This window comes from Nuphar pumila, chromosome 7 (genome assembly GCF_984573655.1).
Source record: "Nuphar pumila chromosome 7, dmNupPumi1.hap1.1, whole genome shotgun sequence".
NCBI classification, from domain to species: domain Eukaryota; kingdom Viridiplantae; phylum Streptophyta; class Magnoliopsida; order Nymphaeales; family Nymphaeaceae; genus Nuphar; species Nuphar pumila.
In genome coordinates this window covers 33,327,432-33,399,520 of record NC_143255.1, presented here as the reverse complement: position 1 = coordinate 33,399,520, position 72,089 = coordinate 33,327,432, and the positions used below count along the sequence as shown (strand labels likewise).

Genomic DNA, 72,089 nt, shown 5'->3' with positions numbered 1-72,089 from the left:
CATGAGAGTCAGGATCTGACCTCCATGTTATGTTGTTGGACCAAATCTAAAATTGATTTTAATTGGTATGATACTTGTGGCTATCTCCAATTTATAATGGAAGACCTAATTATGGAGTTGGCACCAACTTGGAGGGTGTTACTTCCTCCATCAATATCTGGCTTTCATGTGGCCATAAACCGGCATAAAACTTACTTTTGCAACTTATGTCTTTTGTATTAATAGGTAGGCCATGTAACAGTCACACACCATTTTGGTGGCGTGTCCATGGTGATATGAGTTAGTGTTAACCCAAAAACAATCCAACATCAGTTTATGATTGGGGTAATTTGAATAAACAATAAGAAAACTTTGGTGGGCATTTGCAAACTCTGAAACGTTTCGTATGCAAATGAATTAGACCAAAAAGTTTGGGATGTATTTGAAAATTTCCCTTATTTTAACATATCCTAAATCATATAAAAGTAGAAACAGCCAAACAGGTAGTCGATGCCAAAAATTTGGTTCTTTATAATTTCTTTTAGTCACATTTTTTGTGTTTTAAACAGACATCTATATGCTGGATAAGGTACCAGACAAGACCCAGATGATGGTTAGGAAAGACAACTAATGGCCTGGGGTTGATCCTAAGGAGACCAGATTAATTTGGTTTTGGTTAGTCATTGTCCTCCCACCATGAAATGTTATTAATAACAGCAACTAATTAACACATTAGAAATATGGTTTGTGAAACATTACCTCTTCAATTTGCATTTGTGTTTGTAATCTGTCCAAGATGATCCGCACATATAACAAAACTGAAACCCACACCTGAAGATAAATAAATAGATTGATCGATTAAAATCTAAATGAGAAAATTTAGTAAATGTGGAGCAGATCACCAAAGAAATAGTTAGCATCATGTGAAACATGACCAAAATAGTGAACTCTAGATATGCACTTGCGTAGACAAAGGAATTCAAGAACTTGGTCATGTTTATATGTCATCCTGCAAAAGGATAGCAGGTCTACATTTGAGGATACTGGATATGGCTATGTTCATCGAATTCTCCATTAATAAGATTGTGTAGGAGAATAGTGCCAGAGTGCCTGTTCCTTGGGGGATGCTTAAACAAGCAAATGCAATGAATAGCCCAATTCTAGACCTAATACTCAAGCCCCATGAGTGCCATAAGTGTGGAGCCAACTAATTCAAGGTTAAAAGTGTGAACAAACCTGCAAGTTATGTGCACACAACCAGAGATCCTGTCAATGTAGAGCCTGCAACTTGGGCACCTCTGCCAGCCCTTCTCAATGGCCATGTCCTTCACTTTAGCTTCATTCTTTCCAATATTCCTTCTGTTTGGCTTTTGGAACTTGTAACAACTCATCCCAGCATGCCAACCTACCTTGCACTGTGCACAAACCAACCGGCTACAATGTGGACACTCTGCTTGTCTCATCACCTTCTTTCCACACTCATTCTTGTCAACCCACATCAAAGCAGAGCAGTCCTTGTAGGGGCAGTAGAACTTCTGTGATGAAAGGACTAACGATTCGGCGAGTGTCATCGCCCACTTCTCTAGGAGTTTGTTTGTCAGGATCGATCTGCATGATTCGATATCAATCTTAGCCGTACATCCAAACTCCATACATTGCACGGTCGTCGAACTTTCTCTTATCTTGGTGGCTACATTCTGTGCAACACACTCAGAGCAGAACAAATGCACACAATGCTCTGTTCGGAATGATTGCTGCAGTGACTTACACTCCATGCAGACTTTGCAGAAGAATTCCTCTGTGCTCATATTTGAAATCATCATGTGTTCTGCATATTTGTTGCAATCAACATCATATTTCATTACAGGTTCAAACGAAAATTTGAAAAAAAAAACTAATTTCATTATTTGCAAACATTGAAAAAGTGGTAATGCATTGAGCTGGTTCTTGAGCATTCAAATGCCAACATGAATTAACTTGATTTGAAAAACAATTTTAGCACATCCCCTTAAGCATAGGTTAGGAAATGGACCATATCATCACTTCATATCTGTTTTTTGTTAACAATATGAAAAGAAACAGGAAGGTGCTGCAATTGTTCTCTATACAGCAAAGTTGCATAGTGTATGTGAGTGTGTATGTTTGCATGCATATGTACGTATCTGTGTATGTACGTCTGACTGTCTCTCTGTACGTAAGTACATACTTACGTATGTATGTATCTATGCATATACAACAGCTAAAATGGTGACATACCTGAATCCACGGCTGTTCTTGCACCAATTTGATCCACGGCCATTGTGATCAAACCTCTTGTCCTTCGATAGTTGTAGACCATAAGACAGCAGAATATTGCTATCAACAGAGAGGCGATGGCGTAACATGCTTCATGCTGTTCGGGTCGATAGTCGCCAGAAAAACTGCGGGCCAAGTTTGTCAAGATATTGAGAAAACTGAAAATGAGAGCTGATTCAAATTTAATCTCATGATGCAGATACTATATTTGGATGCCCAGAATGTAAGGTTCTCTGAGTTTTGAATCTCCTGCTGCTACTGATCAAGAAATTCTGGTTTTTGGTGGAATAAGCAGGTATATTTCTGCCATAAAGAATTCAGATTTTAGGCTTTTCATCACTTTCAGGAAATGCAAAAAATCTAGGAAGCTTGGGGTTCTTGGCTGCATCCAAACATCATACTGAGTGCCAAACACACGCAAAAGTCATCATGGTTTATGAAAAAAGATAGACAAGACACCGACTAGCAAATTACATCTATACCAAACATAGGCCACATGGATACGGCTGCAGATACCAGGATATGACCATTTTTATGAAGTTCTCAACATGACAAAAAAAATACGGCTTCAGATACGAGGATACTGCCACTTTTATGATTTTTTAATATGCCTAATATATATATATATATATATATATATATATATATATATATATAGAGAGAGAGAGAGAGAGAGAGAGAGACCGTATCATCAAATACGCAAAGTGTTTGATGATGGTCGAATGACTATCCGCCACTGATCTGTGTGATCAGCGTTGGAAAAAATGTTTTTTTTTTCAAAAAAAAGCAGAATCAGACGCGCAGCCCACGTTCGAGGATTGGGCGTTCCATAATGTTTTCTTTATATATATATATATATATATATATATATATATATATATATATATATATATATATATATATATATGGAAGCCAAAATGAAGCATTTGTGTGATAGTCCCAAGCATTCACTGTCCTCAAAATATGTGCCTCCATCGTTGCCAATGCTGTTTTGATCACTGACATGTTATATTCCATTAATGCTAATTCATTTTCCTACCTGCTTATGCATGAAGCCATGCACCTCCACCACTGAACCCGGGAACAAATAAGGGCTCTGTTCCTGCTCCATTCCTTCTCTCTAACTGAGGAGAAAGAAATCTCCTCCCCACCGGAGAATTGCACCGTCGACGACCGATGATGATCGATTATCGGCAACAGGGACATGTTGATGGCGCTGGTTCGATCCAGAGGACCATCTTTGGAGAACCAAGCAGAGACAGAGATGATCAGGAAGGAGAGAACCAAGAAGGCAAACCCCAAAGCTCTTGGCATAATGCCAGAATGGCAATCTCGTTTCAGCCAGAGGATGGCGAGTTGGAATTAAAAACGCCCTCTTGTTTGCCATTGACCAACCGATTGAGTGCGTAGAAAAGGAAACCGATCAATCAAGGAACCAAGTCTGATGGTTAGACGCCTCTTGTGTTTGTTTCTAGCAAGTTTCCAATCAACTAAAATAGTCAATTCAAGCAATACAATAAAATAGTCAACCGAACCAACGATGGACGCTTCTTACGATGACCCATTGAAGATGATTGATTATATTTACATGTTTTGTTGATTGTTGAATAAATCAAGAACCTTATATGACCTTAAATGCCTCAAAAGTTTTTCGCTGATGGTCTGACAAAGTCAGAAAAAGCTAAAACTGACCTCAAAACCTTTATAGCCCGTTTGCCCGCAACAACGCAAACGTGGAGTTTCCTTTCCCCCTTAAGCGAAAATGTTTACCATTGGGGGATGTTGCAAGTTCGAATCCCAATGGTTTATGGTGGTGTAACTGGTAGGGTCTGCCTAACACCAGCTTTGTCAAAAAGAAAAAGTTGGATTCCTTCATTCTTTTTGCTGAAGAGATCAAAATTATTTACTGAGAAAAAGGAAAATGCTCTCACCCCCATCTGTCAAGGTGGAAACTAGAATCCCTTGGAATAGGTGAGAAATAGGCTGAAGGAAGAAAAATGATTGATTTTTTTTAATTCCGCTTTCCTTCAATAATGTTCCTAATTAATCTGGCTTTACGCATGGGTTCAAACTTTTTAAGCTTCTCCGTTATGGTCTTAATTAAATAATAAAAGGGTACTTAATTAGGGTGAATTCCATTGCCCTCAGAAAAAAAAAACTCAGGTATAATTTCTTCCAAGAACCAGTGGGACCCAGTCTTCTCCATGTTGCGAATATGAAAAAAGGTTTTAAATGACAATTTGCCTAAACAAAATGTCATTTCTAACGAAAGTAGCCGTATACGTCTTTGTTGTTTTTTTTTTTATAAAAAAATCCCTTCTGGTTTTTGGGACACGGCTCTGAAACAGGAATTCAATTGGGAGGTGTCTTAGTCATTCTGGATGGTGGGATCACTTATAGAGACAAGTGGGATGGATGGTCAGGTTTGCCACATGAAAGCAGTGGCAGAGCCAGGGGTGGGCATGGGTGGGCGGCCGCCCACCCTAGAATTTGAAACTGAGTCGACTCATGACTCGGGAAACCGAGTTGAATCGGGACTCGTGAAACAGAGTCGACCCGAGCTCTTGATGAGTCTAGAGCCTGCCGAAAGGGGCGAGGGGTAAAACCCTCGCCACTTTTCCTTTCTCCTATGTGCTCTGTCCCTCCGTTTCGGCGTTCCCCATTTGTCATCGGCAACCCCATTCGTCGGCTCTCCTCCCCTATGCTCTGCAGCCACCGACGATTGTGTCGTCGGCCTCCCTTCGGTGAACCCGCGGTGCCCCCCTCTGAGCTTCTCTCTCTCTCTGCTGCAATCTTCGGCAATGTGAGGCACCGGTGTCGCAGTCAGTCGGACCTTCGCCATATTCCTTTCATCGGCGACCATCGCTAGCCGCCGGCCGTCGCACTGTCGCAGGTAACCTCCCTAGTCCCTACCCCCTCTCTCTTGCTTTTTTAGTGGATCGACAAACACGATAACCCTGTTTGCGGTTTCTGAGAAACTGAAGCCTTCGGTTTCTCAAAAACCGCAAAGCATCAGACGACCCATGTTGTCGACCGAAAGACCTGCCGGCAACGACTGCCAACACGACGCCCAGCCATGCCCACCTCTGGCTCTGCCACTGCGCCCAGCGGACTTGAACGACATCTGATCCCCTGTACTTTCCGACGATGGCAGCTGGATGGCCGGCCAAAGCTTAAAAGTTAAAACCCCCTTGACCTTACAGAGGAGAAGCCATTAAATCTCCGGTGAAAACGGCTACGCCCGACGATAGAAACCATTGTTGGCTCCCCGACTACGATCCACATAATTGTTTGATGATTCTAAGGATTGGCACATTATATGGCCCCACAAAATTGTTTCTCTTTCACGCTCTTGTCTCTTTTCCAATGCATTTTTTGATAGTGGTGGTTCTTTCAGTTTATGGTTTGTATGAATTTCTTCAATTAAAATGGGAAAAAAGGTGGGTGTCACAAGTGGCAACATCCTCCTTTTAGAGAAAACTAATTCAAACTTCAGAATTACCTTTGATATTGAAAATACATAATTCTAGAAAGTCCTACCCCAGGCTACTTGTCTACTGCTCGTTATTTTCCAATGGTTTTGGTATTGGCATGGTGTTTTGCATGGTCCGAATAAATGGATCGTCCTTCAAGACCATAGCATTGTCCCCGAGACCCAAAGTCTGCCCACTCAAGGAAAAACTTCTGGCTCCGCCACTGCATGAAAGGGAGAGGACTATGATTTTCCTTTGTCTAGAAATTTTCTAGAATGATATTTGTGGCCAAGGTATAGATTTGAAGTGATGAGAAGTAGGGAGGAACATGGTATGGATTTTGGATCCCAAATATATTGAAGAGTCATATCGGTTTGGATCCAGGACAGTCAAATTTTGCATAATACCCTTCCTAAATCCGACCTGTTTGCAAACCTAATGGGAAAGATTTAGGATACGTTGGGGTGCCTCAACTTGCATGGGATTTGGAATCAGAATGAATGATTCTGATTCCAAATCTAGGGCAACCCGTGAGATTTAAATATCATGGGTTGCCGTGATTTTGAATCAGGCTGCCTGAAATCTCATGTTTGGAAGAACGTGAGATTTCAGGCTTTTAGAGGTTTCCCTGAGAAAGTGCTTCTGTGGGATATCAAAAGCATCCTTACTGGCCTTTGTCCAACATCAGAAGATTCCAAGAATCTTCTTTAAAGATCAGTTAAGATCATATTCAATCCCCACCTCACATCTCACTTGGGGGAGCGTGAGACTTGTTAAATTGTTCCCCATTCATTTCTGCATCAAGGGAGATGTGTATAATGTTATATAAAGGGTAACTATTTTCTCCTTTAGGCTGATATATTTCAATTTTTTAGTAAAAGTTGGCGGCTTCGGACGTGGGTCAAACTTGGCATTGGTTTTGGCCTGCCTTTGTTTGAAACTGATGTTGACTTTATCTACTTGGCGTGCGGGGGTAGGGACGCTTGTATGGGTGTGAACGGGTTGGGTTGGGTTGGGTTCGGTTCGGACCCAGGTAGAACCAGACTTGGACCAAATTTTTGGATATGGTATCGGGTTCAGACTCGGGTCTAATCGAGTCCCACTCTAAAAAAAACCACACTCGGACCCGATAAGAACTACATGAACCAAACTCGGACCATACCCGGTAAAACCATATTTTTTATCATTTTTACATTGAAAAATTGCAGGTCTTAATCGAAACTCGGGTCGGGTCCAGGTCTGGTATAAAATTTCACAAACTATACCCGAGTCCATGTATTAATTGGACCTTCAGGTCTAGACCCGGGTCTTAATCAGGTCTTCTTATTTAGCACCATACCCGGACCCTATAGGGTTTGGTTCGAGTCAGGTCCGAATGTAGAGCAGATTCATGCATTCATGATTCTTCTAGAATCAAGTTTAAAATTGGGTAAACAAATGTGGTTAAATCCAAGTAAGAATTGGGACAAGTTCATTCTCACATTAAGACCAGTAGCATTTATCCATTTTCATTGAATTGGGCATCACAATTTTCCTAGATGAGACAGCACGATCCTCCCAGATCTGAGTCTGCTGTTTAGATTTAGGACGAAATTTTCCAGGTCTTAAATGAGATTCGTGTTCCAAAATCTGGATATATAGTATTGAATCCCAGTATCCAACCCATTTTCTTCTTTTTTTGGTATTCACGGTACTCAACCCATTTTCATCCCTACCCAAGGTCCAAAGCTCCTCAGGGACGGTGGTTGTTCGAGCAATTGACTGCCAATCACATGAGAACAACTGGCAAACTGTATTGAAATTCAAGTGAAATGATGGGACAGGTGCTATACTGGATCTGAATGCATCTGATTATCCATTTTTGACTTAGATTTGAGCAGACCAAACCATATTTATTCTAAAATTGATCGGGATGTAAAAATATAGATTTGATTCGGTTCACACCTGGGTTGGAACTTTGACTCATTTGCATTCCTCTCTATCGGCTATGGATTTTGCACATAAACAAGTTGATAGCTTAATAAATCAAGAACAAGATTTTGCAGAAAATTTAAGGTTGTGTTTGGATTCATGTGAATTCTTTGTAAATGAGAAAAAAAAATTGTTAGGATAGCATATTGCTTTGATGAAAGAGAATTGTAAAAGTGAATACATCACATGGTGGGCATGCGACAACCTGCTTGTCAGCCATATCAAGTGATATGTGATTTGGCATCCTCACCGTCCATAAAACAATGGACGGAAGATGTAAAATCGCTTAAAGTGATTTGACAGATCACTTGATTTCCTCTCTCCATTTTGGCTTTTCTGGAATGGGTGTGATGTCCATCGGGTGGTCAATGGAGCCCTCATTCTAAAAAAAACTATGATTCCTTTTTTAGAACCATGATTCTTCGGTCGATCAAGATATCAGGAGGTGATAAATCTCATGAGATTTATGAAAATCTTGTTAAAATATCACAAGAAATTATCTTAAAGTTAAAAATGGTAATGTATCGTGAGTTTTTCATCAAAAACATAAATAACATGTTTTAAACACGATATTTATATTTTATCAGCTATTTATCACGAAAAAACCATGTGCATTTTATTTTTAAATACTTTTTATTTATACTTTCTTATAAAAGTTATTCTTTATGTTTTAAATTTATTTTTATTGTTGAGATTTAAAAAACAAATTCAAATTCTTGCATTTTTTTTCTGTGATATTTTGCCATTTTTAACTTTTGTCACTGGTCCCAACACCATCCCTCCTCTCTCCCTCCTTGTTCTATCCTCCTTTCCCTCTTCCTTCTCCTCCTCCTCCCCTCCTCTTCTCCTTCTTCCTTCTCCTCTTCCTCTTCCTCTTCCTCTCTTTCTCTCTCGATCTGCGAAGAAGGATCGGTTGCGATCTATGAAGAACGAACTTATAAGGTAAGTGAAAACCCTAGTACCTTTGTTTTATCTTTTATTTTTTTATATTTGTTGAAATTTTCTTGAACCCTAAGATCTAGAAAGTGAAATGCATAATGTTTCTCTTCATCTACTTTCTTTCTCAACCGTAAAATCATTATATGAATGCATCATGTTCACGTGTGCAATAACTTTGCAAGGGTTTTATTTTCAACTTATTAACAAAAATCTATGGCAGAATTTTGAAATCTATATATAGGAGAATTGGAAGATTTAGCATTTTTTTTATCTGTTTATGGTGTTAAGGAGGATTGGATTTGTAGAGAGGAGTATCTTGATCTGCATACTGGCATGGAAGACACAAAGTGGGATTCGATACTATTTTTTGTGTTTAGAGCATTTATAATTCATATTAAAATCTATAGATAAGGTGATTTTGAAAAGAGAATCCCTTATGCTTGAATGGAATCCATGTACCTGAATGTAATATTTTGATTTTTTCTTTATCTTAGTATAACGCCCTCAAAATTTTAACCTTAATTATTGTTCAACTATTAAAATTTTGAGACCAAATATTTTTTTTATAAGTATAAGTAAATCAGATCTTATAATGCGGAAAAAATTTTAAAAAATTGTTAAGTCTTTAGGCGATTTTACACAAAAAATAACAATCAAATCAAAATGTACGGAATATACAGATTTCAAATCACTTACAATACAAGACTTAAATGTGATAAGTTTTAATTCTATTTCAAAACAAAGTAATAAAATAATAGTTCAATCTTCACATGATCAAGTACTTAAAACAAAAAGATTATGTCTACCAAGATTGTAAGGTAAGAGTGGACCCTCGATGATGCAGCTTGATCAGTCATTTGCTCTAACTACTCATCATACTTTACCTGCATTATCTGTCCCTTATAAAACAAAGTCAGACTCGCTAAAGTCTGGTAGAGCAATACAAACTCAAATTTAAAGAAAATATATCAAGCATTCAAAGGTAAAAACATGATATATTATTCATCAATTATCAAGTAACAGGCAAGAAGACAACATCTAATAAATCATTCATTCAAGCATTTAAAAGTATTTTATCGCTTAATATTTTATTCAACATAAAGTCACTTTATAAAGCATAATTCATATGCATTCAAGACATATAAGTAATCGCTTGAATATATATATATATATATATATATATATATATATATATATATATATATATATATTTTTTGTGTGTGTGTATGCATTTAAGACATTCAGGTCATTGCATCATTTTCATATGCATTCATAATTCTCATAAACAATAAGTCAAATCATATTTAGTCATCCCAGCGTGAATGACACGCATATACTTTCTAAATAAATCAGTTAGGTATTCATGATACACATCAATCATGATACATATGTGTGATATATTCACTTAGACAATCATAATGAAATCATTTACAATAAAACTATGTAGGCATGATGTGTCATTCACCTGATAAGTCAACCTAGTCATTTGTAGTCATAATGTGTCATTTACATATATGCTAATATAAGCATCATAATTATAACCTCATATCAAGATCTAAAATTAATAAGGATCTAATTCTCACATATGAGTTCTGCATATACTTATACTTATACTTTAACAAAAAAGTCAAATCTATAGATTCATAATTGGCTATCTCAATCAACTCAGAATAATTCATCATAATATTTCATATATTCATAATAAAGATTTACATGGTCTACGTCGGATCACCTGGTCTAGAAAAATGTATAACCTCATAGGCAGTTACCGCCCTAGACAGATGGCATGCTTGGTCTTGGACAATGCACTTCCTCACAGGAATATACTGTCTTCGCAGGCTACCTGCTCTTGGACAATGCACTTCCTCACAGAGACTTACCGCTCTAACCGAATTACTTGATCTGATCATGCACACTCTCACAGAGAATTCTTTTAGAAAAGTTTCTCAACGGGTACTATATCTAGTGAAAATTATTGTCATGCATGCATCAATACAATTGACCACTCTTAGGGTCTATAGCCACCAACATGGGCACAAGCACGTATACAATCAATCATCACATCATACATCACTTCATATGACATTTAAATTATAAAATCACGCATTTAACCAAATAAAGTTACATGAACCATATTTCATTATTGAACTTAAATATTTATCGCATGCATTCATAATTTCATATCATGTGGCATTTAAATCATATCATACAGAAGAATATTATCCTACGCATCATATCATCGCTACAAGGAACATTGTATTTTGTAAATTAAACCACAAAGCATGTATAAACAAACATGAGTTCTATGCATGCATATGTAAATATGAATATTTCATAATATGAAGCAACTAAACCTCAACATATGTAACTCCTACGTAGTTCAGGTTATACATACATGATTCAAATCATATATATATATATATATATATATATATATATATATATATATATATATATATATATATATTACTACATGAATCGATATATCACCTTAGATATAATTTTGTAAGAAAGGTACATCAAAATCTTATTGACCATCTCGGTGTACATCATATACATATGTTTCTCAAGCAAACAAGACATACAACTTTAAAATACTTTATAACATTCGCATGCATTCTTCGATAGAAGAATAAATGAGTCCATCATATGACAAGACAATATATATATATATAACATTCACAGTATGCATTGAACACAACTTATACATATTAATAGTAGTTATATGTACATCATGTATCAAATTCATATCAACACATAAAATAATATAATATGCACAAATCAATATATGATGGCACACATTGTGTATATATTATATATTCATAAGTGCATAGGTATTTAAACTCACACACAAGTGTACCTACAGTAAACACACTTCATATTTCGTTAAGTACAATCATGACAAGCATGATCTCTAGACTATAATCACAAGAGTCCTAGATATCTTCAACTAAGTGAATTGTGTGAGCGTGAAGGTGTTGCACACAATAAAAAAAAATTATTTGGTGATGCATTTGCACCTAGTACTTACCACAGACATTTACCTGATTTGTATTTCGCATTGCATTGCATTCAATACACACTGGCTTATAGTTGTTTTGATACTTAGCACATAATTATCACATTTTTTATATATCATGCACTCAAATCAATTAAACATATAGGCAAACCATAGCACCCCTAGATACCCAAAACTACGTGTGGTGTGTGCACATAATTTATATTTGCAATTCAATTAAAAATTTAACATCATACCACAGGATTATAAGAATAGTGCCTAAACATGCTGTCTATAAGTTCAACATTAATAATGTAAAGAACAATGAATTGAAACCCAAAAAATCGAGGGGTTTCGAAGTCCACAAAGACCGCTACCCAAGCAATATAATGAACTCTTCGTGTGCGATCACAAATGCCAAAATAAATCCAAAAATATCAATTATACTAAGATTAGTCAAAAATGGTAATTACCCTATAAACCATTACCAATATAACGCACAAACACTCTAATAATTTACAAACACCATCAAAAATATATTTAAATATAATTTATATATAAATAGTGATTTATAGCCCAAAATAGTTCTATAAATGCAAATTATGCCCTAATTGGCCAAAATAAATAAATAAATATGTAATATATCAATAAATAAAATTTAAAAGCTAAAAACACATTTATAATTTAATGATAAAAATGAGTTCTTTATTTATTAATAATCCTTAAAAATTACAGGTTTTACACTTAGAATGATCTAGCTAGGAAAAGCTCATGAACACATGACATGTTTGTGGTTTATGCAATATGAGTTCATTTCATAATAAAAACCAAGTGCAATAATTTGTATGTAATCACTTCCAATTGAAAGTGCAGTAGGATCGAGGCAACGAGCACTAGAGGGGGGGTGAATAGTGCTTTTAAAAATTGTCTGTGAAATATTGACGGATTTTGCAATTTAAAAAGCAAACACACAAAGAACACAATAATTTATCCTGGTTCGGTCTTTCTTGACCTACATTCAGTCCCCAAGCAAAGCCTGCTTGAGATTTTTACTATCAACCTTGTGTAACTACAAGATCATACAGACCAAATCCGGTCCCACTTTCAGTAACATACCTACTGAAAGCAAACAACTTCTTTAAACCAAGGAGTCCTTTCTTTTACAGAAAATTGCAATAAGTAACAACTTACAATACAACCTATGAGCCCTTCTTTTGAAAGCAAATAAGATGTAATTGTCTTTTGAGGTTGTTGAAATACTCTACTCATGAATTCACTATCTCTCAAAGGAATTTGAGTGAAAAGCTGAAGTGAAAAATATCACGTGAGTGAGAAAATGAATATGAGTGAAAAGCAAAGAGTAAATGATTCAAATTGATTGAATTGAAGTGCTTTTGAGTGTAAAATGCACTCATATTTATAGTTCAAAGTTTCCATACATTGAGGGTATGAAAGGGTGTCAAAACAGTCTATTTTGAACAATCAAAACGTTTGAAAAATGAAAAGACACGCCTTTTTAAAGTTTCAGAAAAAAAAACAGCAAAATTAGTCGATTGGAACAGTAGTTAGTCGACTAATAGTTAGTTATTAGTAGACTGACAGTTATCGTCGGTCGACTGATCTGTTTATCGAGCCGTTTAAAAATCTGAACTTTTGAAACTTAGTCGACTAGAGATAAAATTAGTCGACTGATAATATCATCAGTAGACTAAAAAACCTTTCAGTCGACTGCTGTTAAAATCTTCTGAAAAAAAACATACATTTTGTCCGGTCGACTGATAAAAGCATTAGTCGACTGCTACTAAATTTTCAGAAAACACATGTTCTGTCCAGTCGATTGATAAAGTCATTAGTCGAATGCTGCTAAATTTTCAGAAAACAGATATTCTATCTGGTCGACTAATTTGACAAAAATGACTTTTTAGAAAATATGGCGCGAAAGGATTAGTCGACTGGTGAGTCTATTGGTCGACTAATAAACACAAAAACTTAAGAAAAAAGTTTTCTAAAAAGATTTTCATGAGGGGTTCTTTTAGAAAAGTTTTTTTAAAGACTTTTTAGGTTAAATGCAATTTAAATATGCACTCTAAGTAAGGCTCTTACAAGAATCTAAGACTTTTAATGAATTTAACATTTGCACACTAGTCTTCAAAGATTCTTCATTGAATTCTTCAATGTTTGTCATCTTTCTTCATCGCCTTAGCTGAAATGTAGTTGATTTACTTGTTCATCATCAAAACCTTGTACTTGAAGTATCATGTATGGCTTCATTGTCGTAACAATCTCCCCCTTTTTTATGATGACAAACTTAATCAAAGATGAAACATTTAGATACATAGATGGAGATTTTACTCCCCCTATCAATATGCTGCAAAACATTAAAAGTTAGCACATTTAAAACACATATATCACATATTGATTGGTTTGCATTTCCATGTCATAATGCAATATGCAATTTCTATCTTTTTCTCTTAATTTCGCATTTCTCATGCAAGGTCTATGCTTTTCTCCTGCAAGTTCCATGCATGTGTCTACCAAAATCTATCTTTTCTCCCCCTTTGTCATAATCAAAAAGATTAAGGGCAGAAATAGCATAAGCAAAATGGAGATACAAGTTTAAAATATTACAATCCATAAAGTATCAAAGTTTAGACAACAAAGATCAGAAAAGTGAGTTGAGCAAATCCTTGATTGAAGTAATCTTTTTCTGAATCAAAGATAGTTGTTGAGTCACATCTTCACGAAAAGTGCATTGATGCAGCTCCAAAGCTTCCAATCGCTGCAAAACTTCATCATTGTCTTGACTTGTAGAAAATTTCTTTCGTTTTGCTTGAGATGAAGGTGTCGCAGAGGATGGTGAGGGTTCAGAAATCGATGGTTCAGTAGGATCAGATGGTTCAGTTTGATCAACATTTAAAAAAGGCAGATATTTAATTTTCATTCTTTTAAAAATAGTTTGATCAAAGAACTCCTTTTGCTTAATATATTTTTCATTAGTTAAGGGAACTTTGAAATGTCTGAAAATACGAGTTAGAAGACATCCATAAGGAAGAAATGGTTTTTGTTTCCACAAATTTGTAAAATACACATTGGCCCAATTTACATAAATATTTCCAAATAAAACATAAAAAGTCGTAGATAGATCTGTGGAATAGTGATCAAAAGAACCAGTTTTAGGTAGAACATTGTGGGCAAGGATTCATCCAGCAATCCGTGCACGAGTTTGAAGATTAGTATTTTTGAAAGGAGGGCAATGAGGTGCACCTGGAAGAAGAATTTGTTCAAAAATTCTCTCATCATTCAGCTCAACAGTATTGAAAAGAGTGTCTGAAGATGAAATTTCTAGGATTTCTCCAAGTAGTTTATAATCAAACTCGATTTCAACATCACGAACAAGAGAGCACAAAACTCCAGTTTCATGATCAAAATGTAAATTCGTGTAAAACAAGTGAATTAGAAAAGGATAATGAAGGGTATCTGCACAGGCATCAAAAAGATGTGAAATTCCTTGAAATAATTCTCTTATTTTATAACGAGAAAACAGATAAAACAGTACATTTCGGCCTGGTAAATAGGTAGTGCAGAAATCGATCCAAAAGTATCATATAAAAGAGGATTTCGGAGTAATCTGAGAGAAAATCCATGTCTTGAAGAAGGTGTAGGAGGAGGAGAACCTAAACCTTTTGCAGATGCAGAACTCCAATTACTGGATGATCCTTTGGTCTATCAACTAGATCCCAAACATCATTCCTAGTAAATTGGTTAAGTTCTTCAGACATGGCCAAAAGCCAAAATTCATCATCACAAGCCTCATTGATATTCTTTGGTTCTATTTTAGATATGAAAGCAACATTTGCAATATATTTTTCTAATTGCCTTCTAGTTTGGACACCACTCTTTATTTCTCTAATAACTTGTTCATGTGGATGATTAGGAACTTCTTTCCAAACACGTTGAAGAGGAATATTTTCTTGAGAAGTATTCTCTATCAAGGGTTCTTCTTGAAGTATTATTTCTTCTCCTTTGCTTAGAGGTATAACCTGCTCACAATTCTCATCAAATGCAACATGTAAAGATTCTTCAATGCAAGATGTTCTTTTATTGAAAATACGATAAGCTTTACTTCTAGAAGAATATCCAAGAAATATTGATTCATCTGATTTTGAGTCAAACTTATCAAGATTATCTTTGGTATTTAACAAGAAGCATTTACTACCAAAAATTTTGAAATATGAGATCTTTGGTATACGATCATAATACAATTCAAAATATGTTTTATGTAAGATAAGTTGAATAAGAACACGGTTTAAAACATAACATGTTGTATTTATTGCTTCAGCCCAAAAGTATTTTGGTAAATTTTTATCTTGAAGCATGGTTCTAGCACATTCTTGCAAAGTTTTATTCTTTCTTTCAACAACTCCATTTTGTGGAGCTGCTCTAGGAAAAGCAAAGTTGTGAGATATACCATGTAGATCACAAAACTTTAGAAAAGATTCATTTTCAAATTCACCACCATGATCATTACAAATTTTAATAATAGATATAGATTTTTCATTTGTAATTCTTCTATAAAGTTTGGAAAATTCAGAAAAAACATCACTTTTGCTTTTTAGAAAAATCACCCATGTAAATCGAGAATAATCATCTACTATAACAAAAGCATACTTGCTATCATTCAAACTTTGAATTCTAGAAGGTCCAAATAGATCTAAATGTAAAAGTTCAAGAGGACGTTTTGTTGAAACTATATCTTTTGCTTTGAAAGAACTCTTGATTTGTTTACCCCTTTGGCAAGCATCACATAAGTGATCTTTTTTATATGGTATTCTAGGTAGGCCTCTTACAAGATCATTCTTGGATAACTTGGAAATAATTTTAAAGTTAACATGTCCAAGTCTTTTGTGCCATAACCATTGAATTTCATTTGAAACAATAAGACATTTTTCATTAAAAATGGGTAACTCATCTAGATAAAGTTCATACACATTGTTCCTTCTTTTACCTTTAAAAATGATCTTTTTAGATTGAAAATTAGAAATTAAGCATAAATCTTGTTCAAAAGAAACATGAAAACCTTTATCACATAATTGACTAATAGATAATAAATTATGCATTAAACCATCTACTAAAAGAACATTTTCTATCAAGAGAAATTTTGGATTACCAATATTACCAATATCGATTACTTTTCCCTTGTTATTGTCACCAAAGGTGACGGTTCCTCCATCCTTACTTTGGAGGGTGAAAAATAACTTCGGCCTTCCAGTCATATGTTTGGAACAACCGTTGTTCAATATCCATTTGCTCCTTATTTTGTGTACCTACAACAAAATTAGAAGACAAAGCATTTGACCCTTTTCTATTTTTGCGTCCATGAGAGTTAGTCTTAGGAACCCATATCCATTTGGATTTTGGTTTCCTTTGATAAAAAGTATTCTTTCTATAAAAAGATTTAGCATTTCTAGAATAATCATGTCTAGGCTTATAAGCATTATAAGTTTCATGATTAGATGCATTTCTACTAGAAAATTTAGTTCTTTGAACAAATGGTTGAGAATATTGTCTTTGATTTTTCACAACATAGTTTGGTCTATTTTGAGTATCAAAGAAACTATATCTCAATCCGGTTTTATTAACCGAGCATCTTTGAGAACCAAGAAGTTTTTCTAGATTCTCTTGACCATTTATGAATTTGGTCACTATAGAAAGAAGATCATTTGATTTTTCTTTTAGACTAGTTATTTTTTTTTTTTAAGAGATTGGTTCTAACTCCAATTTCTTTTATCTCAAATGTTTGGCAAGAGTTTTCCTTCTTGAGATCTTCTATCTCTTGAAGTAATGTTTTTTTTTAGAGTCAAGAGTTGAATTTTTAGTTTTTAACTCTTTATTTTTAGAACTTAGACTCTTAAATTTAGCATATAAATCATTAAATGCTTCTAATAACACATCATAGTCAAATTGACTTACCGAATCTTCTTGTGCTACAAAGCACATGTTGGCGACTTCTTCATTTGATTTTTCATCGGAAGAGGAGTCACTATCATCCCAACATGCTTGAAATGCCTTTTTCTTCTTGAATTGGTCCTTGAGCTTGATTTTGAGAAGAGAACAATCTTTCTTGATATGTCCAACCTTTTTGCAATTAAAACACTTGACTTCATTGGGATTGGAAGAATCCGTTTTCTTTAACTTTCTTTGAAATCTTCCCTTTTTTATGAATCTTCTGAATTGCCTTGTGATGAGGACAATATCTTCATCTTCTTTTGAATTTTCAGAGTCAGAAGAAGCCTTAAAAGCAAGAGATTTCTTCTTTGGTTCTTCTTCTTGTCTGTCTTGAAGTTGGATTTCATATGTCATTAGGTTACCAACCAAATCTTCAAGAGTGAGAGTGTTTAAATCATTTGCCTCTTCAATGGCAGTGGTTTTTCTCTCTCATTCAGGAGTTAAACGCCTTAGGATCTTTCTGACTAAATTCACTTGTGCATATTCTTTTCCAAGGGATTTTAGAGTGTTAGTTATATCGGTCATTCTTGTTACCATGTCCAATATAGATTCATTTTGCTTCATTTTAAACAATTCAAATTTATGAACCAAAGAGGCGATTTTAGATTCATTTACCGTTGACGTGCCTTCGTGAGTCACGAGAAGAGTATGTCAGATTTCATTTGCTGTAGAGCATTGAGAGATGCGATTGAACTCTACATTGTCAACGACACAATACAATGCATTCATTGCCTTGGCATTAAGTGAAGCAGTCTTCTTTTCTTCATCGGTCCATCGGCTGAAATCAGTTGATGGAGTTTGATACTTATCTGAAACAACTCTCCAAATATCGAGATCCATGGATTGCAAGAATATTGTCATTCTCACTTTCCAGTATCCATAGTTTGTTTCGTCAAAGAGAGGAGGACGAACAGAGGAGCATCCTTCTTTGTGCTGAGATGTTGTAGTTATCATGCTAGATGATGGTCAAATCAAAATAATAGCAAACCTGCTCTGATACCAAATGAAAGTGCAGTAGGATCGAGGCAACGAGCACTAGAGGGGGGGTGAATAGTGCTTTTAAAAATTGTTTGCGGAATATTGACAAATTTTGCAATTTGAAAAGCAAACACACAAAGAACACAGTAATTTATCCTGGTTCGGTCTTTCCCGAGCTACATCCAGTCCTCAAGCAAAACCTGCTTGAGATTTCCACTATCAACCTTGTGTAACTACAAGATCATATAGACCAAATCCGGTCCCACTTCTAGTAACACAACTACTGAAAGCAAACAACTCCTTTAAACCAAGAAGTCCTTTTTTTTGTAAAAAATTGAAATAAGTAACAACTTACAATACAACCTATGAGCCCTTCTTTTGAATGCAAATGAGATGCAATTGGCTTTTGAGGTTGTTGAAATACTCTACTCACGAATTCACTATCTCTCAAAGGAATTTGAGTGAAAAGCTGAAGTGAAAAATATCACGTGAGTGAGAAAATGAATATGAGTGAAAAACAAAGAGTAAATGATTCAAATTGATTGAATTGAAGTGCTTTTGAGTGTAAAATGCACTCATATTTATAGTTGAAAGTTTCCATACGTTGAGGGTATGAAAAGGTGTCAAAACAGTCCATTTTGAATGATCAAAACGTTCGAAAAATGAAAAGATACGCCTTTTTAAAGTTTCAGAAAAAAACAGCAAAATTAGTCGACTGGAACAGTAGTTAGTCGACTAATAGTTAGTTATTAGTAAACTGACAGTTATCGCCGGTCGACTGATCTGTTTATCGAGCCATTTGAAAATTTGAACTTTTGAAACTTAGTCGACTAGAGATAAAATTAGTCGACTGATAATATCATCAGTAGACTGAAAACCCTTTCAGTCGACTGCTGCTAAAATCTTCTGAAAAACATACATTATGTCTGGTCGATTGATAAAAGCATTAGTCGACTGCTGCTAAATTTTCAGAAAACGCATGTTTTGTCCAGTCGACTGATAAAGTCATTAGTCGACTGCTGCTAAATTTTCAGAAAACAGATGTTTTATCTGGTCGACTAATAAAACCTTCGGTCGACTAATTTGACAAAAATGACTTTTTAGAAAATATGGCGCGAAAGGATTAGTCGACTGGTGAGTCTATTGGTCGACTAATAAACACAAAAATTTAAGAAAAGAGTTTTCAAAAAAGATTTTCATGAGGGGTTCTTTTAGAAAAGTTTTTCTAAAGACTTTTTAGGTAAAATGCAATTTAAATATGCACTCTAAGTAAGGCTCTTACAATAATCTAAGACTTTTAATGAATTTAACATTTGCACACTAGTCTTCAAAGATTCTTCATCGAATTCTTCAATGTTTGTCATCTTTCTTCATCGCTTTAGCTGAAATGCAGTTGATTTACTTATTCATCATCAAAACCTTGTACTTGAAGTATCATGTATGGCTTCATTGTCGTAACACCAATATGTGTTATTGTAGGTAATTTGACAACTCAATTAGCTAATGTAGTTTAAAAAAATTTGAAATTTGCATTTTCATTTTCATTTATTTGATTTCTAAGACTTTAGCATAACAAAAAGGAAACAATCATTAAAGAGAAGGGACAAAAAAATAAAGAAAATAAATCATATAAAATATGATATCTGGATTAGCATAAGCAATGCTAACTTCTATAAGATCTCAGGCTTCAATTATACGGGTGTTCCTCAGATTAGTCATTAAAGAAAATAAAGAAAAAGGATTTAGAAACACTAGAAACCAAAAAGATGATAAGGGCATAAAGGGGCAATAAAAATGGTAGATGTATATGCAATATGAGTTCATTTGATAATGAAAACCAAGATCAACTTTGGATAAATGGGGTGGAAAAATTAAAAGGCATGGCATAAACAAATGTCCTGGTATCAATTATTATCCAAGGTGCTACATTTTTTGTTTCAGTGTCCTTTCAAAAGAGCCTATACCCTACAATTGCAATTCTTGAACTTAAAAGGAATTTGACAAAATTGTATGCTTGCAACATGCTACCATCCATTGAAAGAAAATATGCAATAGATGCAAATCAAAGGCGTGAGTTGTAATCAAAATGCAAACGCAATCTAAACTTGAAAATTTATGCTTCTGTCTGGGTCACATGTGACCATCTGAACTTTGTTATGTTAGTGCATGTGCTTATTACCATAATTCAAAGCAATGCAAGCAAGACCAAGCGCAAATGACAGTGGAGAATCATGCCATGCTGCTTAAGTTACAGGGCCAAAGTATATATTTGTAAGATTCAATCTCATAGCTTTTATATGTATCTTCAATTTTATTTATGATCTACCCTTAGCAAGGGAAACAAACAATATGGTAGGGAAGAACTGCAAGGTGTTGAATTTTCTCTTGTAGGGACTTAAAGAAGCATGCTGATAATTTTCATAGATTGTACGAGTCAAATTGTGGCAAGTGGAGCCAATATATTGTATGTTTGTTGTAATTGAACAATGTGGTTTTTTCATCTTCTGAATGTAGTGATTTGTTGTATTTTAAATGTTCTTCGACATGTGCTATTGATCATTTGGTTTCTCGTAACTTCAAACTTGATAATCCAACGATCGAGGATTTTTCTTTGGGTGATTTATGGTAATTGAAAGCTTTTAGATAGATGCTTGAATCTTGTTATGCTGCAACCAGATACATCTGTGGTTGCTTCTGTTACTTCAGCTTTTGTTTCCTGAAATGTAAATTTCATTTGCTTAAATCTTATATTCAGCCTAAATTATTATTGATTCAAACTTTCACTAGATTACTGACCATATTCTTAGAGTTCTTATCAGTTTCATTGCTTGCATGTAGATCTTCATGACAGGATGCACACTATATTATGTGTGGAATCAGAAGCCTTTTGCCTAATATAATCCACTTTGGGAACTGAGAACTAAAGTAACCCAAGATGCAAGTGCCATCCCTCACAGTTTTGCATGTTCATAGAACACAAGCCAGTAGCATGCCTACTTGGCCTATGCTAAAATACATCTATACAGTTAGATTTACCATTTGGTGTCTAGATCTATTCAAACAAATAGGAGTGTGTATCATTGTATGGTAGCATTTTACAAAATCAATACATAAGAACATTATTGGGGTTTCATGGGCAAGTTAAACTTTCTTTCTTTTTTGGGTAGAAATCTTTCCCTCGTTTAGTACATTATAGGGATTTATCATGTCCTATACAACATGTGATTCTATTTTCGAGACAGTGAAAATCATTGGCTCACAGTTTATGAAAATAAGGAGAGTTTAAAAATTATATAAAATATCATATTCGATTCAATTTCAATACATGAAAAATGATAAATAGAACATGTTAAACATGATCCAATGGTTAGATTTTTCTTTTGGAGCTGCCACCACAAACTATGGACGTACAATACTACCATAGAAGTGCCCTTTACAATAAGATTTTCTTCTTAAAGCAAAGATCATGTACTTGACAACCCAAATGCACATCAAGATCTCTATTCACTAAGTATACTCTCTTAAATGCTTATAGTGTTAGAATATTCAATCCAGAAAAAAAAAACAAGAGTCATCCGATAGCTGATTTAGAATTGGGACCAGATCCAGAAGAATGTTCAGGAAAGTCTCCAACCAAGGTTGAGACTAAAGGAGATCAATTGAATAAGAAAGTTTAGCCTTTGGAAATCCAGTTGAAGAAGGAAATTTAAAGGCTTGATAAAGATAAGAAAGAAGACTAGAAATATTTTTCATGTCTTTCTAATTCTCACATTAAAGATGAGATTGAAAAGGTAAGCAAAGAAGAAGAAAGACAACACAAATTAGCGTGGTTCAGTGTATGATACACCTACATCCACGAGAATGCTATCGGTTAAGAGATGCTGATAGACTTGTTTAGCCTTGTTATATATATTCTCTTAATACAACTGTTTCCTAGTTTATAGGATCTATTTCTAGATACATCTTGATCATGATCTCTTATAGAATCACCATGCAGATTCTTGCTGACTCGGTTATTATCCTCCCTCAAATTGGGCGGCAGGAAGAAAAGCCCCAGTTTGCCTCGCAAGTGAGTGAAGACCGAGCCTGGCAATGCTTTAGTGAAAATATCAGCGACTTGCTGGGATAACGGTACAAATTGAGTAGTAAGCAGGCCAAGAGCAACATTTTCCCGCAAGAAGTGGTAGTCGAGTTCCATATGTTTCATGCGAGAGTGGAAAACAGGTTTAATAGAAACCTGTAGAACTGACATGTTATCACAATACAACACAGGGGGATCGGCAAGATAGAGCCCAATGTCCTTAAGAATGTAGGAGATCCATGTTAACTCAGCTGCCACAGAAGCCATGGAACGATACTCTGCCTCCGTAGTAGATCAAGCAACAGTTGGTTGTTTCTTAGCAGTCCACGAGATACAATTTGAGCCAAGGAAAGTAGCAAAACCAGTGGTAGAGCGGCGCATCACGGGGCACCCAGCCCAATCTGAATCCGAGAATGCATGGAGATGAAGCTGTGACTGAGAGAAAAGATTGATGCCAAGATCAATAGTCCCATGAATATAGCGGAGTAACTGCTTTGTGAGTTTAAAGTGACTATCTCTGGGTGATTCCATAAAATGGCTAAGAAAATTAACATTGAAGGAGATATCTGGTCTAGTAAAATTAAGATATTGGAGTCCGCCAATCAAGCTTCGAAATAACGTAGGATCTGAAAAGAGAGCATCGTCAATTGGGGCCTTGAAATTTGTGATTAAGGGTGTAATTGCCGGCTTTACATAAGAGCAAATTAGCTTTTTCTAAAAGGTTGTAAGCATATCTGCATTGATTAAGGAATAGTCCCCCAGGAATCTGCAGAACTTCAATTCCAAGAAAGTGATGTAAATACCCCAAATAGCAAACTCATGACTAAGATCTTTAATAAGAGTGTCAAGAAGCAGGAGATTATTGCCCATTAAGATGATATCATCAACATATAACAGAAGTAGAATGGTGTCACTAGAAGAATGGCAAACAAACAAGGAGGATTCGGAAACACTTGAGAAAAATCCTTTGGAAAGTAGATATGAGCCAAACCGGTCGTACCATGCCCGGGGTGCTTGTCAAAGGCCATAAAGAGCTCGATGGAGGCGACAAACATGGTAAGGTGCAGCATCCACAAACCCGGGAGGTTGCTCAATAAACACAATTTGATCCAAAACCCCATGAAGGAACGCATTTTTGACATCTAATTGCTTGATGGGGCAGTTATTAGAAAGGGTCAAGGTTAAGACAATCTGAATGGTGGTTGGCTTAATGACAGAGAAAATGTTTCCAAAAAATTGACTCAAGGGACTTGATGGTATCCTCGAGCCACAAGGCGCGCTTTTAGTCGTTCAATCGTGCCATCACTTTTCAACTTAGTTTTAAAGACCCACCGAGTAATCACAACATTCATATCTGGTTGGTGAGGGACTAATGTCCAGGTGTGACAATGGTCAAGAGCTTGCATTTCTTCTTGCATGGCGCGGACCCAATTGGGATCTTGTAAGGCTTGTTTCACAGTTTTTGGTTCAAGTGGGACAGTGAGGGCCAAAAAATATTTAGGGTTGGGTTTGACAATCCCGACTTTGGCTCGAGTGACCATAGAATGTTCGGTGATTCCTATGGTAGTGGACTGTGGAGAAGGAGCAACTGAGTGAGGGATAGGACCATCACCTTGCTCACCATGAGCTCTAAGATCTGAGGAGTTGGAATGGGTAACTGAAGGGCATAGCACGCTGGGGCTGGTCGAAGCAGGAAAGTCAAGAGATGATGGCTCTGGATCATTATGACAACAAGTATGATGTCGGTTGAAAGGAGTGGTAGCATTAAAAGGGGGCTGATCTCGCGCTGAAAACAAATCACTCCAATCATGAAAACTAACCCTGTCTTGGTGTGTGTTGGCTGAGGAGAATAGCGTATCTGGTTGCTTGTAGGAAAAATTTTCCTCATCAAAGACAACATGACGGGAAATATACAGGTGCCCGGTTGGTGGGTAAAGGCATTTGTAACCTTTATGTATGGAGCTTTATCCCATAAATACACAAGACAAGGATCAGGGCTGATGCTTATGTTGCACATAGTCACAAAGATACGGAAAGCATTGAGTCCCAAAGGTGCGCAGGCAACAGTACGTTGGATCTTTCCCAAAGACAAGTTCAAAAGGAGACTACATGTGTAATGTAGGGGTAGGAAGCCGATTAATGAGCCAAACTGTTGTGGAAAATGCCTCGACCCAAAAATGAGATGGTATACTAGCATGTAACATCATGGTGAGGCCAAGTTCGACAATAGTTTGATGTCGGCGCTCAGCCATCCCATTTTGGGAAGGAGTTTTAGGACAAGCTTTGAGATGTTGGATCCCGTTGTCGTGTAAATAATCCCTTAATTTGAGACTATTAAACTCGCCTCCTTCATCGGTTTGAAACTTTTTAATTTTGTGATCAAACTAATTTTCAATAAATTTGTGAAAGATGGTGAAAACATGAAAGAGTTCAGATTTGAGCCGCAATGGGTAAAACCATATAAACCGAGTGGCTTCATCAATGAAAACAGCATAATATAAAAATCGGTCATCCGAAGTGATTGGGGCTGGTCCCCATAGATCACAATGGACTTTTCCAAGAAACGGATCACAATGTTCATCAAGAGGCAAATAGGGCAAGCGACACATTTTAGCCATCTGACAACTAGATCAAATTAAATTCTTATAATTGGTCCCGTTTACGCAAATTGCCTTTTTATTTGCAAGAAAATCAACTATCTCATGATGGATATGGCCAAGTCGCTGATGCCATATATCCTTATTAGCAGACTGAAATCTGGAAGAAAAATAAACTTCATGAATCTGGTTCACTTTCTGCATTCCTTTATGGTCGAATACATAGAGATCATCACGCCTGATCCCCAAGATCACCACTTGTTTGGTCTGTGTGTCCTTCACAACAAACCCATTAGCCAAAAACTCAAAAATATATGGAAGATCGGATGTAAGTTGACTAACAGAAATCAAATTTTTCTTGATTTGCGGCACAACAAGCACATTATCCAAAGTGACATGCTGTTGGCCGTTAGATATAGTGGCTTTCCCGATGTGGGTGATGTCTAATTTTTGCCCGTTGCTAACCATGATTTTGTCAATTCCAGAATATGCAGTGAGAGAATCGAGCTTACCTGGATTAGATGTCACATGTGCTGAGGCCCCGGTGTCAGGAAACCACTGGTGGTCTTGACTATCAGCGACTTTAACGGCAGCAAGTGCTTGAGAAACCTGTTGGGGCTGAAATGTTTGATTGAATCTATGCCAGCAGTTAAGAGCACTATGATTATTTTTGTTGCAAATTTGACAGAGGACCCCTTTTTCTCGATTTGGCTTCTTGTTTTTGTTGTCAGAGTTCCAGGTAGTTCCTTGACTAGCTTGAAGGAAACCACACCCTTTAGAATTGAAGTTTTGATTGAAACTTTGATTTTTGTTACCTTTAAACTTTTGATTGGAGAATCGTTGGCTGACAAAGGCAACTTGAGTTCTGACATCTTCATCCAAATTTCTCATGGTCTCGTGATTTTGGAGCAATGCGACTACTTCAAGATACGAAGGCGTCGGCGGTTTGAGCATAGTAGTACGAAAGGATTCATAATCCTTCCCAAGACCGGTCAACAGCCAAAAAACTTTGGAATGATCAGTGATAGGCTTGCCAATGGCAGTCAGTTCATCACATATAGTTTTAAAATTTCTTGTATACTCATCGACCGACTTGTTTCCTTATGCATTTGTAATTTTTGCATAAGAAGCATTTCTTGTTCTTGAGATTCATGGACAAAATAACTCATTAGGGTATTCCATACCTCTCGAGACGATTGTTGTCCAATAACAAGCCCCAGAATTTCTTCAGCAAGCATCCCTGTAATCCATCTCCGTAGTAGGCAATCGGATTTTCGCCACGCAAGAAAATCTGAATTTAGGTCTTCTAAAGTATTTCCTCCATCGACTGCAAGATACTTTGATGGCATTTGTATTTCTCCATCGATAAAACCTCCCATATCTTGACTCTCAATGAGTCCCAACATCTGAGTTTGCCACAACAAGAAGTTTGAATGAGTCAACTTGATGGACACGAAGTTTGCATTATATGGGTAGGGAAATTTTGTTGAAGAGGAAGCCATTTGATCGACTTGCTCTGATACCATGAAAAGGTAAGCAAAGGAGAAGAAAGACAACACTAATTAACGTGGTTCAGTGTATGATACACCTACATCCACGAGAATGCTATCGGTTAAGAGATGCCGATAGACTTGTTTAGCCTTGTTATATATATTCTCTTAATACAATTGTTTCCTAGTTTATAGGATCTGTTTTTAGATACATCTTGATCATGATCTCTTGTAGAATCACCATGCAGATTCTTGGTTACTCGGTTGTTAGAGATACCAGCTTGGTTTCTAATTTCACAAAACTCCAAAGTTCTAAATAAGCCCATTGTATTGAAACTCTATTTAATAGGAACTTATTTCACGAGAGGTTGTTGAGTGTGAAATAAGAAAGTAAATCATAGATATATATAGGTCATTGTTGGAGCGAACCATGTAAATCATGTTTTCTCGTGTGTTTTTGGCTTTTTTATGGTATCAGAGCCTTCTTGGCTCTTGGTTCTTTGAGTGTTAGTCATGGCATCTACAAATCCTTCATCTTCCCTTTCTCTCAAGTCTCAATCAAGCCATTCAATGGAATGCATTTTTGAGTCTTATCTCTATCAAACTTTATAGAAACAAATACCTTCTCTGGCTCTCACAGATTGAATATATGATGTCTAGCCAAGATTTGATAAAATTTGTGGATGGTTCACATCTTGCTCCAGATCAATTTATCAAGGCGGGTGATCAAATGAAGGTTAATCCATATTATCTTGTATGGAAGCGCACCAACCAGCTCACTCTAAACTGGATCAAAGCAACAGTCACCAAGTATGTCTTTGGACAAATTATGCAAATTTCAACTTCAAGAGATGCATGGATCATGTTAGAGAGGTCATATGTCTCTCAATCAAGTCTAAGGATCCTCCAAAGGAAGAATGACCTTGTGAAGATGGGTAACAAGTCAATGATTGAATACTTGAATAATGTTAAGTTCTTGACATATTCTCTTTGTGATGCCGATGAACTTGTGTCTGATTCAGAGATTGTGCAAAACGCGTTAAATGAGCTCTCTAGTGACTACGAAAGCTTTATGACTACAGTCTCTATGTTCAGGATCACATTCGTAGAGGTGTATGACATGCTTTTCAATCAAGAGAAGCGTCTAGAGATATTGCATCCCAAGCAATCATATGTAGAGTCAACTGCTACTGCTTTTGTAGCTCAACGTGGTAGAGGCCGCAAGAACCAGTTCAGAGGAAGAGAACATGGTGACTATATTGAAACCTATAACCCGATTGTCAAGCTTACTACCATTTGATTAGTCATTACTTTTGCTTCCAGTCAAAATTGGTTCATGCATCAATTAGTTGTGAATAATGTGTTTTTTTTTCATAGTTACTTAAAAGGAAAAGTAATATAGCTCAACCACGTCTTTGAAAATAAAGATTTTTGAAATTATGTTTGCAAATTAAAAGTAGACTTGTATGGGTTTAAACAGGCTCCCAGGCTTGGTTTGACAGTTTGAGAATTTATTTGAAATAAATGAAAATTCTAAATTTCTAAGGCTAATATTTCTCTTTTCATACGAAGTTCAGAAAGTGGGGTGGTTTACAGAGATAGGTTCGAACACAGCACCACTGAGCTCAGGACCCCATCAGGACCCGGTGCTTTGTCTCTACACGCTTCGAACACAGCACCACTGAGCTCAGCTGCAGAGATAGGTTCCAAAGGTTGTATGCACTACAAGCTGGTTGGATGTTTGTAAACTCCTCTAAAGTGTGGCCCTCATATTGAAGGTGGTGAATAGTGTTGGGCTGACGCTGAACACGTACAGAAGCATGAAAAAAAACTGTTTTGAAATCACCTTCTAGAAGCCAAGAAGAGATACGAGATTTCTGACTCCAATAGCTTTCCTCCATTTTTAGAGCTTCGACGAGTTCTTCACGCGAAGCATTGTCTTGCAATAAGGCATCATGGTCTCCTTCCTCGATGAGCGGTTACAATGAGTCGAGCTCTGCATGAATCAGAGGTCACATTTTCATCTATGGAACTCAAGGATCTCCTGTTCTGCACCCGCAATTGATAACCAAATTCATCAAGTTTTTGGATGCGTCGTCACATCGGGTAACCATGACATCCAATATTCCAACTCCGGGAAACAATGGTGCGGCACTCTTCGTAATGCAACCAGAAATTAAAAAACCGAATCCGGATGGGAATTCAAACTGGATCGATAGTAAGAAAGCAGAATGGTCAGAAACGGATGGTGCAAGCGTCTTGATGGTGGAGTTTGGACCGAAAGCAAGGCACCAATCGAGCTTACATAAGATGTTCCTGGCGCCCTCTTGATTATTAGACCAATTGAACCGTGTCTGAGGACTCCGAAACGCCATAGTGCACTTCACTTGTGTTGGGACGTTGCAGGTTCAAAACCCAATGGTATAGTTATATAACTGGTAGGGGTCGGCCTAACCTTGCCTTTCAAACAAAAATAATTTTATTTTAAAAAAACATTATTTTTGTTAACATTTTTAAATATTATAAATTGTGAAAAAAGTATTATACAAATTGATTTACATATTGTGTTTGACTATTTTAATTTATAGGTATCTTTATAAAAATATATACTTCAAATTAACTTCTCAAAAAAAAAAAAGATAATGGAAGAAACATACTTTATGATATCATGTAAAAACGGCCGAGCACACAGAAAAATACGGTTCAGAATCCGTGAAAATAGGCTCTATCTTGATCAGCTGAAATGGCATGAGGGAGCTGGGCCACCAATTAGTCTCTGTTTGGGAGCCGTTGTTGGGATGGGTGATGGAGGATTCATGGAATCCCCATCATTCCGGTCGCTTGGTATACGATGATGTTGCCAAATCCGTCCATTTTGTCACCTCTCTCATCACCCTTTCCAACAATCGTTCCCAAACAGAGCCTTAATCACGATCAGACCAGATCATACATAACCATGGAGTTGAGGAAAAGAGCCAACTGAGAATATTTTTGCAAGTTCTCCAGTATTGCATCTTCAACTTTCTCAAAGGGAGAGAACTTGACGGGCCTGTTAATGTATAACTAAACACCCACCTAAACAAACCTATCAGAGAAGAAAGGGAAATGGTCATGAAAAACTAAAAAAGGCCTGAACCAGATCACCGTCATGGTTGAAAAGCAAAAACAGGAATGCCAAAAACGGCAGTAGCTCAGAAAACTGAGTGATTTTACGAATCATGGGTTAGAGATGATTAATGAGATGTTAAAGACAGCCTCTTTGTAAATGACTGAGAGTTGGGCAGTTTTCTTTTAATCACTCTCAAGTTTATGCGTATTCAAACAAACAAATACAACAGTGATGTGGGTGACATCCATTTTCACGTCCATGTATCCAGTTGAGTACTACATCAACACAGATAGAAACGTAACAAACAAGGATCATTACCAAAGGACCGGACGGTCATGGCCTGGAATATTGTGCCAAAAATGGATCAAATCCGTCTGGCTTGTGTATTTGAGCAGAAGTGCAATCCAATTCTGACTCTAGCGGACAGTTTGCATACTTTGAATGCATGCACGCATGCATGTAAATCTTTTGTTTGTATGTGTCACATCCAGACTTCTGAGTTCACCACTGTGTGAGCATGCTGTGCCTGTACGTATCTGTATATGTCAGCAACACCTTAGCGGCACATGCTTGTATGAGAGAGAGACTTTGAGTTAAAAAGATTTGCATGAACAAAAGGCATGTGGGGAACCCCAAGAGGATGAAATCCACACAGCCTTCAATTTACAAATTGGGAACAAGGAAACAGTGTGTATGACTATGATCATTAGCATATAACTTTATGATACAACCTATATAATAAAGCACCAAGTGGTGCTCTCCTCTTGTGGAACAAAAATTGAAGGGGTGAGGAAAAACCAAAAAAACTACGGAGCTAAGGCTACACTGCCAATGCCTGCGAGTATCCGTTTGCAGTTTTCTGAGACTTCCGCCCTGATTGCGAGCGAAAATTGGTCAGACTGCACCGAGGGCAAATGTACTCTAGTCCATCGGTTTTGGCATAGTCCTGCATCATGAACAAATTAAAACCAGAACTGAACAACTCTAATACTCAGCATTTTTATCACAAGGCAAGGATGAGTAAGTAGTGTTTACCTTAAACGCACCCAGACCATGTCGTCTGTCACAACCAAAGTGAGCCCACTCGCCGCACATACCACAGTTCACCCAGTCCCCAGCTGCACTACTGCAAAACAGAATATCGCACGTTTGAACAAGTTAATGACTCCCAGGTTGGTCAAACTATTGGCTGGCCCTAATTTTGCCCAAAGCAGTATGTTCATTTGCTTAATGAAAGACAACCATGGGTTAATCACAATCCAGATTGAAGAGCAAGTCAAAAGTCATCATACCTTCGACAAAGCAAGCAGCATTCCCCGTCAACATCATCATGTGCAAGCTCATACTCAAGCAAATAGGTCTCATAATGTCTTTTTAATGTATTTCCAACGCCCTAAGAAGGAAAGATTAGATCTGGAGTAAGGGTACAGGAATCCAACTCACCAAGACATTCAAGACACTAAGTTCTAAGTTAATAGTTGATACTATGCATTGACAGTCCTAACTGCAAGACCAAACTTTAGAAAACCATGCGCTAGTAAAGTAGTCAAAATACATGCAGTTAGAGAGAGACAACTCAAGCATGTCCTCCCTAAACAAATCCAATATGCTACATGCCCAACCAATATAGCAAATGTATTGGCCACTCAGGTTCACTGAGTTCAGACCAAGGTTGCCCAACTAGGAGGCCAAAAATAAAAACTATACAGGAAGCAAAAGCGAGAAGCGATGCATTTTAAAATATATAGGAAGAGGAAAGCGAAGAATTAAAAATATATATATAAGAATTGAATGGAAATCGAAATGAAACACAAAACTAAAATAAAAGTGACTATTCTTAAATTTCATGATTTTTTAGTGTAAAAATTATTTTTTTAACAAAATATAAAAATGATAACTGCCAATTTAAAGAAAGCACATGGAAGTGAGTGTGAAGCGTGAAAGGAACACAAGAAACATGAAAAGTATAGTAAGAGAACATATAAGAAGAATAGATGAATGTGTGAAAAGCATAGGAGAAGCGTCGGAGAATCAAGATTCTCATCAAGTTTCGGATGCGAGGAGTATCATGCTTCCGAAAAGCAGGCTTCCCACCTATCTAAGAAGCTTCCGGTAACTCTGGTTCACACTAGTAATATTTGGGAAAAAGAGGACATGAAAAGGGTCTTCTTTTACTTCTATCCTTGCAAAAGATGGGAGATCATGTTGCAGAACGTACAGTCATTCGGTTGGTTGTTGTGTGGTTCCGCATCTTCGAAAAGACCTGGCCCTTCCAGTTAATGCCATTCCCAACATTGAAACCGCCTCTTGAAACCACCTAATCATACATGGGGACACCAAATTCAGCAGTAAAACATTACACAAGTCAGATATATTACTGCATGACATTTTATGAACAGAAGGCTGAATGGTTCTCTTTCTCTTCGTGAGGTCATTTAATCATTACTGAATAGAAGCATTAGGGTACCTTTTGTGAATTTGAATAACACTAAATTTTAAGACAGCAGATACACCATATGGATAAAACAGTTTCGCTTCAACATGATAAAAAACAGCCTATATTCAAAAAGCTCAAAATTCATATTCCACCAACAATCTGAAAACAATTAGCATGAGAAAGGTTACAGTAAAGGACCATAATGTGAAAATATTAGGATACCGTTTACTATCATAAAAATGGTTTATTCTGGAAAAAAAGCGAGAGGCCCCCACATAGGATTAAAAGAGAAAAAGAACAGTTATATGGTAGAATGATAGTAACACAAATAAGAAAATGAATACTTCACCTCTTTATACAGATTGTAAAGGTCCAGGCGTTTCGCATTAAGTATAGCCTCAGGAAATTCAGCAAGTCCACCAGCAGGAACAAGCCGAGTATGTCCGCGAAGGATGAGAAACTGCATCACATCCCTCAAAAGTTCTTCCTGAAAAAGATATCATATGGAAGTCAGGAATGCACAAATTTTTCCTGCAAAAGATATTCTTCAATGTTTTTAATCATAATGATTTAGAATTGTTTATCAAGAATTTTCACTTAATATGATATTCAGGCTTTATTGCTGTGGATTAAGAATTTTGATAGCACATAATCACACACACACACACATATATATATAGTACAACCTTGTCTATGTGACAGTTTTCAAACTAAATCTTGAACTGAGGAAAAAATATACAAAAGATTAGTTATCTGCTATTAGTTATTGTGTTTAAAATCCTCCAAATACATACAATATATTTCCCAAGATAACTAGAAGAACTTCCAAGTTCTAATGAAAGAGGAAAAGGTAAGCTATGTTAAAGATGATTTACAGGACACTAGGATACAGCTAAGAAGCCATCCAGCATAAGTCAGGTGCCTAAATCTTCAGTGAATGCATTGGTGAGTAGTAAGTCATAGGCCTCATGTAAGTAAAGTATTATCTCATGGATACCATTGACAGAGGCTTGAGCTTCAGTCCAGGTGGTAGTTCTATAACAATACCACAATCTCAATCAAATCCTTGGAACTAGCACTTAGTTTTTATTGACTAACTTACAACAACAAAACAACTACGCCTTCATCCCAAAACAATTGGGGTCAGCGATATGAACCAAAAGAGAAAATCATTTTGGGTCTTCCACATGAATCCTTTTCCTCCAATCATTTCTAACCAATGCCATGTCCTCGGTGAGGTTCAAAGCATTCATATCCTTTTCTATCATCTCCATCCAAGTCTTCCTAGGCCTACCCCGACCTCTTTTAACTAATATATTTTCCCATTTCTCCAACCTTGTAACTGGAGCATCATTAGGCCTTCGCCGAATATGTCCAAACCACCGTAAACGATTCTCTCGCATCTTATTGACTAACTTAATCCAATTTTATAATATGGGTATTTTATATGTAAGTGATTAAAGAACTTCAAAAACAAGGGTTGTTAGACTGTAAATACCTCAGAGCACTCTTGTATGGGACTTCTACCACATCCATGCTTCTTCAGTGGTAAGGGATTCAAGGAAATAATTTGTTGCGCCTGAAACGAGTTTGAAGATTTCCGGTGAACTGGAGCAGATGCTGTATAATTGGGCTTCGAGGAGGGCATACTGGAAATGTTAGTTTTCAAGAGGCTTCCTTCATGTGGTTCAACTTCAGAAACACCAGAAAATGGTAACAACTTATGCTTCTTGGTGTGTGGAATAGGCCTCATGGCTGGAACTTTTAGTCTTTGTTTACTTGGTAATGAGGGCAGAGACTTGTTCTCTGTCATCTCGATTTCCATGTCCTGGTCAGTGTTCATGGCTCTAGAAACCTTATAATCAACTGGACTGCTATTCACAGAAGGCCTCGAAGTTTGCAATAAAGAAGACCTTTTTCGACAAGGTGCAGGAGGCCGCAACCAGTCTGGTGGATCCATATGACTCTCCAGTGCCACAGAGTCTTTTGATTTTTTGTTACAAAAGAAGAGAAGGCGATCCGCATCATCTTTCTCAAAAGAAGCAACAGCCAAACCCTGAACACTTGCAATGCCGAGTGTAACCAAGCTACGGTAAGAAGTTTCAGGTGCAAGCTGCCTTAAAACCTGGACAGAAGTAAAATCTGTTAATTCGAGGTTTTAACATACTATCAGCACAAGAAACCATAAGGACCCAATCCTCAGGCCAAGGAAGCTTAAGATAGATCTCAACAAACTGAAACACAATTAAACTCAAAAGCCAGGTTGGAAACTTCAACAATAAATGCTTTTACACTCAAATCTGAAAATGGGAAAAGAGCAGAAATTAAAAACTGTAATTGTGAGAATAGAATCATTCCTCACTTATATGCCAGGTAGTAGAAAATGTATTTTAAATTATTTAAAAATGACAACAATAGTTGGTAACTGATAAATGCTGCAGAAGCGCATATAAGAGATCAATTCATTCCATGGTTGGTGTATTTCGGACATGTCTTCTTTCTACATTTATAACATGGCTGTCACAGGGACTCGCCAAAGAGCCCGCTGCACCCGCGTCGACACAACACAGGAGCGGTCAATAAACCCTGGGTGCAGTCAACCCACACCCAGGATTATATGTGTCCAAAATAGACTCGGTCAACTTGGACCGAGCCATTTTGGTCCACTTTTAAAAAAAAAATTATCAGGGGGTAGGGGGGTGTTTAGCGCACGACTCCTTCTCCAACTCTTCCGACGGTGGCGGCGACAGTATGTCTCTCTCTCTCTCTCCTCCTAGAGTTACCGGAAACGCCAAAGGCACCGGGGAAGCACGCTTCCCCAAAGCACGTTTCAAAAACGCGAAACATCGCGCTTCCAAAACGCATTGGAAAGCACAAAATTTTCTTGAGAAGCATGTTTCCTATTTTTGGGAAGCGCATTTCTCATTTCTGGGAAGTGCGCTTCCCATTTTTGGGAAACATGCTTCCCATTTATGAGAAATGTGCTTCCCATTTATGAGAAATGTGCTTCCCATTTTTGGGAAGCGTGCTTCCACCTCGCTTCTCTCTTTTCTCCATTTTTTTTTTGTGTTTTGATTTTTTTTCTCTTTTTTCGGTTCCCCCTCGCTTTCTAGGTCGCTTCTAAGACGATTCCTGATTCGCTTCTAAGTTGTCTCACACTTCCCGCTTCTTAAAATTTTGAAAGTGCCTCGCTTCCCGTGTTGCTTCCCGCTCCCGTTTCCTCGACTGGCAACTCTGCCTCCTCTCTTTCTATTTCTTCTTCTTCTTCCTCCTCCTCCTCCTCCTCCTGTCTTTCTTCTTCTTCCATCTCCTCCTCCCTCCGCCTCCTCTCTTTCTTCTTCCTTCTCCTCCTCTCTTTTTTTTTCTCCTCTCTTTCGTCTTCCTTCTCCTCCTCTCTTTTTCTCCTTTCTCATCCTCCCCTCGTTGGCACAAGGGCCAAACCCAGCAGGCCTGGGTTCAGCTGCTAAGGTTCGATTCTGGTGAACCCCAAGCCTGCTGGGTTCAGCTCTGGTGAACCCAATCCTAGGTTCAGTAGAACCGAACCCAAGCTTGGGTTGGGTTCTAAGTTCGGCCAGTTCTTTTTTATAAATTTTATTTTTTTGTTTTAAGGACGAAAATGGTGACTTTATGCATGATGAATGGTAGATTGTTAATTTGTTTTATTGCATGAATTGATGATATGATAATTGTTTTTATTTCATTAGTATTAACTTGAAACTGTTAAAAATTATATATATATATATATACACACACACACACCCCACACCCCTGCAGCCAAATTTTTTTAAAGTGACGCATCGCTGCATCCGCACCTATGTGACATAGCAACATGGTTAAAAACAAGGAGGAAAAAAATCAAATAAACCTCCGTGCATCTGCAGACACTTAAGAAGAGCTATTATTGAGAGATTTTCTCTGAGGACACAGGTACCTACACCATATGATGCACAACAAACGTGATGTTACAGCACACATACACTGTGCCTACATTTTACAAAACCAACTTGGATGGGCAAAGAGACTTTCTTGCTTCATCTGAGATTGGCATGGTTTGGAATGATTGACCTCATAATTCTCTGTCTATCTTTTATATGTCGAAATTGAAAAGGCCATCCAACCAGAAACGTTATAGGGGCACACAAACCAGTGAAAAGAGAAAACAAAAAAAGAAGGATCAGGCATGAAGGGAACCTGCGCAGCCCATGTTGGAACCTTCATGTAAACTTCAAAAACACTGGCTCCACATGCAATTGATGCAGATCTACGGGGTTCACATAAAGATGGCTTTGTTTCATCACAACGGGGCACTGCATGAACCAGCTGACTTTTCTCAACAAGTTCGCTCTTGATATGGCTCTCCAACAACTGACGATAAAACATAACTCTTAATCCAAATTTTACCTCTCAAACAAAATAAAATTGAAATTTATACTCAATTATCGACAAAAAACTAATAAAATGTGAGGTTTAAAGGAAGATGTACTTGATCATCAAAACAAGTCTGTGCACTACCCGACACCAGAAGTGATATGTGAGCAGAACTACAAGTGGACATATCACATCGCATTGTGATGACCCCACGAGAAAAGGTTCCAGCAGCAAGAGGTGGAGGTGCAGCGCTGCCCATGAAAATATGAAAAAGAAAAGTAAGAGTGTTTAGCATGAAATATTGCGCAGAAGTGCCAAGAAGCATCAAAGGCATTACCTTGCAAAACAATGATATTAACTCTTAACAATCCACATAGGTCAATAGAAAAGACAAATAGGTGTTTAGATTTTGATAGAGCCTAACGTTCAAAAAAAATCCAGAATTTACAAGATCATGAATCTTAAAAATCATCTTTAGGGACATGTTTGCTTTGGTCATAGGTGAGGATGAACAATCACAGCTGAGAAAGTAGAAGCTGTGATTGTTGGTCACAAGGTCAATTTTGTGACCAACTTTCACAAGATTCAAGGCAGGAATAATCATAACTGGCAATCACAATCACAACTTGTACTTTTATCATGTTTCACTAACCTTAAGAAAGTGTTGTGATTGTAATACAATCACAAGAGCTTCAGAAAATCCAAGAACCCCAAGGCATTGCAAACATGCTCAAAAGTCTAAACGTGGTTATAATTCTATAGCAGAATACAAAACTAAGAGGTACAACAACATGGAAGCCAAAAAACAGAAAAAACAAAGAGCAAGCAAATGAAGAATTTAGGAAAGGAAAGTGAAGATTGCTGAGGAATCATAATAGAGATATCTTCAGGAATTTGGAGCAATCATGTTGTGGCCCTGTGCATTTTCTAGTACATAGTGTTCAAACTTGATACATTTAAGTGTTTCCATGAGCGAATGAGCACAAGGCATGCTGCTTCTGTAGATGTTGAAGAGAACAAGGCACTGAACACACTAGTAGGATCAAGATAACCACTATATACTAAGATGGATCTAAGAAAGCATCACCAGTCAACTTAAAAGCTAGAAAAAAGGGCAACAGCCATAGTTTCTATAATGTTAGGGGTGGCATAGCATCTGTAAAGGCACATGCAACCTGTCGCCAGCAATACTGCAACCGTACTAACATAAGGCAACCGATCTTCGCAAAACAGACAAGTGTCATACAAAAGTTTACCTTGCTGCATCATCATGTGGACATGCTTGAACCACCTAGACTCAATGGAACTCCAGCACAAAGTTCAGATTTTTTGTCTCATTTAAAATACACTATCATCAAGCCCGTACTGCAGAGCTCTCATTTCAAATATTATCACCTTACTCTCATTGCATTACACTATTGCAGAAACAGATGTAGCTGGCTACTTTTACCACATAGCATGCAAATGTAATGTTTCCTATGCTCTTGAGGAAAATACAATCAATACAATGCAAGCTAAGAGTTGTAATCATTTTTCATACTTCATAAACTTTTTAGGTACTCGTGCAGGATTTTCTATGAAAAAAATCAAAAGTTTCGATTCTCTAGGATTTAAAGGGAAATCTTTGATACATTGCTGAAACAAGAATCGGTAAATTTGAAAAATAAGGAAGAAATTAGTCTTCAAGGTCATGATAGGATAAAATCTTAGTTGTCAAAGGCGCCGCCTAGGCGGCCTAGGCACAGCCCCACTGCCTGGACGATAAGGTTTGGGAGGTGGGGCCCTATATTTACGCCTAGGCGGGGACCTCCTGGGCGTAAGCCAAGGTCGGTCTTGGTTTCTTTTTTCGTTGACTATTGTCAACATGTATAAAAGGGGGAAAAGGATCCCTTTTCCGCCTTTTACTCCAATTTTACGTCTCTCAGTTCTCTTTCCTCTCTCTTGCAGCCTCGCTAGGGCAGAGCCAAAGAAGAAGATCTCTCTCTCTCTCTCTCTCTCTCTCTCTCTCTCTCTCTCTCTCTCTCTCTCTCTCTCTCTCTCTCTCTCTCTCGTTTATTGAAAATGTAGGGCAGGTGGGATTTTTTTTGCTTCAGTAAGGGTTCTTTGTCTTAAAAAAAGTTATAACCACATATATCTCTTCAACAGGTTTGCTACGGATCAGGCCCTAGATGGTGCTTTCCAGTGTAAGTACATGAGTTTTTTTGAAAGGCATAAGTACATGAGTTTTTGAGTCATGAAGTTTCTACACAATTTTAGCCGTTGATTTTTTGAAGCTCTCAAAAAACCTGCTAACATGTTGCAATCATATGATTCAAAACCTATTTCCTATAAAAAAACATTATATTGATCACATTGATAGGGTTAGATTTATAAAAATAAATGAAAATGAGTGGTTTTTGCATGATAGTTTTGCTGAGTAGTTAATTAGTTATATACATGTATTAGTACCAAACATAGTTGCTAAAATATTTTTGTTACATAGGAAAGCGAATTTCAAAAGCCACAAACTCCTTGCACCCTCAAGATAAGGGGAAGCTATAAGAAGTCTGCTCCTCTTTAGCGGTATGCCCACTTCTTCATTTGCTTCTTAAATTGATTTCCCCTAACTTTTAATGTTTTCTTCTCGCTTGTTGATACTAGTAGTGTATTTTGGAGGTGTTAGATGTTATGTTGAGATGGAAAGGCTGTGCAGCTTCTTAGTGGGTGTTCACTTTTTGGAGGTGTTAGATGTTAGATGTTAGGTGTTAGATAATATGCCAATAAATGGCATGCATATCTCACAAGATAATATGTTATTATAGTTGTTGTTATAGTTATCTCCTTTGCAACTTTAAGTGGCAAATCATAGGATTCTTTGTTCTTTTACTCAGCTTTTCTGGTATTGATTTTTTTTGGGTGATGTCTGTGAAAATATTGAACAAAGGAATGAATGTTGTTACTGATCGTGCTGGTTCCTCATTGCTATCCTGTATGTTAGTTGCTATTAGTTGACCGTTTGTTCCTTTTTTTTCGGCAAAAGATACAGGTTTCCCATAACTGATCAACTTTTTCATTAAGATGTCAGTTTAGTGCTCCATTTGTCATGCACTTGTGAAATATCTACATGCACTTGATTCTTGAATGGAAGTCACCTATATATGTAGAATCAAGGGTGTTGATATTTGATACTATCATACTAGTAGTGTATTTTGGAGGTGTTATTTATATTTTCAATTTTTGAAACTCCCGAGATTTTACCAAGATTTTCAACTTTGAAAATCATTCCGAGAAATACTCTCACCGAGATATTACCTTGAATGATATAGGTGACTACGGTATTTATATATAAATATAAATATATATACAGAGAGAGAGAGAGAATGGATTCTACAAACTGCCTTACAAAATGAGATTTTTTAGGGTTTTTTCACTATTTTTTAAATCTGACCACATGGATGTGTTCTACATGTTTGATTTTGTAAAAATCAACTTTTGGATCTTCCAATGACATGTGACAAGATTTTTTTAGGGCTTGAAAATCAATATAGACTAGACTTGTGAAAATGCCCAGTTTATATACAATTTGTAGGATTGGTAATTTGTACATATACATATATATGGAGAGAGAGAGAGAGAGACAAAGTAACATTTTTTTATCCAAGAATCCACTTTAAGCCCATTCCTTTTGGCATTAGTCATAGATTAAGAAGTAACCAGCAGGGAATAGGGAAAGAATTGGAAGTATCATCAACCAAGACTAAATGGTACAATAACCAAAGACTACTCCATGAAAATTTACTAGAAAGGTGAAATCACTTTATAAATACAACGTCAAAAAGCTCCAACAAATGCCAAGATAACAAGATAGTTAACAATGCACTCAAGCAGAAAAGTAGATATTAAGGAATTCATTTTCTATAATACTGGACAATCTACACAAACTACAAAGTTATAGTAAAAGAAGCAACACGGTACCTGACTCTGTTATGAAGCTTGCTCCCACGTATCTGAGGCAGAAAACAGGGAACAGGTTAAAACCCAAGGGGTAGCCAAATAAAGAAATGCAAGAGCATAAGTAAATGAACAAATGCAACTAGATGCTGGTTATCATAAAACCAGGTCTCTGAGTAACACAGTTATGGCCAAAAACGGTCAAGGACTTCCCCTTCTTGTCAAGCAGCATGCACAATTGAAATCTAACATCTCTTCTCTAATAACCATAATAATCAGAAACTTTCAAATTCTTGACCAATATCCCAAACCATGGGTCTTCATCCATATAAAAACCGTACTTAACAAGCTGTGTGGCACATACTCATACATACAAGGTGCATGGTCATAAGTTATGTGCACAAGCATATTTTTCTGTGTCATGAACCAGTATTTTCTAGACCAAATTGATCATAAATAGTTGGTGTGCACAACTTCTAGGATACACGTTGCCAGCCAAACAGATATCCAGCTAAGGTGGTGTGAGGATGATGCTGGTTGAGGAGGGTTGGGTGGTCAAGCTTGGAATCTCTCTATATTGTAGGAACCTGAATGCAATTCCAACGGTAACATCTGGGACAAGGATGAAACTAAGTAATATCGGATCCAAGACAGACCACACAGAAGGTTACCTACCAGCAGTTTGAAGCTTGGATCTGGGTTATGGGCAGATTGGATAGAAATTTTGGAAGAACTAAAAGTCACATCCATCCTTAACTTGGTCAGGGAGATTTATGAAATTTTGGATAGATAGGATGCACCATCAGTTTCTCCAAAATGCACCATTCTGCTCACAATCAGGTTAAAACCCACTCTGGACAACCATCAGGAGCATTCGTTGTACTTAATGATCTTTCTATGTTAATAAATATTTTCAGCTTCCTCAAAAACAAGGCTGGAAACCTGCAATGAGCACTAACTCTTGCTGGATGCCAACAATTGCACCAGTACTCAGCATTGCAAAGGACAGAAACCCTCAGAGCATGCACCAGTGGTACCATAGACACAAGTATGTAACATAGTGACCATGGAACACGAATACACATATTGAGAAAGAATGTGCATAGCCAACTTACTTCGATGTTTAGCAGGGCATTCAGACCATCTTCCAAGGAACCCAACAAACAAGCATCCTGCAAAAGAATAAACTTAAGAAAGTATCCTACACATTCATGTGTGATTGGATTCCTTAGGCTTCTGGCAGAAAAATCAAGAATGACTAGATGAAGCAATTTAGAAGTAATGAAAAACATAACACCAACAATGACCTCAATAACAATAACCTTAAACAGAACAATGACAATAAAGAATAATGGGGAAAATAGCAAAAAGCCTCTTCTCAGTTTCCAAATTCCAACTCAGAGTATGACTCATGCATTATTATTTTCCTATGAAAGGGAGTGATGCCTTTTACTTCTTTTTCTATGTTGGAAGGAAATAAAAGAAAAAGAAAAGGATAAGGAGAGAAACTTTCTGTCCGTCAATTCCACAAAATAACTGGAGCTATCACCATGTCAAACCAAGATGATTAACTATGACTGGGTAAGACACCAGAGCATGGACCAACAAATCAAGGTTAAAGAGGCTGGTTCCATTGAACTAACAGCCAAATTCAACCTGAGCTGGTTGAACAAGCCTTCCAATATGACCGAGTAACACTAAACCGCGAATGACAAATATCATGCAATGTATACCAGGGTGCATGACACTCCACAGATAAGAAATCGCATAGACACTTCATCATCATATATTTTGATGGCAGGAAGCGCACTAGGTGAACCCTCTCCTTCGTTTGTATCTTTGATGATAATCTTTGGTGGCTCTCCAAGAAGCCGAGGACCAAGCTTAGCAGTAACTTTTTGGCCACTAGCAGGCCCGCGGCTGTTTCGAACACAATATAGCCTGAAGGATGCAAGTGCAAGCTGGAACACATCCCAGGTATGGCTGATAGAACTGTTATATTCAAAAAAAAAAGGAATGAGGCACAACTACTAATCAAAAGAATCATCAGTCCCAAATTAAGAAACCAGAAAAGAACTGATAAAAAAGGGAAAACTACCTCTGCAAAACTGACACCAGTGCATGACAAAAATGGCAGGCCGCATAACATGACAATCCATTCTTCCAATAGATTACATATGGAACACCCTGTCAAAGAAAAATTATAAGATTGCAGGATCATGTTTATATTTTCAATTGTGAGATCGTAACATATCATGCCACTAGTTAAAGGAATTACAACCTATAATATCATTAGCACCTAACATGTAATCTTCATGACAAGAATAAAGAAGAATAGCTATTCTCAATTATATGGATGCCAAAAAATATTGTGGAACAACCTGCAATTCGTTTGTCATACTTCAAATCAAGTTTACAGAATGTTTGTGGCCACCTCACATTCTTGTTTGGCAATTAAAACCCATGTCACAAATATTAGCCAGCAGGAAATAAAATAAAAAAGTGACATTCTCATAGATACATTGCAAGACATTGAATTTCTCAAAAGAAAAGTCAATATCCTCACATTTTTCTTGAAACTCACCAGAATTATGGAAAAAATAGAAAAATATTCTGAACATAAACTGTTCCATGTTTAATTCGAGTTTACTAATATTCCCCCTATAGGACAATTTTTTAGAATATCCTCACAGATTCACTTGCAAACATACCTAGAATTTCTTGATTATATGAATCATACTAATGTTTTATAGATAGGAATAGGTTTTATAATTACTTTGAGGAGCACATAAATAATTAATGACTAAGTTTTAGGATATTTTGAATTGCAAACTGTAAAGACTGAAATCTAAAAATTGACCAACTACTGCTTATATGACTCCTACTTCCACCTTTCATATCGAAATTATTGAATTTGATAGTTAACTACCATTAGAACATGTGTTTAAGCCTTAGAATGTATTAACTTATCTTTTCCTCCAGTGAAGGGACAAATTTCTGTTTAATGTGCTCGTTGATCAAAGCATCCAAAACAGACCTAAGAGGTGACAAATGCTCAAACAGTGTACTCTGCATTTCTAACTCATGAAAAATAAAGGACCTTATCATTTCATGGATTATAATTTGCTTTTAAGAAGCCTCGATAGTGAATTTGGAGACATGCAAGATCAGAATCTTGTGCTAAAGAGCATGAAGGTTCAAGTCAAGTACTGAATAAAGAATGCTACTTAGCTGCATTATGAAATGGCAAGACTCTAAAAGTACTATTTTTGGCACTAGCTTTAAGTTATAAACCTTCATTCTATATGCAAAACTATCAACATCATCTCAACCCACATCTGCACTCAAAAGTACATGGTACAGCTTGTTAAATTATGCAATGTAATATATATATTTTATATATATAAGGTAATACATATACATATATTAATATATATGTATATGTATCTACTTATTATATATATAAAATATATATTTCTAACTGTTTAGCCATAGGGGTAGTTTAGTCTTTTTACAACATATTCTTTTTAGAATATGTTTTTGTAATTTCCTTTTATTCTTTTTTCTTTTTTCTTTTTTCTTTTTCCTTTTTTCTTTTTTATTTTTTATTTTTTATTTTTTATTTTTTATTTTTTGTTGTTTTTTGTAAAAGGTGGAAAGCACCTTGGAGGGGCCCACCATCTAGTCATTGGGCCCCTTCCAACGGTCACATTTGTGACCGTTGGAAGGGGCTCCAACGGCTAGAGGTGGAGCCTCTCCAAGGACTCCACCTCCTCTATTTAAAGGGGCTCTCCCCTTGTGTATGATTTAAGGATTTGGGATTATAGCAAAAGCTTGTGTTTAGTGGAACTTATGACTTTTGGGTTCGTATTTGTGCATTTGTGAGTTTGTGTTGTGCATTGTGTGCACAAGTGTTTCAAGTGTTCTTGTTGGGCGTTTGTATACGCATTTATTTCCAAGAATATTGTAATATTGTTCGTAGTATCTTGTTGGAGATACTTTCACACAGCTCACTAGTGAAAACACGGGCTATGAACATGGAGCAGAAAAAGTTAGATGGGGACAATTCAGAACATCTCTTTCTATTTCACTGGAAACTTTTCTGGACATACCATGGAGTGCAGCTGCACAGATCCTAGATCAGTAGTCTTAGAAAAAATAGAATTTTCCTGTTCTAGGTAGAGTGCATGAAAATATTCATATAGTATGATAAAAGAAAATGAACAAACAAAAGCATTGAGTGGGAATCATAAATGAACTTTCACCTTCGACCTAAGGGCCTCTGCCAACTTCTCACAATTCGGAATCTCCAAATAAACCTGCATTCACATTCTCGAACTCTCAGAATATGTAACAGAATAAACACTACATATTTTTGTATTTTCTGTTGTGTTAAAGAAAGTTCATTTGGCAAAAAAAAATAGTGTTGGAAAGAAAATATTATCTAAAAGCACGCATTGCACATATAGAAAGCATATCAGCCAAACACACAAGGCCAGTCAATCATAGGATGCACAGACCTAAAGATTCCACAGTAAGCACAAATGTCTCTAAAGAGGAAAATTCAAAAAGCAATTGAAATCTGTCTTCATTTTTTTCTTTGCAAATTCTTAGCTCATATAGTATATTGTATTATTGTACACACAATAGATTTGCTTCTGGAGGAAAAGTACGATTCACTTTCAGTTCATTTTTCCAAGGACAACAATACCACATTGGTTTTTTCCTTCCTATTGGAATAGTATCTTTTTAATGATACCAAAAATGCATAATAAAGATTTTGGTGGATTGGGGTCCAATGAGAGCTGGATGATTAAGTCATAATATCATAACTGAGGGGTCTCAGGATGAAATCCCATAAGCGTTATCCCCCAGCTTGTATATCAAAAAAAAATGTTGGATTTAATAAGACAAACATGATGCAATCTCTTGTTTTTTGAGAAGCAACAAAAGTGAATTATTATTAAGCAATCAAAGATCGACATTGTAAAAGGGAGCTCATGAGCAACATTGACATATTAAGCCTCATCCTAGTCCCAAAGAGCCTAGATTCAATATCATGGAAACATGCATATTCTTAAAATTCTACATAAGAACGGTTCATTTTTTTTAAGTTCAGTACGTATTATACAGTATTGCAGGAAGGAAGAGAATTTACAGTTGTTGGCAATACAGAACCAAAAAGACCAGTTATAGCCTCAACGGTGGATAACTCAACATCTCCCCAAACAAGCGAGCCAATCTCTTCCTTCTCTTCGTTGGTCCTTGCACCTTGCAAGTAAACAAAATCGGGCTCCAATGATTCCACAGACCGTCTAAATTCATCAGTGCTGGGATTATTAAGAGTATGAACCTGCAAATTGTACCCATCAAGAACAATAAAAAATGAAGTAACAAAACCACATCAAGGTAGACATATAACACAAATAAGCCATGGAAATTCCAATTTTTTAAAGAAATCGCATTCTTATATTCTTCAAGAGACCGGCTGGCATAAAGATGGGCAAAAGCAAAAAGTAATTAACATCGTGAAAGCAAGAATGTTAATTAAAAGCAGCATTGCAAGTCTTCACCTTCAGCAAAGCCATTATTCAAATCTTTCAACAAATTATATCACTAAATACAAAACGGGAAAAACTGTATTGAAGAAACACTAGTAGGAGCTCTAAACGAAACCCACTATTCATGCTCTTCAGTAAATTATAACAACTAGCAATGTGGTTTAGGATGAGAGTATAGCATTGTACCAAAAAACATGCACATAAGTGAAAACCTAATTCGTGAAAAATTACAGACGGGAGAATCTCCAATAACAGATGAGTTGATTCAGACAAGAAAGACTAGAGCAAAGTAATTGCCTCTAGGCGCCCAGCAGAAACAAGTTCCGGAACCGCATAAACCGGTCTGTTGCTTTTAGTCTCATACGCTTTCTTATCGAATCCTTTCCCACAAAACACAGCCACAAGGGTACACGTTTGTTTTTGAAGAGAAGAACCTCCTTGAACTTGCCACATCTTGTATGCATGACACCCAACGAACTATGCTTTTCTTCTTCAACTTGATAGAAAGTATTAATATCTACATCCAATTCAAGTGCTCAAGACTCGTAACGCCAATACTCCAGCAGATTAAAACCACAAACCTACCAAAATACCAAACCTAAAACCACCAATTTCTCCCCAAATGCACCATTCTGCTCACAATCTAAACCCGACCAAGCAAACCTTTCTAAAATCCCAGAAAACCAACTCCTGCGATCCCAAACTTCTAACACCAATTTGCATTCACCAGACGACCACCCATTTAAAACCGCAGAGTACCAACCGCCAAGAACAAAATTTCAGTAAAAAAAATCTCAACCCACCCATCTATATTGAAACCCCATAAAACTTCACAACTGGAAGCACCCAAATGTGATCACTCTCCCAAAAAAATCGAAGAAGAAACTCAAACCCCCAAAATCTCAATCACGCCCCAAATGAGCCACTCCTCAATCACCACAAGCACCCACTTCCACAACGAGACCCTAAGAAAACTCCCTCAAATCCCCCCCAAAACAACCCTTCCTCCTTTGCCACCTAACCCCAGAGGATCCCCCTTTCATCCCACCACCAAAAACAACTAAAACAGGAAAAGATAACCCAGAAACACCTATCCCACCCACAATGAATCCCCAAAAAAAAGAGAGCAACAGAACCCCAAAACAAGTCTACCCACCGAACCAAAACCTAGAATTAAGAACAAAAGCAGCCGAAAGAGACAGAGGGAGAAAAGATATTGAGAAAGGGAGAAGGGAAACGGTGAACTCGACGGAATCGACAACCCTAAAACAAAGAAAGGCCAAAAAAGTAAACCCTAAGACTCGACAACCCCACAAGAAAATCACCCACTCAAGATATAAACACACGCATAGACAAAGGTGAGAGAGTACATTCAAAAATAATTAAAATCTATCATCATCATCATCATCATCACAACCCATCATCAATATTTTTCTTAGGATGGATGCATTCGACGGATGCCAAAAAATAGAATAAAAATAGAGACAAAAAATGAGAGTAAAGAGAAACTTGTTAAGGGATGCCTACAATTAAAATGGTGGGTGTCAGTTTTATTTTCGTGTGTGTGCTTGTGTGTACTCATCCGGCTCTCTCTCTCTCTTTTATCTCTAGAGCCATATGACACAAAAAAAAAAGGTCAACAAATAAGAATCAAGGAAGAAAACAAACGGGGAGCTACAAAAATCTTTTTAAAAACAAATGAAAGAAAAGGAAAAAAGAATTAGAGTGAGAGATTCGTGGGGTTTTCTTTCCCACGAGATTCGGGCATTAAGAAAAAGAGGAAAATAATGTTGGGATTGAAATGGGCTTTTCTGCACCAGATTTTATTCATCTCTTTTTTTTCTTTTTTTTCCCATTTCTTTTCTCCGGGGGGTGGCGGTATGGATGGATCTTGGGGTTTTATTGGTTTTTTGTAGGTGTTGTTTTGGTTTTGGTTGTGGGCTCTGACCGAGTTTGATTGTTGGGAAAAATTTCACGCATCTGACCGAAACTGAAGCACGTTTCCCCTCTCTCTTGGTCGATGGTTTTTCCTACAATTCCCTATTTAAGGATGCATCTCGTCTCACTTTCTACAACTTTGAACAACTAGAAATTTTTTTCTGTGAACATATTCGGTGGACAAGAATAGCCTCGTACCTCTCTCTTTAAATAATTATATTGTATATGTTTTCAATTTTGAGTGAGCACAAAAAAGAACACGAGCTGCTATCTCTCAATAAATATACATAAATAATTGTACTATATATGTTTTCAATTTTGAGTGAGCAAAAACAAGAACACGAGCTGCTCTCTCTCAATAAATATACATAGTAACCCCATGAAGCGTTGCCGTCAAACAGCGATGCTTCATCATTAAGCGGTCTTGACCGGCGCTAAATCTCTTGGCATAAAACATACCGCTAATTCTTATTTTTCAAAAAAAAAAAAAAGAATTACCAACATTACGCTGAGCATTTGACCCAGTTCAAAGGAAAATCGTTCGGGTTTTCATATATATATATATATATATTCCCAATTTAAGTGAATACAGAAAAGAACACGAGCTGCTCTCTCTCTCTCTCTTGCATACACAAGAGGGCCAAATAAATTATGTGAGTCGTCTTTTGATCTAAAACAATGCTAAGAATTAAGCAAACTAATTACTTTTGAGGTTTGAAACTTTGAATGGTATCTGTGGTGAAATAGGCAAACTCTCCCTCTGGAATCTTTTCTAAAAGGACAATCTTAGCTCTAAATCTAGCCTTTATCAAGGTAGTCATTTCCTATCCCCATCTGGAATGCATGTAGAGTTTTTTTTTTTGTTCTTATGTTTACTTAAATTGGAAACTTCTTGAGAGAGATGGTAGAGAAATGCATATTCCCCTGCTCAAGTCACCTAATTTGTCTCAAATCTTGCACAAGGCTGAAAGATGGCATTCAGTAAACTGATAAACCATCGTACCTCGAACAAAAATCATTCGCCATCATGTTTAAAGAAAGCATTCATTTCTCAATGCGGATCAGGTGCAATCACATGGCTCAAATTCTGCATTAAGCATCTGATGGCCCTCCATCAGGCCTTGGCCCCCCACAACTGACTGGCCTATCCCCAAGATGGAGGGTGATCTGGTGCTTAATGCACAAATATTTGTGCAATCGTATTGCACCTGATCTTTTCACTTCATTTCTACAACTGATGTGCTGCAGCTATGGAGCAAAACATATTTTCTAAGCTAACAAACATTTAATTTCCACCAAGTAACTATTGGGGAAAATGTTTATAAGCATGGAAGGCTGAACCCCTTTTTAATTAAAATCAATCACGTGGATCATATATAATGTTAAATAAAAAAATACAAAAATACTTAAATTTAGAATTTCATTTTATTATAAAATAAAATTCTAAATACTATCTTAGAAAACAAAAAAAAATGCATTCCCTCACCCGCTGGCCCGTGATGGTGCAACCCCTACATTGTAGGCCCATAGGGGGGCCGTAGCTAGGGATGGCAGTGAGGCAGGGCGGAGGACAAGGTCTCCACCCCCGCCCCGCCTCAAAATTAGAACATCCATCCCCGCACCGGGATTGGTTTTAACCTCCACCCCCGCCTTCATCCCAGTTCCATGTCCTCCATCCCCGGTTCAAACAGGGATGAGGCGGGGCGGGGAAAAGTGTACGTCCATCCCCACCTCCATCCCCGAACGGGGATGGATTTTAACCTTCGTCCCCGCCTCCATCCCCGTTTCATACCCTTCATCCCCGGTCCAAACAGGGCGGGGCCCCGCTTTCCCCGGTCCACTGCCATCCATACCTGTAGCCCCTCTCGCTCTCTGGCATTTTCTCACCCTCTGGACCTCCTCATGCCCTCAAAGACACCATAAGGGAAGATGAATAACATTTAGATTTTTTTTTTAAATAAGATGAATATTTAATTTAGATATTTTTATATTTTCAATTAACATTATACATGTTTCACGTGCTTAAATTTAGTTAGAAATTTGAAGGTTTTGTTATTTTTTATTTCACTTAACTTATGCATGAAAATTATGAATGATGTTTATTAGGATTGAGGTTTTTATTTAGTTTTTTTAAATAACATAAATATTTAATTAGGTTTTAAAACTCTACGTCCTTTATCAAAATTTGTATGGACTCACGTCTTGAACTCATGTCATAGTCATACGGTAAATTTCTACCATAGTTTCAAGATGCTAATAAATTAAGCATCAATGGTGCAGAGCACCACCATTGCTCGAGAAAATAAAAAAAGAAAAAGAAAAAAGGGTGTGGGAAGGTTAGAAATTTTTATTTTATATTGAAATTTAATTGAAGAAAAAAAATTGTGAAAGAAAAATCTCACGGCAGGCCTAAGTGTTCCTTTCGTAAGGGTTGGATAGGATAGGATATGATAGCAGCTATTTGGTGGGGCTTCCTCTTGTCATGGACCTTCATTCTAAAAGTGAGTTGAATGGGGTTTAAGCTTGCACTTGGAAATGGACTAGATCTAAATAGGAAATGAAGACAAGGATTTGTTTAATTTTTAATCAATAAAAGTTCTTTTGACATTTTAATATTTAAGATTTTTTTTATTGAAATATTATTAAAAAAAAAACTGCTTACCCCAATCAATGTGTTAAAAAGCTATGTGTTTCAATCGAGTTCTATGTGTTACTTGTCTTTATATATAAGACAAGACTTAATACAAGAGATTAAATTATAGGAAATCAGTTGGGAGTCTTTAGAGTTTGGATAAACTTGACAATTCTAAAAGTGATGATATGATATGGCATCACATTGTGGTGGATGGTGCAATAAATATCCCAATGTTTCAAAGTTTATGGATTAGGAAACATATCTAAGCACTTCCTAAAACATTAGTTTAATTATGAGAAAACAAGAGACTCAGTTGATTGTGGTTGACAATTTATGTAATGTTATTCCATGAGTGAACTATCCACCTTTGAGATAGATGCTGGTTAAAATTTGATGGATATGCATGGCTCCCAAAGCAGTTCCAACTAGAGACTGATGCACGTTCAGCATAGGCTCATGTGATGGGGCTACTGCAATGTTCCATTGAAGACATGTCCAACTCGAGATGTAAACGGTTCGGATTCGGATCGAATGTGACCAATACTATATTCAACTCGGATTCGGATCGAATGTGACCAATACTATATTCAACTAATCAGATGTTGGCTAAATGGATTTGGATTTAGATGGTGAAAAGTTCATACCATGTTTATCTTTTTACATGTAAACAGAATAAGATGTCCGTCAAATTCAGATATGTTTTGAAGCATGTTTAGTGGGACTTGGTAAACCAAATCCGATTAGATTTGAATGAGAATATGGTTTTGATATTTTGCTATGGAATCCCACATATAATCGAATCTGTTTACATGTAAAACTGGATTTTGTATGAGCATATTTCGTTATTCGAATCCGAATCTATGTAAAACATCCGATTCGTAGGATATGATGTTGGGCCGCATCCGAACCTTTTACATCCCTACGTAGATGGCAGCCTGACCATGAAGACTGAAGACGGTTGAGCCCATAACACTGTTATTAATTATTCGACCAAGCCAAGTAAATCAATCGAGCCGATCAGCCCTATGAGCTAGAACCTAACTCAACCAACACATCTAGGTCCAAGCCCAGGACGCATCCGAGTCACAGCCAAAAGATGAAAGCAATACACTTCTCGTAAAGGAAATGCTTAGACTCTTTTGACTATTTTATTACCAAAATAACCTTATACAATTACATTACTCTCTTTTCAGTGACCAAATATCAGGTGTACATTTTCGTCTTTATGTATGTAGGTTTTCCGGCAACGGAGAGACCTCAAGCAGCCGCCGGGATCCTTCTGCGGTCGCCGGTCTGGCTCTTCTTCCGGCCGTTCCCACGGAGTGGGGCCACCCGATCCAGTACGGACGCGCACCTTTCTCGCCGTTCATCCAAGAAGATCTGAAGGCTTCGACACTCCACGCTGCAGAACGCCTGGTCGCCCCTGCAAGGGAGGACAGCGAATTACCGAAATGAACCCTAAACAGTCCGAGAAAGTACCATAAAGCCTCCAGATCACGTTCCGGGTATGGTTCTATTTGGTATTTTGTTACCACCACATCATAAACAATGAGATATGGATATGGGTCGGAAACCATACCCGAAGTCCACATCCAATTGCAATAACTAAAGTCCACATGTGGTTAAGATTATTCAAACACAAGTTATAAGGATGCCATCGGGTCGAATTCGGGTCAGATGTAACTCGCTCCAAATCCAATTAATTGGGTTCATAATTGCTCGAATCAAATCCGCATTCAAATATAAGGGTAAAATCCAAATATGATTCCCGATGCATGTTTTTTACAAAACGTAGGTTCTGGCGCGATTCCCGATGCATGTTTTTTACAAGCTAACATCATACGTGACTACACTTCTTCTCGAGGTGGATCTTACTGAATTTGTCCACAAGCTTTTGAGAATAGCTTAGGGCATGTAAAAAAGCATTTGATCAGTCCGTACGCATTAGATTGGACTTATGCACAATATCAAATCTAAATTGATTGGATTTTATCATTCACAAACGGATTGTCATCATGAGTCAAATATGGGCATTAGCAATTGATGCAGGAGTGGGAGCAAGACACCACTGAGTTTATTGGGTCCATTCAGATTTATTTTGATTATTTAAGTTTTTTTTATTTATTTAGCTCAATATTTGTTTTTAAGTCATATTTGAATCATAGTTTAGAATTAGATTTATCTTAGATTCATATTAGGATTAGGGTTTCTCTACTTACTTTAAATATTCAAAGTAGAGTGGCAGAAAGGGAGCTTGATGATAAATTACTAAGAATTTCAATGTTTTTCCTAGTATTTTTCTTGCTTTTCTTAGATTCTTAGTTTCGTTGATGCATTAGGGTATGAAACTATTTCTCTTTTAGATTCGATTGAGTTTGATAAGACAAATTATTCCATCGATGTTTATTATTTTAATAAGCCATAACGATATCCCTTTATAAACTGTATCAAAGTAATTAGAAACCGGTATCAAAATTCACATATCCTATCCAGATTGGGTGGGTGACAAAGGCCTCAACAGACTAAAATATCCCTCACTTTCAACCAAACTTGATCTACATGTCATATCAAGAACACTTCAACGGATAATTACAAGGTTGTCAAAATGGTTCAGATTTGGTCAGATATCCAACCTAATCCAAATCCCTTTATCAGATTCGGCAGAGCAACAAGCATTGGAGTAATGCTCGGATTTGGGTTTTGGCATAGAATTTTGCATCTGAATTCGAAACCGAACATAAACGGACCCGAATCCAATTAGGTACCTGATGGTTAGCTACAGATGAGCTTTTTCTCCATCAGGCTCTGGGTCGGATCAGGCAATATCAGATTATGTGGGATCCAGTGATGCCCGGGACCTGCTAATCACTGGTACGTGAAAAGACCATACTATACCTGGAAATTATCACGAGGACACATATATCCCTTTCCGCGGAATACCATCAAACTCCCACAGAATGACTCGTCCCTAGTTCCCAAGATGAGGACGAAAAAGACAGAAGCATCCCTCTCATTATCTCAAAAGACGAAAATGGCTTTCAGTTGGGGAAAGGGATACGATCAAATTAGATAAAAGGACATCGTTATCCCTCTCATTTTAGGCAAAGTACGGGAATGGGATTCGGTGAACACGTTCAAATTATGGATAGGGATGGAAGTGGAACGGAGCGGAGGTTTGGACACTCCTGTCTTTTTCTCTCACGGGTTTTGATATTAACCTCCGTTAAGAAAAGAAATGAGAGCTCGACTCGTTAAAGAAAAAAAAAATCGAAAAAGGATTTTATTTTAAGGTTAAAATATATATATATATATATATATATATATAAGATTTTTAAGGGGGGAGAAGAGAACCCTTGGGATCACCTGTACATGTAGACGTCCTTCTCGGGGCTCAATTGGTTCTTGCACAGAAAGCAAGCCCGGAGGAAGCTCAATTCCGGCAGTCCTGAAGCTCCGGCGGCCGGCTTCGGCGGCGGGGAACGCAGGGTCGACTTGATTATCACGTTGGCCGCTGGGCTCGAGCCCTCTATGACGATCCTCAGGCCCACCGTGCTCCCCTCTCCGGACCTCCTCGACCTCGCCGGACTAGTGGGCTCGACTGAAGCAAGCACCAGACTGAGAGTGCCCCGGATCCTCCCAAGCATGTTATATTAATCTTCACCAACCAACAGAAAACCCGTCTCCGAGTTCCTTCTATCAGAAAATCAGAGTGCGCGCGTTCTCGTTTAGAGGGTAAGGAAAGAAAACGACAATAGAGAAACGAGGGGAGATGGATGAGAATGACATGTGTATATGAAAGGACGTGTCTCAAGAGAGAAGAAACAAAAATATATAAAAAAAAACTCTGTTTTTCTTTTTCCGTTCGTCGCTTCTTTTTTACGTTTGTTTTCGGTGGAGGAGTTTGGACGTGTTGGGGCAGATGACCGATTGTGCCCTTCCTCTTTTTCCTAACTCTTTTTTTTGGTTTGGCGTTATAAATAAAACATGCTAAATAAACTTTTCAGTTTTCTTTTTCTGCATTTCTGCACGGCATATTAATAAAAATCAATGTTTGGGTCATGTTTTTTTTATGAAAATTTTGATATTTAGAATCTAAAAATTAAAAAAAAAAATTGGGTTATCAAACCTTATAAAAACCTACCCATGTGTCACAATCAAACCTTTTAAGAATCAATCGTTATAAAAATCAAGCACATGGTCAAAATTTAAAAAATAAAACAAAATAAGCCTAAAAATTCATTTAGCGTTAGCATGTTTTCATCATTCTCTATATACACACACACTATTTCCTCGAAATGCCCATCTTTTATGTCTAAAATAATTAGATTCATTTCAAATATATTATTGGTCAAGAAATTTGAATCGTCATATGAACTCAAATTGTCATTTAGGCGGGGGTCATCGTCCAATCCGTTGAACCCAATCTAGATCCAATTGGTTTCTCTTAGATTTGGATCTAATTATGACACAAACATCCAATTGGTCTCTCATTTTAGGTAAATAAGATTCTTGTTAAACCATGTTTTTTACAAAAAATAACAAAATTAACTCTTTTCAGCCCCAAACTAGCTCTGTTTTTTTTCATAATTCAAGTTATGGTATGGCCGGCAATGAAGATTTCCCTTAAGAGGACCATAACCATTCCTCCCCAAGAAGGTTCCGTGCTGGGGTTTCCATGTAGACGTGTTACCCTTACCAGATGTTCTCTAAATCTGAAAACCTGATCACAAGTTTCTTAAAAAAAGGGTGAAAAAAAATTCGTAGAACAAAAATATCTTTTCTACCAGGATAGGTTCACACTCTCTCTCACGAGCAAGCACTTTGTTTCTGTAGTGCCGATCCCTTTCAAGGGAAAGTGGCTCTTGGGTGCAACATAACAAACGCCTTCATAGAGAATCCTTAGGGTATGTTTGATGGCTTTTCCAAGATTGGATGAAACTAATGAACACAATAGATACAATCCATCCCTAGTTTGTTTCTACTGCACATGAAAGTTGAAAGTTGCAACGTTTGTTTTATGCTGGGTGAACAACATGAAAATACATGTATAATGAATTAGATAACTTCGTTCTGGATTGTATGACTTGATCCGCCCAACCGTATGAGCGTTTTAACATGTTTATTATAGATTTTAACTTTGGATATAGATCTTAGATTGAATCTAAAAACTAAAAAATGTATAAAATTTGGGTAATTTGAGAAAAATAAGAAATGATAGTTTTTGATATATAAATGCTTCAAACCGGATCCAAGTACAAAAAAAAGTTTAAATTTTGAATAATTTGAGAAAAAATAAGAATTCATAATTTTTTATATACAAATGTAAAAACCATAAATAAACCATACATAAATGATAAAACCCTAAACTCCAAGAAAATAAATAATAAACAAACCAAAAAAACCTAAACTATAAGAAAAATAAATTATAAATAAGTCATAAAATTAATTAAAGAAACCATAAATAAAGCATAATAAAAAATAGCCCTAATCAAATACAAAAAAAAAAACTTAATCAAATTAACTATAAAAGGCCTTATTTAAGAAAATTTGATTCAAAGCTCTAATAAAAGAAAATCAAAGAAAAAAACCTAATCAAATTAACCATAAAAATCCTAATTTAAGAAATTTGATTCAAAGCCTTAATCAAATAAAAAATTCTTAATTAAAGATATTTGATTAAAAGCCCTAATAAAAAATTAAAAATAATAAATATAAAAAACCTTAATTAAAAAAATTGATTCAAAACCCTAATCAAGTTTTTTTTATTCAGATTCCTAATCAAAGCTCTAATTAGAGCCCTAACCAAATCCCTAATTAGAGAAGGAGAGAGAGAGGGGGGGTGGGGTTCTGTCTATTTTTTTTTTTTAAGTCGTTCCTCCTATCCTGTTTGAGAGGAGGGTGTAGAATGGTTTGATTAACGAAATAAGAACTCGATGAATGACATTCCGGGCATCCACCATGTCCATTGTTTGTTAGATCCCTGTCCGAAATCGTGCGTGGGATGGGGGATCAAACAAGTCCTTATGAAATGGTGTTGGGCAGATAAAGGCCTTAGTGGTGTGCGACATACATGGATGGGATACTATGTTACATGGATACGGGGATGCATTCATTTTTGTGAAGTTTTCAATATGACTAGTTTATGATAGGTGGGCCAAAATGAAGGGTCCATGTGATATTGATGAGATAAGTTAGTTACCACAAACAGTCCTTTGGAGCAGCATCCAAAAAGGCATTCCGTGCACTACCTTGGTGAGTAATGTCCAATATTTATGTGTCACCCCATTCGAGATCAAAATCAATTGACGATTTTTTTTTTAAAGGTAATCTGGGGTTAGGCAGACCCAACCAGTTATAATACTATAACATTGGGTTTTGAACCTGCAACGTCCCAACACAAAGCGACGCGCACTAGCTACGCCTTCCAGACAAGCGGAACCCCTGTTGGTGAAATCACTTGATGTTGTTGATACACATATCGTCGTCCACCCATCCCCAAATGCCTCTGTATCTTGGAAGCAGATCAGGTCATTCTGAACATAAGCGTTTTTGCTCATGCCGACATCGTGGCCATCCGATTTGCATTTTAAAAAGCTCAAAAGTCAACAAAACCACGTGACATTCATCCAAAGTGCAAACAGACGGCGACGAGCCTATCGGCACGGGTTGGGTATATTACCACTGCTATATATATATATATAATTTTCCTAAACACACTTTCTCTCTCTCTATTTTGTGTGGCAGGGGTATTATGAAAAAGTTTTGACAATTTTTAAAAAAATATTTAAACCTAGCATAGCCTATGTGTCATTTTAAAAAAGTTTATAAAACCAAATATTTTTGTGCACCATTGCCCCTCATTTCTCCTTTATAAGTACTACAGATTGTATGGTGGTCCCTCCTAGCACTTTATGATGAAGATAAGGGACGGAAGGTTTTAGTTTTCAATCACAATTAGGGGTGTCAATGGGTCGGATTTGGTTCTGACCTAGGTGGAACAAGACTTAGTCCTGTTTTTTCCGGTATGGTATCGTGTTTGGACCTGGGTCTAATCGGGTCCACTACAAGAAAACCATACCTGGATCCGATAAAAACTACATGAACCTGACCCGGTTCATACACTGTAAAACCATATTTTTTTATCATTTTTACATTAAAATTTGTGGGTCTTAACCTAAACTCAGGTCGGGTCCGGATCTAGTATAAAATTTTACAAATTATACTCGGGTCCATGTATTAATCGGTCCTTCGGGTCCGGACCCAGGTCTTAATCGGGTCTTATTATTTATCACCATACCCAGACCCTATAGGGTTTGGTTCGGGTCGGGTCTGGGTAAACCCAACCCGTTGACACCCCTAATCACAATTTTACAAGGGGTTTCGGCATAATATGAGCCTCAAGTCTATTGATCATTACCTGTTTACTAGAAAAAATATTTGGGATCAAACTTTTCTCATGAGAGTTTTATTGTACAATTTAGATATAATATGAACCTCTGATTGATAGAAATGTCTATACACTTACAAAATCTTTAATGCAGTTTATATTTTCCAGTGAATAAACTATACAAATCACATTTATAACATTTCACTTATGAAACATGCGATAAAACGTTAAAACATAAAATTGCCCATTCCTTGTCCACACCATAAATTAATAGGGGAGACTAATTATTTGTGGATAAACGCGCCTTCTAATTTTTGAAGTAAAAATCTGCTTATCCAAAACATGTTTTTGATGAAATAAACCACTTTGGAATCACACTTTGGATCATGTCTTCTGAATGTAAAATTATACACTTTTGACTTGTGAACTTTTGGTAAATTATTATAAAAAGACTTTAATTAATCATGTTTTTATTAATGCTAGTGATGTTTAAATTTATTATAACGGGTTACACAATAGTTTGAGAATTAGGATCGGTTGGGTGATGGGTCACCGTCCGAACGAGTTTGGGATTGGATCAGGTTGGGTATGAAATGAGTTTAGGAACAGATGGGTTTGGGTTTGGTCAGTTTGGATATAATTTGTGTAGAACAGTTTGGATATGGTTCAGAAACAAGTCAAGTATGAAGTAAGTTTGCATTCGAACAGGCTTTCAGGGTTCAGTTCAGTTTGGTAATAAATTTCATAACACCTTAGGATCAGGCATAAAAACAGCTCAGGTCCAAACTGGTTCGTGTTTGTATTTTTTATACAAGAAAACCTGACTTGTCGTTTCATATTGGTCAATATTTTAGACTGTATTCTAACCCATGGATGTGAACTGTAGTAAAGAGAGCTGTTCTGCATGCTCTATTATGCTCTTAGCAAATGGGAATTGCAGAAAAGAGAGTCACAAATATTATGCTTTGTTTTGTACTTGTTTAGTAATTTTGTTTTGCTCTCCATTGTTGTGTTACTAATGTAGATTCTATTGTTTTTGCCCAGGGTGATTCTTGATCACCTTAACTTTATAACTGTAAGATTCTTGCTTAACCAATGAGATTTTGAAATATTAGCCTATAAGAAGCCTATATGTTAGTAATTTTGTATAAAAAAATAACCCCATTTTCATTCTCTTTGTCCAAAACCTCTCACATACATGTTTTAGACTTTAAACAAAGTTTGTTGTTACATGAGAAAGTGTAGAAATCCCCTAATTAAGCTTGTTGACACATGAGACAATTTTCTCATTCTATTAAAAATTTAGATAAAAAACTATTGAATCAATTTGTTTGCCATATTTTATTTGTGCAAATATGGATATAACAAAGCATGATTATAGTGAACCAATAAAAATCTGAACCCAAATGGTCACATTTGGTTTATCCTTTCATTTTCTCGCTCTGATCCAGATTTTTGGATTCAATATAGGATTCAGATTCGGTTTATTGTGTAGTAATATTGGATTGGATTCAGAGTCGACCTTTCGAATCTGATCATATTCATTGTGTTTGGATTTCGATGCTATTCAACAAGTAACACTACAAGAAAAATGTTAATTAGCGACGAAAATTTGCGACTGATTTTTTTCGTCGTAAATTAGCGACGGATTAGCTAGAGAAAACTTTCTTCATGAATCCGTCGCTAAGTAGCGACGGATTAGCGATGAAAGTTTTCTCTAGCTAATCCGTCGCTAATTCTCAATACAAGAAAAACATTTTAGAGAGGGATTTAGCGTGGGAATTTTTCTGTCGCTAATCCGTCGCTAATTAGCGACAGAAAAATTCCCTTGCTAATTTTCAATTTAAACCGAGCGCAAAATTTTCCCTCTTTTTCCGTTCAAAATTTAAATCGATCGCGCTCGATTTAAACCGACTTCTTCGGAGGACGGCGACGTCGGAGAGCGCATTGGAGAGTGGAGGACGGCGACGCCGGAGGACGGTCGGCGATCGCTGGAGGACGTCAGCGCCGGTTCACGGAGGACGACGACGCCGGTTCACGGAGGACGGCGACGCTGGTTCACGGAGGATGACGGCGACGCCGGAGAGCACCGGTTCATGGAGGACGGCGACGCCGGAGGACGGTCGGCGATCGTTGGAGGACGTCGGCGCCAGTTCACGGAGGACGATGACGCCGGTTCACGGAGGATGGCGATGTTGGTTCACGAAAGATGGCGACGACGCTGGTTCACGGAAGATGACAGCGCCGGTTCATGGAGGACGGCGTCAGAGAGCATCGGTTCACGGAGGACGGTTCACGGAGGACAGCGACGCCGGTTCACGGAGGACGGCGATGTTGGAGAGCACCGGTTCACAGAGGACGATACAAGTCCGACGACGAGGCAGAGCGATCATTCTGTGCAATGCCTGTCGGGTGCGGTATAAGTCCGGCTTATTGCTGTCGGAATACCGCCCGATAGGGATCATTTATTTTTATTTTTTTTAAAAATTTAGCGACGGATTAGCGACGGACATTGTCCGTCGCTAATCTATCGCAAATTAGCGACGGAATTAACGACAAATAAGTTTTTCCGCTAATTAGCGAGCAAAAATTCGCCATGGCTTCTATCCATCGCTAATCCGTCGCTAAACAGTTTAGCGACAGATTAACGATGGATATAAGCCGTCGCTAATCCACGATTTTCTTGTAGTGTAAGAATTTGGAGTTACATGTACTTGGATCCAGCCTAAATCCAATCTGTTTGCACCCCTAGTGTGAACCCAGCCAGCCCTAGTGCAGGCCTCCATAGCAATGTTGTCAGTATCAGTCCAAGAATTCAGGCGAATCGGCCCATACATATGAGAAGTGAATCGTTCTGAATCGGCTAAAAAATATTTAAAAAATGGCCTGTGTCAATTAGAATGTGACACATGTTAAAACCATTAAAATAATATTAAAAATTAATTTTAAGCATTTTTTACATTTATTAAAAATTAGCCAATTCAGGTTAGTGTCGTATCTATTTTCTAGCGATACGATACGTCGATACAGAACGATACTGACAACAATGCTTCATAGATACAATTTTGAGGTCTACCATGCCTATTGGCAGTAATCCCAGCTTTGCCTTACAGAATGTGGGGATAAGTCCACACCTCCCCTCCCCCCTCTCTTCCGGTGACCTAGTAACCCTCTTTGTCTGCACTAGTTTCTAGAGCAGTTATTGTCATATTGTGTATGATGTTATATTTCATCACTACCACACATCATGCCCCACTCTTGCATATCCCAGGGTTCACAAATGTGATGTTCTATTTAAAAAACCTCAAAAAACTAGTAGAGCAGTTTTTTAAATATGGTTCATGTAAATTCTCCTTTCTAGGTCCAAAAATAGTATGAAATCATTAACAAGCTAAAATTATTAATAACATGGAAACATTCTCTAATGATAGAATAATAGTGTTAATGACAAGTTGGCTAGGTTGTCATTAAGTGGGCTTGCTGATAGCTTAACTTGTTTTGGTCATAACTTTTCATCTTAATATCCAATTCAAGTGATTTTTGTGGTTTTGAAAATCTAGTATTTTGTTGCAAATACTTAAAATGTCCTTTGATGGTTGAAATGCACCTAATGCGAGAAATATCCTGTTTTAGACTTAAAATACCAGGTTTGAGGAAGGATAAACCTCATGATTGGTTCCTGGATGTTAATAAACTGCTTGATTGATCTTATTTTATAATTGGTTGGGTTTGCCTAACCTCTGCTTGCCATTACAAAAAAAAGAACTAAGTAGTATTGATGAGTTGCCAATTGCAAAAGGTGATGGAGTAAAACAAACTCAAACCACATGACTTGAGCTAGCTGATCACATCAAAGGAATGGAGGGTTTGAGAGAAAACCATTTGGAAGCAAAAGTCTTGAACTCAATGCTATAAAGTGTCCACTTTTGGTGACTGACAGGCCTGCTTTGATACAATTATTTAGACCCTACCAAGATTAAAAAGCAAATTTTGATTAATCACATAGGTAGGAGCAAAAACCCATGCATTATCCAGTGTTCCATATCATGTGCTACAATTTTCTTTAGCTCAAATGGTCCTACCCAGTATACATTGTGCTTTGGGCCTCGGTGACCCACAACCTGAAACCATGACCCTGATGATTGTCTGCAAATAAAAGGGAATAGGGAACAATATGGCATATGATGATGAAATGATAAAGAATAACATGAAGATGTATAGTATCTTGGAGCAAAGCAGTGGACACTATCTGTTGGTGTTTTGCACCTGTTGCACCATTTCCAGCTCATTGGTATCAAATAGGAAGTCAAAGTCAAGTTTCTAGCGTATTAGAACCTTTGGTGTATTAGAAATACTAATGGTTCAAGATAAAGGAGACTTATTTTGACTAGGGCCAAGCCGAAATAACCGAACAGGGTGTGTTCGGGCTTGGCTCATTTACCAGTGGATTGAGCTCATGACTCGACTTGTTTTCGTGTTTAGATAAGCCAAGTTCAGTTCGTCCTTAAAAGAGATAAGGGCTGTGTTAAAACATTTCATGTTTTTGAAAGAAAAATAAAATTATGAATTCTCTCTCAAGATGGAAATAATTATACCAAAGATTCTAAGTGATGAGAAACCGCTCAAGAAGGGATGGTGATTACATTAGATGATGCTCACTCATCCCATTAGTAAAGAACTAATTAGTTGAAGTTTACAACTGTAGACTAAGTACATCTTGAGGTCCTTCTTCTTCTTGAACACATCACATATTACTTGGAGTTCACATTTAACATCTCGATTTCAGTCTGTTTTGGCTTGTGCACCTTTTTAGCGCTCTCGAGCACTAACTTAATAGAGGGCATATGAAAAATGCATGTGCAACTAGTTTGAGCATCTTAAAGCAATTGTGCAAAGGTACGATAAGTCCTCTTAATCGATGGTGTGAAGATCATGTTAGAAAGTAGCAAGATCATGCAAAGGATCCCTGCTACAAACCTTAGCCACTATCAAAACTTCTTGCTTCTTAAGATGAAAAAAGCTTGGAGGAGAAGCAGGGTCAAAATAAAAAAGGTTGTCAAAAAAAGATTCTTTAATGATATCATTTGTGTTGTGATGCACAAGCGTAGCGGGAAGAGAAGTTAGGCTATCAATGTCTTGGGCAGAGAAACAAGAATCAACTTCTTTCTCCAAAACAGGACAACCACAAGTCTGAACAACAAACAAAACATGTTTCTTACGATGAGAAGTGTCAATCAAGAGCAACAACATCCTCAATTGGTTGTTGTGGGGAGCGAAAACCTCTTTTTCTTCATGATTCTCCTCACAAGTTTTAAAGGAGTTATGATTTTTAGAAGAAACTTTTGGGACCCATACCTTTTTGGCTTTGTGCTTCTACTACTTTCACACTTTGCTAGGACATGACACATTAGATGTTGGATTCTTGTGTAGGCAATTTATAGCGGCATGCGATCTTGCCTTACACACTTTGCAAATATGTGTGTCTGATTAATCTTCAATTTGAGGGTCTCTCTTGTATAACCTGCCTAAGACAATAAGGATCGAATTAAAGATCATCGAATTAGGTTGAACTTCTACGAGAATCCTTGCAAAGTGCAAGTGAACTTGGGCAGATGTCCTTTCATCAACAACAATCAACTCCAATGCATTCACTATCAAACAAAAGACATTATTTCACCAATAAGCGGATGAAAGAGCATGCACTCTAATTCATATCAGAATAGACCTTAAATCCTGAAATTTAGGCATGTCACATCCGTCCCAAATTTTCATAAGCAAGGTATGAGCAGCAACCATCCACAATCTTCTTGACCGTAAACCCTGAAATATGTATATTTTATATATTACATTTAATATATATACACACACACACATACGACCACTCTCGAGCCAAACATCCTGTATTTGGGCTCGATTTGTTTAAGCTAAATGAGCTGCTCATGTCATGGCTGGCCATCTATACGAACCCAACATGAGCCAAGCCTAGCCAAGTCATGAGCTGCTTGGTTCATTTACCAGCCCTAATTTTGACCCCAAAGGGGCATTTGTGTTGTTTGTTTAGAAATTGGCATACATGGTTATGATTAAGACTAAAAAGTAACATGATGCCAAATTTCTTGGAGTATTGTTTGATGTTGAAAGCCTTAGTTTTTCTTTGTTTTTGTTTTTTTTAAATCTTTAGGTTTTTCTTTTTGTCTTTGAAGAAGATTACATGTCGACTTGACCATTCACACCTCCCCACTACATCAGAGTTTATATTCCAATATGGTACCAAAAAGTTAGCTTCCATCTGAGATTAAAACCATATGGTGTCAACCTAACTTGACCTAAATCAGGTAAAATGCTCGACAAATCATTTTTTAAGGATTTAAAATAAGATAATCTGCTTTAATTTATAATTTAATGGACATGTAGCACTTTGCTTGAGAGAAAGAGGTGTGAAATAACATAATCTATGATGAATAAGATGGTGGACAAGATTCAAAGGGATCAAAATCATGTGAAGTTAGCTAATGACAGCCGAATAAAATCCAGCCATGACGAGGTTATATCTATAATATGTGAGGTAGTTGATGCCTACATTATAGGAGATTCAAGAGGAATTTTTTTGGATAGTCTAAGGGAAAAAACCTACATCACCGACCACACATTGTCCGACCTCTGGTTGGTAAAAGTAAAACCCTTGATGTCCCCCCTGCCCACTGGGGAAGGAACGCCAACTTGGTCTTAGAAAGTAATATTCCTTCTCCACTTTGGCCCCCAATTCTCTTGCCACTCACGTGGAGGGCATTTGCTGAATGGTACAACATCATGGACCTTGTCTGCAGATACATCCCATGTTAATCTATGTTGGTAAGGATCTTTTGGAGAGAGAGAGAGAATTTGGGTGGTGGAGTCGGTCATGATTCCTCTTGAAAGGGTATCCAGGTTTGTGGGTCGAGCCTGTCTTTTATTCTACAACTTTAACTCACTCACCATACACCAACAGATTCCGAAGTGCAAAATTTCTTTACTTGGAAAGGGTAGGGAATTGAAAAAATCTGGAAATTATTTATCTGACTTTCCTTTTTGATTTTCAAAATTAGGGTTTTCGTTTCTCCTCGACTCAGAGTAGACGAGTCGGAGTAGGAGTCGCGTGGCGTAACGCACGAAAGCTCTCTATAAATCGGGAACGGGGGCGAGTCCCCTCTGTCTACACCCATCAAACAACTTCCAAGCGAGTTCTTCATAAGCCGCAGGAAGGTTTCAAGTCATCTTATTTTCTCTCTTCCTCTTGTTCATCTTCGTTGGGATCTGCACGATCGATGGTGAGCGCTTCTCTGAAGAACCTGTTGTATCTGAGGCAAGATACATGACCCACCTCTCTCTCTCTCTCTCTCTCTCTCTCTCTCTCTCTCTCTATATATATATATATATATATATATATATATATATATATATATTATATGTGTGTGTGTGTGTGTGTGTGTGTAAGAGTACATGCCCGCGTCGGATGAGTGCATATGCGATCAATGGTGGCAAACAACAGCCTTTAGCGGCTGTCACAACCGCTGCTATATATATATCTATATATATATATATATGCGTGTGTGCGTTTTCCATTGAAACCTTTTCTCCATTGACTCCATGACCATTGAATGTTTTTTCGCAGTTTTCAGCCAAAAACGTATGAATCTTCCTCAAGTTTTATTGCCTCTCTCTCTCTCATAGTGGTAATGTTTTGATAATTTAGTTTTCATCACAAAGCTTTGCTCTAATCAAATAGATGGCCTCATTGATGATGGTGATGATGATTGGCATGAGAGAGAGAGTCCTCAGACTCAATAATTAGAGCAGTCTGATATTGTACATAAGCCATCATCGGGATGACCACACATCTCACTTGGGAACCGTACGTCACTTGCGATGTGCGAGAGCAGAGCCCACTCACACCTCTAGAAAGTGAGTTGTGCATATGCGATGGTGAGCCATCGTCTAGATCAATCACCAGATATCTCGAGATGGGTTGCTACTGAAATTCAAAACAAAGATTTTCTTTTGTTAAAACCCAAAATCCCAAGCAAGCAGGTTATATGTCCCCCCCCGAACAGGGCAGTTAGCTACATCTCATGTTCGGGGGGGCCAAAGAGCACCACGTATGTAAGCATGTGCGTCTCGTATCCCCATGTTTGTCAGCATTAATTAGCGTTGGAGTTTGATGCGATTGCAAAGACTTAAGTACTCTCTCCTCCATTGGTGCCAAAAAAATGACGATTCTAGAAAAGGAGTGGTTGTAAAGATTTAAGTGCCCCGAAGATGATTATTTAAGACCCAGTCTCTGCACTGTAAGATTATCCGAGAAAGAAATCTCCCTTGGAGGAGGCCATGAACATCAACCCTCTCACTCTCTCTCTCCCTTCTCTTTCTGCTTCTGTGCACATCCAGCAAAAGATCCTACATTGCTCCATCAAGCACCGACTGACCTGCACATTGATTGTTGTGGAGCCTGATTCAGAGTTTTTACCCTTACAGGAGGAGGGTTTGGGGGCTCCTCCCAGCGTGGGTAGCATCATTCAACTAAATGAGTTGTGGATCCTGATTCAGAGTTTTTACCCATACAGGAGAGAGGTCTGGGGGTTCCTCCCAGCGTGGGTAGCATCATTCAACTTGAAGAGTTGTGGAGCATGATTTAGAGTTTTTACCCTTACAGAAGGGGGGTTTGAGGGTTCCTCCCAGCGTGGGTAGCATCATTCAACTTGATGAGTTGTGGAGCCTGATTCAGAGTTTTTGCTATTACAGGATGGGGGTTTGGGGGCTCCTCCCAGCGTAGGTAGCATAGTTTTTGCCCTTACAGGAGGGGGGTTTGGGGGCTCTTCCCAGCGTGGGTAGCATCATTCAATTTGATGAGATGTGAAGCCTGATTCAGAGTTTTTTCCCTTACAGGAGGGGGGTTTGGGGGCTCCTCCCAGCGTGAGTAGCATAGTTTTTGCCCTTACAGGAGGGGGTGTTGGGGGCTCTTCCCAGCATGGGTAGCATCATTCAACTTGATGCACTGCAGGATTATCCGAGAAAGGAATCCCCCCTAGAGAACGCCATGAACATCAACTACCCTCTCTCTCTCTCTCCCTTCTCTTTCTACTTTTGTGCACATCTAGCAGACAATCCTACACTGCTCCATCAAGCATCGACTGACCTGCACACTGACTATAGCATGGTTCAACTTGATGAGTTGTGGAGCCTGATTCAGAGATTTTGTCCTTAGAGGAGGGCGGTTTGGGGGCTTCCCCCGTCGCAATAAAGTGTTTTGTTTAATCATGGTGCTCATGTTTCCTTCGGTTGTTTCTTGCTAAAGGTTTTTGTAACACCCTTTCTCAAGATTTTTCTGGTTTTTTTTTTCTGGTTTGAAGATGGTGACTTCTGAAAGTTACCGTTCAATTTCAGGAAATAAACCTGCTACAGAACCTGAAATTCTGTAACCAGTTCCGGTTTTTAACAGATTTGAAATATCAAATGAGTTTATAAAGTTATAAAAATTTCCAAATATAAACTAGCTAAGTAAAGAAAAAAACCCTTTTTACAGATTTGAAAAATGATCTCCCGTTGGGGAGATATGACTCTTGCAAAATGAACAAAAAACCTGAGTAACTCAAACGATATAGAGTGTGATAGGGTCTTGGTTTTTGACCAAAAACAGGTATGAAATGACCATAAAAATTTGTGAAAATTGGCAGAAATAAACTAGACTCAATAACGAAGATGCCGCTTTATCCAGATTGAAAATCCGATCTCTGGTTAGGGAGATACGTCCCCGACAAGTTGGTCTTGATTCAAATAGCGATTTACGCGTGACGGCTTACTGAATAACACTACAAATCGCTATAGCAATTTGTAGTGTATTTTATGAGTCACTGTAGCGATTTGTGGTGTTGTTCAGTAAATCATTATGTGTAAATCGCTATTGTGGCTTATAGTATTTTCAGTAAATCGTTGTGCGATTTACGGCGTAAATCGCTACCTGAATTAGGACCAATTTGTCAGGGGCATATCTCCCTAACCGGAGATCGGATTTCAAATCCGTAAAAAGCGGTATCTTACTTATTGAGTTTAGTTTATTTTTGTCAATTTTAAGCAATTTTTATGGTTATTTGTTTTCCCATTTTGATTAAAAACCAGACCCCTATTATTCTGCATTATTTAAGTTGCACATATTTTTAGTTCATTTTGCGAGAGTCATATCTCCCCAATGAAATATTATTTTCCAAATCTGTAAAAAAGGTTTTCTTTATTTATGTGTCTAGTTTATATATGGAAATTTTTATAACTATTTATACATATTTGATATTTTAAATTTGTTAAAATTCAGGACTGGTTACAGATTAATCTTATTTAACCATGATTAAACAAAATAATTTTGGTTTTTTATATATTTGAAATATCAAATAAATATATAAAGTTCTAAAAATTTTCAAATATAAACTAAACAAATAAAGCAAAAAAACCCTTTTTACAGATTTGAAATATGATCTTCCGTTGGGGAGATATGACTCTTGCAAAATGAACTAAAAATATGAGTAACTCAAATGATATAGAGTGTGACAGGATCTTGGTTTTCGACCAAAAATAGGTATTAAATTACAATAAAAATTCCTGAAAATTGACAAAAATAAACTAGACTCAATAACGAAAATACTGCTTTTTACGGACCGGAAATCCGATCTCCGGTTAGGGAGATACACCCCCGACAAGTTGGTCTTGATTTGAATAGCGATTTACGCGTGACGGCTTACTGAATAATATAGCAATTTGTAGCGTATTTTATGAGTCACTATAGTGATTTGTGGCGTTGTTCAGTAAATCATTATGTGTAAATCGCTATTGTGACTTACAATGTTTTCAATAAATCGCTGTGCGATTTACGGTGTAAATCGCTACCTGAATTAGGACCAACTTGTCGGGGGCATATCTCCCTAACCGGAGATCGGATTTCAAATCCGTAAAAAGAGGTATCTTTATTATTGAGTCTAGCTTATTCTTGTCAATTTTCAGCAATTTTTATGGTCATTTGTTTTCCTATTTTGATTAAAAACCAGACCCCTAATATTCTATATTATTTAAGTTGCACATATTTTTAGTTCATTTTGCGAGAGTCATATCTCCCCAATGAAATATCATTTTCCAAATCTGTAAAAAAGGGTTTTCTTTTTTATGTGTCTAGTTTATATCTAAAATTTTTTCTAACTGTTTATACATATTTAATATTTTAAATTTGTTAAAATTCAGGACTGATTACAAATTAATCTTATTTAACCACGATTAAACAAAATAGTTCTATTTTTTATATATTTGAAATATCAAATAAATATATAAAGTTATAAAAAAATTTAGATGTAAACTAAACAAATAAAGAAAAAAACCCTTTTTACAGATTTGAAAAATGATCTCCCGTTGGGGAGATATGACTCTTGCAAAATGAACTAAAAACCTGAATAACTCAAACGATATAGAGTGTGACAGGGTCTTGGTTTTCAACCAAAAACAGGTATAAAATTACTATAAAAATTGCTAAAAATTGGTAAAAATAAACTAGACTCAATAACGAAGATGTCGCTTTTTACGAATTGGAAATCCGATCTTCGGTTAGAGAGATACGCCTCTGACAAGTTGGTCTTGATTCAAATAGCGATTTACGCGTGACGGCTTACTGAATAACACTACAAATCACGTAAATAGCTATTTGAATCAAGACCAACTTATCGGGGGCGTATCTCTCTAACCGGAGATCGGATTTCCGATCCGTAAAAAATGGCATCTTTGTTATTGAGTCTAGTTTATTTTTGTCAATTTTCAGCAATTTTTATGGTTAATTGTTTTCCTATTTTGATTAAAAACCAGACACCTATTATTCTGCATTATTTAAGTTACACATATTTTTAGTTTATTTTGCGAGAGTCATATCTCCCCAATGAAATATCATTTTCCAAATCCGTAAAAGGGTTTTCTTTCTTTATGTGTCTAGTTTATATCTGGAAATTTTTATAATTGTTTATACATATTTGATATTTTAAATTTGTTAAAATTCAGGACTGGTTACAGATTAATCTTATTTAACCACGATTAAACAAAATAGTTCCAGTTTTTTATATATTTGAAATATCAAATAAATATATAAAGTTATAAAAATTTTCATATGTATACTAGACAAATAAAGAAAAAAAACCCTTTTTACAGATTTGGAAAATGATCTTCCGTTGGGGAGATATGACTTGCAAAATGAACTAAAAACATGAGTAACTCAAACGATATAGAGTGTGACAGAGTCTTGGTTTTTGAGCAAAAAATGGTATAAAGTTACCATAAAATTTGTTGAAAATTGGCAGAAATAAACTAAACTCAATAACGAAGATGCCGCTTTTTACGGATTGGAAATCCGATCTCCGGTTAAGGAGATACGCCCCTGACAAATTGGTCTTGATTCAAATAGCGATTTACGCATGACGGCTTACTAAATAACACTACAAATCGCGTAAATCGCTATTTGAATCAATACCAACTTATCGGGGGCGTATCTCCCTAACCAGAGATTAGATTTTTGATCCGTAAAAAGCGGCATCTTTTATTGAGTCTAGTTTATTTCTATCAATTTTCAACAATTTTTATGGTCATTTGTTTTCCTATTTTGATTAAAAACCAGACCCCTCTTATTCTGTATTATTTAAGTTGCACATATTTTTAGTTAATTTTGCGAGAGTCATATCTCCCCAATGAAATATCATTTTCCAAATCTGTAAAAAGGGTTTTCTTTCTTTATGTGTCTAGTTTATATCTGAATTTTTTTATAAATGTTTATACATATTTGATGTTTTAAATTTGTTAAAATTCAAGACTGGTTACAGATTAATCTTATTTAACCACGATTAAACAAAATAGTTCCGTTTTTTTATATATTTGAAATATCAAATAAATATATAAAGTTCTAAAAAATTTCATATATATACTAGACAAATAAAGAAAAAAAACCCTTTTTACAGATTTGGAAAATGATCTTCCGTTGGGGAGATATGACTCTTGCAAAATGAACTAAAAACATGAGTAACTCAAACGATATAGAGTGTGACAGAGTCTTGGTTTTTGAGCAAAAAATGGTATAAAGTTACCATAAAATTTGTTGAAAATTGACAGAAATAAACTAAACTCAATAACGAAGATGCCGCTTTTTACGGATTGGAAATCCGATCTTCGGTTAAGGAGATACGCCCCCGACAAGTTGGTCTTGATTCAAATAGCGATTTACGCGTGACGGCTTACTGAATAACACTACAAATCGCATAAATCGCTATTTGAATCAAGACCAACTTATCGGGGGCGTATTTCCTTAACTGGAGATTGAATTTCTGATCCATAAAAAGCAGCATCTTTGTTTTTGAGTCTAGTTTATTTCTGTCAATTTTCAGCAATTTTTATGGTCATTTGTTTTCCTATTTTTATTTAAAACCAGACCCCTATTATTTTGCATTATTTAAGTTGCACATATTTTTAGTTCATTTTGCGAGAGTCGTATCTCCCCAATGAAATATTATTTTCTAAATCTGTAAAAAGGGTTTTCTTTCTTTATGTGTTCAGTTTATATCTGAAAATTTTTATAACTGTTTATACATATTTGATATTTTAAATTTGTTAAAATTCAGAACTGGTTACAGATTAATCTTATTTAACCATGATTTAACAAAATAGTTCTGGTTTTTTATATATTTGAAATATCAAATAAATATATAAAGTTATAAAAATTTCTAGATATAAACTAGACAAATAAAGCAAAAAAACTCTTTTTACAGATTTGAAAAATGATCTCCCATTGGGGAGATATGACTCTTGCAAAATGAACTAAAAACATGAGTAACTCAAACGATATAGAGTGTGATAGGGTCTTTGTTTTGACCA

General features: G+C 36.9%; 4 protein-coding genes across 4 annotated transcripts in view; 1 reads left to right on the top strand and 3 right to left on the bottom strand.

Annotated features, from left to right (window-relative positions):
• The window catches only part of LOC149831834 (E3 ubiquitin-protein ligase RSL1-like), a 4,492-nt gene extending 865 nt beyond the window's left edge, over positions 1-3,627 (bottom strand). Inside the window, exons 1-4 of the mRNA XM_090012250.1 lie at positions 3,314-3,627; positions 2,236-2,399; positions 1,216-1,807; positions 739-810 (exon numbers count right to left, since the gene is read on the bottom strand). Coding sequence (XP_089868376.1) covers positions 739-810; positions 1,216-1,807; positions 2,236-2,399; positions 3,314-3,588 — 1,103 coding nt within the window. The 5' untranslated portion in view covers positions 3,589-3,627. The remainder of the gene's footprint in view (positions 1-738; positions 811-1,215; positions 1,808-2,235; positions 2,400-3,313) is intronic.
• Positions 3,628-27,459: 23,832 nt separating this feature from the next.
• LOC149831833 (uncharacterized) lies at positions 27,460-28,107 on the top strand. The gene has a single exon (XM_090013089.1). The coding sequence runs from the start codon at positions 27,460-27,462 to the stop codon at positions 28,105-28,107; it is 648 nt and encodes a 215-aa protein (XP_089869215.1).
• A 2,396-nt stretch (positions 28,108-30,503) lies between these two features.
• LOC149831832 (AT-rich interactive domain-containing protein 4-like) lies at positions 30,504-47,864 on the bottom strand. The gene is made up of 15 exons (XM_090014167.1): positions 46,510-47,864; positions 45,810-46,004; positions 44,917-44,970; positions 42,750-42,838; positions 42,385-42,643; positions 41,767-41,823; positions 40,676-40,707; positions 36,837-36,972; positions 36,545-36,718; positions 33,852-34,478; positions 32,703-32,840; positions 32,135-32,233; positions 31,209-31,309; positions 30,952-31,042; positions 30,504-30,862 (listed from the first exon to the last, which is right to left on the bottom strand). Exons 1-15 carry the CDS (start codon positions 46,663-46,665, stop codon positions 30,737-30,739), a joined length of 2,334 nt encoding a protein of 777 aa, XP_089870293.1. The 5' UTR covers positions 46,666-47,864; the 3' UTR covers positions 30,504-30,736.
• A 4,090-nt stretch (positions 47,865-51,954) lies between these two features.
• On the bottom strand, positions 51,955-54,455 carry LOC149831831 (FCS-Like Zinc finger 17-like). The gene is made up of 2 exons (XM_090012249.1): positions 54,149-54,455; positions 51,955-52,208 (listed from the first exon to the last, which is right to left on the bottom strand). Exons 1-2 carry the CDS (start codon positions 54,427-54,429, stop codon positions 52,043-52,045), a joined length of 447 nt encoding a protein of 148 aa, XP_089868375.1. The 5' UTR covers positions 54,430-54,455; the 3' UTR covers positions 51,955-52,042.
• Between the last annotated feature and the right edge of the window lie 17,634 nt (positions 54,456-72,089).

Excerpts from the sequence above, each read along its gene's own strand:
- LOC149831833 (XM_090013089.1), top strand. The coding sequence starts at position 27,460 with ATGTCTAGCCAAGATTTGATAAAATTTGTGGATGGTTCACATCTTGCT.
- LOC149831832 (XM_090014167.1), bottom strand. The coding sequence starts at position 46,665 with ATGTGGCAAGTTCAAGGAGGTTCTTCTCTTCAAAAACAAACGTGTACC. Across the intron at positions 42,644-42,749 it reads CTGGTGTCAGTTTTGCAGAG|TTCTATCAGCCATACCTGGG; the intron begins GTAGTTTTCCCT and ends TGAATATAACAG. Across the intron at positions 31,043-31,208 it reads TGCTGCTTGCTTTGTCGAAG|TAGTGCAGCTGGGGACTGGG; the intron begins GTATGATGACTT and ends TCTGTTTTGCAG.
- LOC149831831 (XM_090012249.1), bottom strand. The coding sequence starts at position 54,429 with ATGCTTGGGAGGATCCGGGGCACTCTCAGTCTGGTGCTTGCTTCAGTC. Across the intron at positions 52,209-54,148 it reads AAGGACGTCTACATGTACAG|GGGCGACCAGGCGTTCTGCA; the intron begins GTGATCCCAAGG and ends CCTCCCTTGCAG.